The sequence below is a fragment of the Cupressus sempervirens genome, chromosome 5 (assembly GCF_028749045.1).
Source record: "Cupressus sempervirens isolate cs-2001-9-10 chromosome 5, ASM2874904v1, whole genome shotgun sequence".
NCBI classification, from domain to species: domain Eukaryota; kingdom Viridiplantae; phylum Streptophyta; class Pinopsida; order Cupressales; family Cupressaceae; genus Cupressus; species Cupressus sempervirens.
Window position 1 is genome coordinate 309,555,342 of NC_143122.1, and position 72,089 is coordinate 309,627,430.

Below are 72,089 nucleotides of genomic sequence, written 5' to 3' on the forward strand. Positions count from 1 at the left end.
TATTAGAAGAAAGGACTTCTTAATTTTCAATTTACAATGGCTAGTTTTGGGTTGAGGCTAGAAAATCCCCTACCAATTTAAGTGTTGTTTGTAAAAATGATTTAATTTGAACACACCTAATAGATTTTGGGTAAGATGTAAGTCCCTAGAATAAAATGATACAGAATATCCAGATTGATGGAGGATTTTTAGTCCCAGAAAAAATACTTTTAGCCCCTAACAAAAATATAACAATCAATAAGAATGATGAAATCAGTAAACATAAATATATTTTAAAAATAAATCATGTTCAATTTTGGACTATTAAGATATTTCTTTTTTTTTTAATTAATTGTATGCCCGTAAATTAATTTGCAAGGACTAATAACAATGTACAAAGCTTTCTAGAATAACAAAAAGATTAGCTCACCAACATATATACAAGTCCCTTATTCAATTAAATTATCAAAAGTAAAACAATATTATTAAATTTAGTTACATGATAATAAATTTAAATACTATGTACCAATCAAAAAATTAAAAATATAAAACCTATCAAACATAAATATAGTCCAAATTGTTTTTAATAATATGTTAAACTTTTTATAAAAGTGGTTCCTACTTTTAGAAGGATTTTGACTTCTGTCATACATAGAGTCCCACATCAGAATTTTTTTGGCAAAGGGCGTGATAGAAATTTTGCATGGAGTATTCATTTTTTTTCCTCACTATGGATCTTCTTGTTCTCTTGTATCTTGATGATGGATCATGTAGTATGATCCAAAACATTGATGGTAAAAAAACTCTACACAATCAAATCCAGCAATTACGTACTTATACTGATGAATCATGTACTATGATCCAAAACATTAATGATAAAAAAAAATCTAAACAATCAAATCAAAAAATTACGTACTTATACTGATTCTGTTTGTTCTCCACCATCTCCCAGATGTATGTTAAGGCTTAAGAATTTATAAATTCCTTTCCATTTGCCAGACCCAGGAAAATGTAATATGCGTAAAAGAAAAATTTTGATCTGCTAATTTCTTACTCTAGGAAAACTCGTTAAAGCACGAGCGAAAGGATTTAATTGTTGCTCAGGCATAATTTACCATGAAAAGAACATTGCAGCATGATCACTCGTGTGTCTGCTGTAGCTAGGGACTAAAACCCTAAATAATTTAAAAATTAAAACATATGACATAAATACAATATTGACGGTAGTGCTAAGCACTCTGTGATCCTGCCATAAGTTTAAAGTGCATAGATAGAACTCCAACCCCAATGACACAAATGGTCTTAATTTCTAACTCCGCTTCTAAAACTAGAAAGAAAATTACTCAACCCATGGTCCACAGTCACTGTTCACAATATAAATGATTTCCGGAGCAAAGTTATGTGTCTAGAAACTCTAAACTAAATGTTGGTTCTGCAATTATCACATTAATCGACTCACAAAAATGAGACCACTCTTTTTTCAATTGCTCGTCATAGATCACATCTGACAAAGACGTAAGGCCATTAACCATTCTAGGAAGTTTCTTGATTTTTTTGCAGTCACCCATGTTGAGAATTTTGAGTCTCTCCAACTTATTGAAGCACGTGGAAGAGCCTCCAAGCCTTGGCAAGGAAATGTAAATTTCCAAGTTCATAAATTGAGGCTGGCAGTTCTTCTAGATTAAGACAAGCAACTAAGCTCAGCACTTGAAGAGATCCTGCAAGCTTCCCCAGATTCCCAGGAATCTTGCGAAGTTGATGGCAATTTGTTATAGACAGTGTTTTCAGTGAAGTAAAATTGCAAATACCAACAGGAAATTCCTCAATATCCTCACAGAAGTCAATATTAATCTCTTCAAGTTTAAGTAGCTTTGAGCACACTTCAATGTCCAATCATCCCTTATCAGTGCTGCAGAGACTTAGTGAGAGCTTCCTGAGATTTTCTAAATATTGAAAATAATCTAGATCAGGGACAATCAATTTTTCAAGCCGAAGGCTCTTTAGTTGAACCAATGAACTAAAGGTTGACATGTCATCAATTTTAGCCCTACAGGATTTCTGGTTGATTATGATAAGAATTTTCAACCGAGACATTTCTTGCACAAATGGTGGAAGGAAATATTCATTTCCATCAAATATCAATACAAGAGCACTGGCCTCCGAAAACTCCAACTTAGGCCATTTATTCTCTTTCATTGGACCTGCAAAAGTATTCAAAACCTTTTAAAGAAGGAATATATATATTTTGATGGGACTCACTCATTTGCTTGAAGCCTGATACTTGTGAATATCAATAAACCAATTTAAAGCAATCAACCTGTGTGAATGGCAATAATCTCAATGGCTTTTATATCTCCATGTGAGGGATCTTTCCAGCAAGAGAATGGAGATAATCTCAACCTTTTGCATATCTTGTCATTTTGGTTGTTGTCCGCAGATTTCATACAATAAATAGCCAAACGCTGCAACATATCATGTTGAACTGAATATATCTCACAATTTCTGGGAAAGCAAGTGTTAAGATGCATTCAATCTTCAGTGAGACATATTTTTCAAGTTCTCAAAATGAAGTAGCAACATCTCAATGATTACAAATTTTGAGTTGAAGTAAAATGATTACATGTCCAAACTCCATTTAGATTAGGTCCAAAAAGCATTTTTTGTATCATTGTCTAGATCTTCTATGCTCAGTGCAAGGCGCTTGAGAACATCCTCTTCATAAGATCTAATATTGATTCGTCTTCCTTGTGAAAGCTACCTTTTGGCGTATTCCCAATATGCATTTTCACTGTATTTATGTAAATAATGTCCAATCACCTCCAATACAAGTGGTAATCCTAGACATTCTTTTGCTACCTGTTAGTACAGACTAGTTAGCCCCAATATAATCTCAAAGGGTGGCCTTCAGATCTACACATATTGAACTAAACGAACCATGCTTCTTAAATTGCAAACACGGAATGGATAGCAGATCTACACAATATCAGCTAGCAAAATATAATGTCGTATTATGGCAAATTTAGCAGACTTCAGGTTCACTAAAATCAACAAATGAGACATAGATAGACATAGGTATACCTCTTTGACTAGTTTCTTGTTGAACCATCCATCTGGAATGCTTTCTTGTCCAAAGGCCCAATAACAAAAGAGGGATAGAGCATCTTCCTCTCCAAGAGAAACCATATAATGAGTGCTATCAAGGTGTATGGAATTGACACTGTCCCTGACTGTAACAACAATCTTGCATCCCTCTGCTTCAAACAACAATTCTTCGAGATTAACATTTGGCCCCACATCATCTAATATGACTAGAATATTTTCTCGCTTAAGCTTGAGTATTTCTTGAAGAGCCTCATGAATTCTCTCACTCTGAGAATTAGGCAACGGTTGATCCCCAGAAATCATTTTCCATATGTTCTCAAGAATCATCTTGTTATCTGGTAGCTGTGAAACTATTTGAAAAATTATCTTGTCTCCAAAATGTTTTGAGAAGAAGAATGGAGAACGTGAGGTCAGGGAAATTAGAAAAGAACACAAGGGTTATTTCCAATAGATAGACAAGTATAAGTAAGGTCTCATTAGTAATTAATTAACAAACATAAATAATTTTATTTGCTAAATTACTAATTCATTGAGTCTGTATCGTATTTGTGTTGTTTTTCTTCTCCTACTAAGGGCAGTTTTTTCTGCAATGTGGTGGCCAATAAATTGCAAGGGTTGAGCACATATGCAGATTCGTAATCACCGCAGCATTATATGAATTCTTTCAACTCTCCCATTACAGCTGTCGTTAAAATGCATTGGGAAGTAAGTTAGGATCAAGATATTGAAATATGACTTCTTTATTGAGAGGTTGACGGGCAAGTCTAATCACGATTCGGTGATGTTACCAATATACACAAGTGTGAACATAAAGAGCATACTACAGTAACTGAGATCAGGTCTTATGTTCTAGTCTCCCTAGAAGTTTAACGTAGGATTGTAGCCAGGCTAAAAATCCCCATGCAACTTTTCCAACCAGACTAGAAGCTCTAAACACACCACTTCCTCATTGGAAACATTTTCTAACTTTTCATTTTGATATCAGAGGACAAGCCCACTTCCCAGTGAAAATAAAAGCTATCCTAAGCATAATTATTCTGCATATTGGCCACTTGACCTGATAGTAAGGTCTTGATAGATCAGGGGCTCAAATGGATGGATCAAAGATGATAAGGGGAGGACAGATGTCTTCACAGGAGTGACCAAACAGGATAGCTTAAGAGGAAGAGGAAAGCAGAGCAGAAAAGAGTACAGATTAAGGCGAAGAAGAGAGGACTACACCAAGTAAAGCAAGATGATGAATAAATGCTCTTCATACGCGTAAAAGAGGAGAGGAGGGGGTTATTGAAGGGAAGAGAGGAGATATGAATGGCCGTTAAGCTCTTTAAGAAGAAGGAGAGGAAGAGGATATATTGAGAAGATGGGGGAGAAGATTGCATTGACATAAGCAAGTTGAGGATTCAATTGCCTTTAAGCACTTCAATGAAGACAGAAGAGAAAGAGGGGAAAGGGAGAGGATTTCACATCAAAGGTGGAGGCATGAACTGTGAGGAGGAGAGGATGGAAGAGGACTATCCAGCCTTGTCAATAGGAGATGGTTCACACAATGAAGAGCTCATCAATAGCAGATGAGACGCAGTTAACAAATACCAATGGAAAAGTATTCCCCTGCTTGACTAACTGAGGAAGATTTCCATGCTAGAGCAGCTCCCTAACTTAAGCATGAGATTATATACTTAAAAAGGAGGTCAAAACATAACCTATGCATAGAGATCACCACAAACCAGAGGTAAATTGTCTCGTAACATCACGGTTAAGGTTGTGAGTATGATTGATGTTTTGAATATAGGCTTATCTGAGTGCGATGGAACACATACAGTTCCTGCATCCGATTGCTAAAGTGATGCACATTTTACCTAGCAGCGAAATAGGTTGCCCAGCACTTGTGCGAATATAGGCCAACATTAAAATAGCGTCCTCTTCTCAGATCTAATTCCTATCAAAGCCCAGACAATACAAAAACAAGTATTTAATAAAATTCCTTGATTCAGCACGAATTTTTGTGTGGGTGTGTGTAAATGGTTAACTTATAGTTTCAGCATCCCTCTCGAGAGCAACTCCCAAAAAATGCAGTTTACAAGATTACTTGATTCAAAGAGTAAATATATGGTCTACTTATGTTGGACATCAGAATCCCTGCAGAGAGCAGCAACCAAGGTTGTTTTGCCACTGCCCGCAATTCCCATCACTCCGATCTTATTGAAATTATCTTTAAATAATCGCCTTTTCAAATCCACTACTTGATTCTCCAAATCCCTTAAGGAATGTATGAGTCTGCAAATGAAGATGAGGGTTGCAAGCATAACAACCTCTCGCTCCCCCATTGTCCCAATTTTTGACAGCCTGAGAGAAGGGTATCGACACCCGCATCAATAGGCCTAGAGAGAAGCACTCTGACAACCTCTCCAGTAGCTCCTTGAACAAGCACGAGAACATAGGCAGAAACCATTTTGTTAGCGTATCGGGGGTGATTAGGGCAGCCACTTATTTATCAATGACTCCTAGAGTGAAGTGGAAATGGCGGGATATGAAAGCTGAGAGGAAACTTCTTGCAATGTTGATTCCACGCTGAATTGTACTCATTTAGCGAGCAAGCAAACAAATTGAACGCGGGATGTTGGAAGCAGAGTGGAAATTTCTCGCTCATTTTTTCCACGATGAATTGTCTAAATTTAGGAAGCGAGCAAGAAAATTTTCCACATATGGGGCCCTTCTTCCTGCCTTTACCTCTCTTCAGTTTACTATCTAGGAAAACCCAAAGTCTTTCAAGAAAATTAGAAAAATAAAAGTTTTCAAAATAGTACAAGAGAGGGAGAGTCAGTCAACCATTTTTGTAATTATTAATTAATTAAAAATTAAAAGCTAAAATAGAATCATAATTATAATAATAAATATGACATTTTGAGCACCACAATGGTTTAGTGGGTATAATTATAAACCAATTTAATCCAATGAAATTTTTTTTTGACAAATGACAAAGAAAAGAGCCTACTAATAACTTAATAAGGGTGACTGCCATGGCATTCATTTAACCTTTTGTATACCTTAGTCCTTAAAGTTAAATTCTATTAGTAGAAAATCTTTGGAAATCTTTCCCACATATGTAGGATTATAGTTTATAATTTTTCTTCAACACCGAAGAAAAAGTGAATCATTTGACGTGAATGGTAAAGGGAATGTAATTGACAGTGATGGGACATATAATTAATGCCAACTCACATTGCAAGTGTGAAGTGGAGGTGGTGGTGAGGATAGTGGACACTTCTCACCATTATGGAAATTAAAATTAGATCGATGTTTCATTTCAGGCATTCGACCCGAAATAAGACTTTCACCATTGATATGTAATCATCAAATGATATATTATTGTTCGGTACAACTCCACTGTGTTGTATTTATTACCCATTTCCATTTTGTAGTTGTTACGTAATACATTTTAATATGTACTTTTTTCCAAACAAGGAGGGCTTTTCGAGATAAAGTCTAGTAGGCAAAAAATACCTTGATCAAACATCATCCAGTAAGGCATAAAATAGTCTGGATTTATATTAATTTGAAAAATATAAGTACAATCAAGCTAGAAAATTGAAATAGTTGCATAACCTTATAAATTATATTCTATGAACATTTAACAAAGTACAATAACTTATAACTGTACGTATTATATGTTGTATATCCTATAAATACAAGTCCCAAAGGGTCTTGGTACCCCTTCTTATAGAAAATGAAGGGGTGCATACAAGCTTCAGTACCTTTGGTAACTAATAACTAATTTGAAGAATTTTCCCAAAAATTTTACAAAATGATTTGGGAAACAAGAAATTAATGAAGTACCCACCGCATAGCTTGAAACATTACCAATAAATTGTCAAGGTGTTCTATGTTTGCAGGTATGTGGATTGAGCCTCTTTTGTCATCACAAATCATGAATTGCCTGGTCCAACACCTCCCTTTCTACCTCCTCCTCTAGTTCATGTTGGTCACTAATATACCTAGGATAATTTATCTAGAGATTCCACATAATGTTCATCATGCTACTGATAATATCATACTAATATTCTTCAGACCCAACCTACCCTAGGTGCACTATAGGGTCTGGTGCCTGTGCTTTTGGATGCTCATGAATATGAAGTCCTGGGATGCTCATCAAATTTCCCAACCACAGTTGTTAATCTAGAGAAAACCTTGTGCTTTGAGTACACGTTCTCATTTTTGTCAGCAACTTGGTTTTATAAAGCATTCATTTAATGCCAAAAGGAAATTAATTGTCATAATTAACATGCTTTGAAAAAAATTTGTACAACATTCACCAATGTGTTACATTTTTTTGCATTAATAGCCACCAAATTGTCTCATTAATTATGTACCCTTTCTAGCTAAGGGGAAAAATTGCCTCATTAATTATGTATTTTTTTCCAACAATTGGGGAAACATCACCTCATAATTTATATATTATTTCCATTCAAGAGGGAAAAAATTTCTTCCTAAGTTATGTATTTCACTAAAAAAAAGGAATTAATCAGACTGATTTTATGAAATTCTTCCACATTGGAAAAAAATAGTCAATTAAAAAAAAAAATTGTACATTGAAAATTTTGCCAAGTGAAAATATTTTTTTTCCTCTTGAAAAATGATGGATTTGCCAACATTTTATAATTTTTTAGGGTAGGGGGTTTCTTAAAGTTATCCTTGGATGAAACCCACAACTCTTTATTGTTGCAATAATAAAAGTTCACCTGTTAGGGCTACAATTTGATCATATCTAATGATCTACCTTGTTAGAGGTATGCTCTATTAAAATCTTTTAAGACTATTAGGTCATACCTTAATTGAAGGATTTAATACTTACAATAAAGTAAGGACTCTATTAGAAGAATTAAATAGGACTACTAAAACCACTTTGTTAAGAAATTTTCCCTGACTCAGTCTATTAAAATTGATTTAGTACTTGATCCTTTGGTTTTCTCTACAAGATATTTATGGATCTCCTCTCTTCAATATCTCTATTTGACCTCCTTATCTGATATACTCTGTTTCATCCTTCACTGCTTTGGTTGCTTTGTCTGATCTCTTATCTGACTTAGCTTTCCTTACTTTGGTCTAATTTTTTTCACTCCTCCGCTTCTCCATTCATCACACATAATGATTTTACGGTTAGAAACCCCCCTTAAATAGATAATTGCAAAAATTTGTAGATCATAATCAACGATCCATATTTCATCTTTTTTTCATTTAATCCTTCTAATTTTTTGATTGGTTAATATGCTTATCTTGGGATTAATCTCTTTATCCAAAATGTGTAATTTTCTCCTTAACTATCTCTACAATCATTCAATATCATGTAGAAGTTAGTTGAAATGATTTACATAAGTGTTTGCATCATTACAAACTCATATGTCAAACCTGGTTTAATCGGCACTTGAATGTTCTAACGCTCAATCATAACTAACATTCATGTTGGCACTCAGCTTCTATATGCTCGACATATACTAATTCAATCGACATTAATTAACTTTCCAAATTCTCAACATCTACTATTCTTCTTGGCATCCTGACACTTCTCTACTGGGGTACTTGACAACCTTTGACTTGTTCGGCATGTGAAGAAATGTAAACAAGTCCTTTGTAGATTTACCTTCTCTAGATGGCTCAGCCATAGTGATGACTAACCAACACTACCATGGAAATGACTAAGTGTTGGACACTAATAGGAAACTTGGACTTAGAGATCAACATGATGTGCATCCATGCTTGAGACCCATTTTTGTCCCCCTCTCAAGCCCTGATCAAGGATTGATTTAAGGAGTTATTTAAGGTTTAGTCAACTTGTGGGATAAAGTTCACTTTGAACCCTTTATAATCCCATCCATTTGCTCCATTTTTCATCACGCATTCATGACATCATCCCACACACACTAGCACTCAAGCACTCAAGCCTTCAAGTCTTTAGTTCTTAGTTTTAGTAATTATTTGAGTTTATTTTCTTACTTCTATTCGTGTTGATTTTGCTAATTAATTTAATTTTTTAATTTCAAAATTAATTTAATTTCTTTCTTAGATTATTTTAATTCTAATTTTTAAACTACTTTAATTTTTAATTTTTATAATTATTTTTTTCTCTTATCTTTATTTGTGCTATTTTGTTCATTATATTTTTCTATTAATTTTTTGAAACAATTTTTTTACATTGAGGTTTTTTAAATGGTCATTTTATTCATATAAAAAAATAATTAATTAAATAACATATTTAATCTATTTAAAATATATTTTAGAATTAAATTTTTTACTTAAATTGAAAATTATAAATTACTTATAATTTCCGTGTTAATAGATCTCGTTGGGTTAATCCTCTTAGATTCAACAAGAAAAGAATTTGTGGAAGGTCTCAGAGGAAGGTTGGATCAAAGTCAATTTGGAAAGGACTTCCAAAGGAAACTTGGGACCCTCTGGGATTGGTGTAGTTGTTAGGGATGAGACTGGCAATACTAGCAATAGCGATAAAAAGGATAGTAGAAAAACCAATAATCAGGCTGAGTGTCTAGTTGTAGTAGAAGCAGTATTGTTGGGCATGGGAATTGGGGTCGAAGAATCCATTTGGAAGGTGAATTGCAACTAGTGTTGAATGACATCGCCCAAGGTGAAATGGAAACTTGGCAATTAGATAAACATGGCATGTTGATACAAAGTTCGTTGGACAAATTTGATGAATTATATTAATCACGTGTAATAAGGGAAGCCATCGAGGTGGCATACACATTGTCAAAGTTGGGAGCTAATGTGAAAATTTGTATTTTACAGGAGGATTTTTGCAACCTAGACCTGTACACACTGATGCCACCATTGCATCAAAATCTCTAAAAGTACACATTCCTTCTGCAAATGGAGGTAGACGAGATTGTAAATGACTAAGTACCCATAGTTTTGGCATGTGTGGTAGATTGGCAAGATTGGGTAATAATGGTAGTTAACATTAGGAGTTGTTCCTTGTCACAAACTTTCAAATACTCACCTTCCAAATTTTATTTTTATCTAAAAATTTGAGGCACAGAAGAGAGGTGTAGTGGCAAGATGGAGGCAAACTTTTCCTTGGCTACAGATGGGAAAATCCTATGCTTCAAGGGGTTGATTTCAACCATGTGGCTCAAGAATGTGTTCATATTCGATGGAGAATTTTTCTAGGAGGCGCTAAAGTTATTTTTTAGTGAAGAATATCTACAAAAATATTAACATCCAAGGTCAAATTTGGAGATTTCATCTCTGTTTTTGGCTTTATCACTTACGGTGGTTGATTTGAAACTAGAGGTGATGTATTTTTTGAAGATATTTTCATAATGGCGGAGTTGGGGGTTATTATCCGCATGGAAAATCAACCTCAGTGGATGATTGGTGGTACCCCAAGTGAGTTGCAACCCTTACCAGTGTGGTCGGCTAGCGCTCTTGTTGAAGTACATCTCCCATTTTCTTGAAAAGGGTGGTGCAAGTTGCTAGAGTTCTTGCATGCTATGGAGTTGGATCAGGTTTTCATTAGGTACTGAGTGGTGAGGAAGTGCAAAGTGACAACCTAGAAGTCAAATGCGCTTATGGGTGAGGATAGGAAGTTGAGAATCTGAAGGCAAATTTTGGTAAGATAGACTAAGAGGAGCTTTGAGCGGGATGGCATTGGTTCTGTTGGGGCCAGGCTTAATCGACTCATACGAACATGGACCTAGCCACTCTTAGCCAATAGCCTAGGGCCACTGTTATGCATTAGGCCCAGGCTATTGGCTAAGAGTGGGCTGAGCCTACTCTTAGCCAGTATTAGTCAATGGTTTGAGTGTGTCAGTTAAGCCCCTTTTTTTGGGGGTGGTTTTTTGTCTATGGATTCAAATGCCTCTAGTTAGCAGGGAGTTGGGCCAAGTGTTGATCTGGTGATGGGTTCACTAGCTAAGTTTATAGATGTCTTTGGAACAAGCATTGATGTGTCTTTCCTTCTTCTCATATGAAAGATTCTGGTGGGAGGTAGGCTTATTGCAAGGCTGGTGTTGTTAGCGCAAGCATTGGGTTTCTAAATTTTACCAAAAAAGATGTAGGAAAGTGGTTTTAATAAGTTTAGGTTGAGTAGCGTTTGGTTTGGTTTTGGAAGTCTAGGTGTATGGATCATATTTATGTAAATTATGTGGTCATTTTGCTATGACGTATGTAAAGGGTTGGGTGGCAATTTTTGTTGGGAAGGTTTTTTTTTCACTGGGTTGGCATGGATATGTCCATGACATATGGAAGGGTCTTCTTGCCTCTAATGGCATATCTTGATATATAAATTCTTTTTTAGTATTAATATAAATACTTTATTAATGATTAAAAAAATTAATTACAATTTAATTTATTCACATTAAATTATATCTAAAAAATAATTGTATTATTAAAAACATACTAGTTTATCATTGTAAGCACAAAATAATGATATAATAATTTTTAATGATACTATATTCTTCATGTACTAACAATTTTAATTAATTGGTAAGGAATTAATTTTAATTAATTGATAAGGAATTCCCTAAGGAATTATATTCTTTCACACTGTCGACAAATGCAAAGGGTTTTTTTTGACTTGTTTAACTCTCCCTATAGATGTTCGGGCTGCTAAAGTTGGGTTTCGCACCAGAAATGCAATTTCTTGGTTGTTGGGAAAGGTTTTCCAATTTATCTTATCCAACTGATAGTGGTTTTTTGTTTTCAAGGATTTTGGATGTTCCACAGGTCGAACCTCATGCATGGTCAATCTTCATTAAAATGAGAAGTTGCTTGAGGAGATTGTAGTGATTTGTATCAGCAATAGTTTTTACATGAAGGAGAAATATTGCCATGAAGAAGAAGTTTGTCACATGATTTCTCACGGCATAGGCTTTGCTTCTCTGATATTTTTTTAATTCCCTTTAATGTTTAGAATAATCATGCATACTTTAAAATTGTTTATTATACATGAGGTAAATGAGATTAATATTTTTAATATAATATTCCACCTTATTTGTTGCATGGGATTTAATTTCAATTGTCGCCAACCCGTCCGAGAATCCCTAGATTCGGCTACAAATTCATCATTTGTCTTTCAACATTCCTCTCTGATTTTGAGTCACTTGCTTTCGACCAATTTAGCCGAATTCTTATTATAATAAAAAGGTGTTCCCAGGAGAAGCAGCACGAGTATTCCTCTCCCAGAATATGAGGCTGAGAGTCCATTTGGTTCTTGGAAGATGACAGGAATTGGTTTTTCTAAATCTGGATTTGAAATTTTTTGTGTTTTTTTCAAAATTGGCAAAATGGAATTAACATACCAGACTTCCAATTTTGCCTCAAAACCAAGTTTTTCAACTTCCTACTAGCAAGTAGGAATTGAAAATCAAAACCTGGTTATGTCTTTTAAGGAGTGTGAAAACAATAGATTGGACTACTTTTTGAAATTTGTCTTCAACTCTAAGCTTACTCATAAAAATGTGCCTTCACATGCATCTTCCAAGTGAAACAAACCGTTTAAGTAAAATCCCAAAAATTAGAATAAAGATTTGCAAAACCTTGATTTGTCTAAACCAAGATTCGTAGAAATTCTGGTTTTTTAAATTCCACGAACCAAATAGACCTTAAGCATAAAGCCACGGAATATGATTTGTCATAAAAAAACATAATAACTATGTGATTATTTTGTAAGCTAAGTAAAAGACAATAGAATATCATTTGCGAGCGTTCCAAAACAAAGTATAGTATTTCGACAAACCGAAAGAAAGGAATTTGAAGTCTCTGTTATTAATAAATTTAGAATGACTTGACTTCAAAGATAAAATTAAAGAGATAATCTAGTGAGGGAGAAGGTAATTGTAATATTCACAACTATGGGGGTGTTTAAAAAATAAATACAGAATGAACGTGCCTTTCAAAAGAGTGAAGTAATCAAATAATTTTTGCTGCTTGTGTCGAGATTGTGAGAACTGCGCTGGGGCAAAATGGAATCTAGTCTTGAAGTCGGTAAGGCTTTTCTCGCCGTCTGTGTGTTTTTAGCATTTTCTCTTGATGCCGACATCAATTAATAGTATACTAGTATGAATCCATTGAAATAATATACAATTATATATGATGCCACTTGGAAATAAACAAAATGCACAATCATCCATTGTACATGCCATAGGGTATGAAAGGCTGAAATAATATACATCATGAAATAAATTACATCATCTCTTAAGATCTTATAAAATCAAATGCAATACAATAGTACAACCATCCATCATAGAAATACAAGAATAGATAGAAAGGAACATTTGCACAAACACATCCACCAGCGACATTTGATAGTAAAATCTCAATGGTATAAGAAAAAGTACTACCACCTGACCTCGTGGAACCCAAAAAGGCCCACTCCCACCACGCCGAGGAGATAGTCTCAAGTCCTAAACATGATATCAAACTCAATAATCAAATCCAACATCTAGGTTGAAGGAATCACCTAAAAGCAATCTAACTCAAAGGTACCGAGACACAAGTATCAATTAATCCTAGAGGCAACACAGACACGTAAGAAATCTACTATGCAAGTGGGCAAGTGTCATCGCACGAATCAATGCTAGAGTTACCCTAGCAATCCTTTCGTACTGACAAGGCATACTAACAATGCATGGTCACAACCAAGCGTCCTCTCTACTCCCATCCTAGTCTGTACTAGAACTCGAGGCATGGGTGAGGAAATACAAAGACTCTTATTAGCTTCATTTTATTCCCATTTATTGTAATGTTTTCACTTATTAAACAACTTAATATGGGTTACCCTAGAAGTCACTTTGGGTCCTCACCTCCATTGTAAGCCACTTCTCGACATGACATTATAGATAACCTACTCTAAGCTCAATAAAATCAAAAGATCACAAAAGACCACATACCATATATCAGTTCTTAAACAAGCAACTGACAAGTAATAAAAAAACACTGATCATAATCACATATTCCACCAATACGATCATCCTAACAGGACTGATCCCAAAATCGAGTATATAGAAACCAATCCATGTCATAACATGACATCACCAAGAACAAATCATTAAAATACCTCAGTCCTATAAAAGTGACTAGAAAGCAATCCAAATATAACTGATCGAAGACTCAAAGGTTATATTAAATAAGTCACACCATTCACCTCAGTTTCACATAAGAACATTGGAAAGCAAGAATCAATGCATCAAAACATCTCATAGAGCATACTAGACACATTATTGTGGTTGAGTATAAAAGATCGAGATCAAAACATCATCATGACATCACAAAATAGAACTCTCGAGCCTCTGGTAAACATCTTGACTAGCCAAATCTAAGTCAAACCTAAAAACCCAAACACCAGTAAATCACACGTTACATAAAGTGCATACAAAAGTGAATTTCATAATTCATTAGGTTTTGAAAACCCTAAAGTTCAATATTTACTAAAAGTTTTTCGATTAAATCACAAACAATTCTATAATAGAAATCAATTTTCTCCAACAAGAGTTTCAACCCAAAGAACTTCTGAAAATAGAAACACAACAGACATGAAGAAGACATGAATTTGAAAAATGAGCAACTATTGCACAAACCCACATTATCCTACATGGATCTAATGCTAAAACAATGAACGCACAAACACACAAGAATCTTCCTTTTCCTTTGAAAACCCTATGTTTAAAAGTTGGCTCCTCCAAACCTGTGCATCTAGAAATGAGCTCTAATTTCTTTAATAAAGAGTTTTTCCCCCAAATCAAGGCTTTGATCATGCAATCATGTGAAAACCCTTTGTCTTTAATTACTATATTTTAATTTTCATGCACACACATTATGCAATTTAATTAAAATAAACTTTATTAAATTAAAGCTTTCTCTCCCTTATCAAATCATGCGACGATTTTTTATATAATATTTATTAATTTAACTAATAATAATATTTAGAGTTTATTAAAAATAAAACTTCTAAATAAATTATTATCAAATTTTTAATTTTTTTAATTTTTAAAAAAATTTTTAAATGTTTTTTTTGTTTTTGTTTTTTTTTTTTGTTTTTAAAGAAAACAATAATGAATTATATTGGTTAGTATGTGAGTTTTAGTTTATATTTATTATGGAGGAGACCTTACTAGAGGCACATACTATTGCAATCACTTGTACATAACGAGTGATTAATTCTTCCTATTTCAACCAATGAAATGTAAGTATTTTTATAATTAATTTAATCCTTTGTTTTTTTCTAATGTTTATATGACAAATTTTATTTCTAAAATAATGAAAAATATTTTACTTTAGTTTGATTAAATAAATATAAATACGCCTAAATTAGAACTTTAATCAAATCTTTTAAATTTAATTCTTTCATGCACATTTAAAGAAATTTTTAATTAAAATATTCTTTTATATTTTCTTTTCCTCCACTTATTAATTAGTGTAAGCACTATTTAAAGCATAGTTTATTATTTAAATTAATAAGAATAATTAGCGCTCATTATTTAAATGTAACTCTAATTTAATATTTATTAATTAAATAATCATAATAAAATAATATTTAATATTTAATCTTTTAATTCTATTTTTATCCAACTTCTTAAATTAGACTTTTAAAACAAATATTTTAAACTGAAATACATATTTAATTAATTTCTAATTAATTTAAAAACATCATATTCTAATCTTTCTTTAACCAATTTTCTAAATTTAGACTTTTTATTTAAATCATAAATTTAATTAGCTTTTAATTAATCAAATATTCACATATTCTAATTTTTCTTTTTAATTAAATAATATTTATTACTCAACTAATAATATTATTTAGAGTTTATTATTAAAATAAAACTGTTAAATAATTATTATTAAATTGAATAAATATAAATATGCTAAAATTAGAACATTAATTTAATCTTTTAAATTTAATTATATTATTTAATTATTTTTTAAATTAATTAAATATTGAATTTTCTATATACAATTTTCATGCAACAACTTTAAGAAATTCAAATTAAAATATGTTTATTAAATTAATTTTTTATATCACTTTAATTAACCATGAGATGTTTTTAATATCATATTTATTAATTTAACTATTAATATTATTTAGAGTTTATTAATAAAACTTCTAAATAAATTATTATTGAATTAAATAATTAAAAATATGCCAAAATTAGAACTATAATTTTATCTTTAAATTTTATTCTTTTATTTAAGTAATTCACAAGACATTTTTAATAATATATTTATTAACTTAATTAATAACATTATTTAGAGTTTATTCTTAAAATAAAACCCCTAAATAATTATCATTAAATTAAATAAATATAAATACATCTAAAATAAAACTTTAATAAAATATTTAAATTTAATTTTTTTTATTTATTTAATCCACAAGACACTTTTAATAATATATTTATTAACTTAATTATTAATATTATTTAGAGTTTATTATTAAAATAAAACTCCTAAATAATTATATTTAAATTAAATAAATATAAATACATCAAAATAGAACTTTAATAAAATCTTTATATTTAATTCTTTTATTTAATTAATTTCTCAATTAATTAAATATAACTGAATATCAAATTTATTTATAAATTTTTTATTAAATTATATTTTAATTTGATTTAATTATAACAGAAAATCACCACATACCCATAAAACAAAAAATGACAACTCAACTAAAGGCGAAGAACACTTGAATCAAACACCAGGGTCAAAATCACGAATTCACGTCACTTGACAAATTCAGATGGGTAAACTAACTCGAATATTTGTCCTATTTTCTAGGATAATTAGCTTAGGGTTTAGGATTTGGACTCAAGAGTTATATCCCCACTTATACCATTGAAATACTATAATAAGGTGCGCTCATCTTGGCAATTCAGGGAAGTTGATACCCGGTACCTATAATCTGCATAAAATCCACACATATACAAACACAATATTCTAAACTAAACAAGCAATGGCAGGAAGTGGTTCATCGTATTGATCTCGACTAGCAGGTGACTACGACTCCCTTCCTCAACCACATCAGAAACATCAAACATAAAGAAAACATACACGCACACCATACACATGCAACTATGGGATAAGTATCCCTAGAAACTGCATATAAATCATTCGTCTAACTAACATCATTCAACAACTAAAATAATTGGCACTAAGTACCACAATATATATATAGATAGATAGATAGATAGATAGATAGACAAATAGATATCAACTGAATATGAAATACAACTAATCAATTCCATTAATCTAACACTGCTAATCATAAAACATAATAATAGAACATGCCTACAAGAATCCAATCAAAACAAATCAGAAAAGTCATGTAGGGGTAGGCATTACAGAAGTGCTCCTTATGTCTGTCGCACTGCCTATCCAATCTGTGTCAATATAGCCCATCAACTTGATACCTTCACCTTGAACATATCTAGTCCCATACTCAACTTGATGTTGTGCAACCTCCTGATAACTAGAAGGCTCATTGTCTATCAACTAACTAACTAATGCCACATAGTCATTGAACTTGGATGGTTGCCTCCATTGTATAGTTCTCTTCCTAGGAGATCCCACAAACTCCTGAGTATCCCTTTGAGTCTCTTGAACCTCATGGTTCCTATTGCCAACTATAGAGGATGAAATATCAACCTCTAAGTCTTCTAGATGCATTTCCTATTGTGCATGTTACTCCATACTCTGTGAATCTTCACCACCTAAGTCTATGCTCGTACTAGTAACTATACTTGAGCTTTGTTACCGTGGACTAGAGGTCTTGGAGCTTCTGTTGGTTTCTCACTCTGATCATCTACAAGAAAAAATTTGGACCTTCTAAATATCTTTTCCTCCATGAACTTAACATCATGTCTAACTATAATTATTCTGATCCATAGATTAAAAATCCTATATGCCTTTGAGGTTTCATTTTACCCAATAAAGTACCCCCTCTCTATTGTCTGATCTAACTTGGTACGTGTATCACCTGGAATATGAGAATATGCCAAACTCTAAAATATTCCAAAGTGACCAACATTTGGTTTCTTTCTTGTGAAAGCTTCCTCTAGTATCATTTTTGCTAGCACCTTGTGTTGAACCGTATTCTGAATGTAAAGTGTTGTACTACATGCTTTTTCCCATTAATAGTCAAGCATGTCCCGGTCATGTAGCATAGCCCTTGCCACCTCTGATATAAAATGGTTCTCCCTCTCAGCAACTCCCTTCTATTGTGATTGTAAGGAACAATTCACTCTCTCTTGATTCGTTCCTTAGTACAGAACTCTTGGAAGATGTTTCCTTTGTACTTGTCACAATTGTCTAACTAAAGAACCTTTATCTTCTTTCTGTCACATTCTCCACAAGAGCCTTGAACTCTTAGAATCGACTAAAAACCTCATCTTTGGTCTTCAAGAAGTATATCTAGGTCTTCTTGGAGAAATCATCAATAAAAGAAACATAGTACTCATATCCTTTGAGAGACTTCATCGACATTGGTCCACATACATCTAAATGCACTAGATCAAGAACACCCTCAAATTTGGTATCGCTCCTTGGAAAAGATGCTTTCACAAACTTTTCCAACACACATCCCTTGCATACATCATCATGCTTTGTGCTCACCTCTATAACACCTATCACTATCTCACAAAGAAATTTAAGTGCTCCACAATGAATATGGCCCATCCTCCTATGTCATAAGTCTCAAAGATCTCTAGGATTATTTCTACTTATGACAGCCTTAGGAGTATCAAACTACAACCTATAGAGGTGACCACTCCTAATTATAATAGTTATGGGTGATTTCCAATCCTTATGCTTAATCAACACATGAGTCCCTCTAAAGAGTACACTATACCCCTTATCTTGAAGAACATATACATAAATCAGATTCATACCTAAGCTAAGAACATGCAACAAACCATGAAGTGGAATTATCTTTCCATTCTCCCTTTAAAACTAAACAATCCCTTTCCCAACTGGGTTGAGTTTGGACAAGTTTTCCATAGAAATCTAGATATTGGTGTTCTCCTTATAATTGGAGAAGTACTCTCTAACTCGTATCACATGAAATAATGCCTCATCTATATATCAAAAACATTGTGAGGTTGAACTAACCAAACAAGCTATGAGTGCAAACTCATCTTCAATTCTACTAGCGAGTTCTTTTGCACTTATTGAAGTTTCTACCCACTTCTTTGCCTTCTTCTTTTTTGAGCAATCACTGACTTAGTGACCATACTCATGACAACTAAAGCACTTGACTTTAGAAAGGTCCTTTTTCTTCTCACTTTGTGAATTCGATCCTATGCTAGACCCCTTCTTTTCTTTCCCTTTTCCTGCTAGGGTAACACTTTCATGTTTCGCCTCATTTTTTTGACTCTCGTTGGCGTGATTGACAAGACATATTCTAAAATCCTCCTGAGTGAAATCAATCCATAGTCGATCCCAACATGATAAGGTGCATCATCCACTAACAACTTGAACAAAGACACTCGACTACTTAGTAAACCCATTTAGAGTTATTCTCACTAGCTCGTCATCACTAAGACTATCTCCAACAACTGTTAACTCATCCTTGACAAGTCTAATCCTAGTGAGGTAACTTGTGAAATCTTCTCCTTGGTTCATCAGGGTATTCTTCAACTTTTCTCTAAGAATCATCTTCATGTTGGTGGTAGCATTCTAGTACATGTTCAAAATGGCACCCCACATCTTCTTTGATGTATCTAGCTCTAAGATATGTGGAACAATATGATCCTTGACACCATCAAGGATTATCGTTCTCACCTTGGCATCGTCCTTCTTGTATGTTGCAAGTTGTGTCACATTTGTAGGTATAGGTAAAACACTGGTAACATAATTGTTAATACCATTCTCTTCCAACATTAAAGAAAGTCTAGCCTTCTAGACACCAAAATTTGAGGCACCATCCAATCTATCACGATCTCTCACAAAAGTTGAAGCCATCTTAAGGGATTAAAGGAATAATAAATCTAAAGAGATCAGGTTTTAATAAACACTTAATTTCTTTACTAGGATAGATTATTTCTACGAGGGTTTGGGGGTAGCGCCCCTACAAGTTCCTAGGGTAGCACCCCAAGTGTGCTCCCTATCACATTATAGGGTGGGGTCAAGAGGCAATGCCCCCCAAAAACCAAAAATGCCCTTATATTGTAAAAGGCATAGGCTACTATTTTTCTATTATTCTAGCACTAATTTTGTAAACAACAAAAGCTTGTATAAAAATGCTTAGGGTTACGGATTTCATGATGAATAGTGATATTGGACCTTCTTGCAGCGGTATTGATCTGTAAGGGATCACGAATCATAATCAATTTGTAATCACTGGATAATAATAATATTTGACTTCTTGTTGGCGGACATAGCCCAAGGATTGGGTGAACCACGTTAACTCTTGGTGTCTTGTGTTCTCTTTTATGCAATCTACTATTTTCTGGTATTGGTTATATTTGCATGTAATTGTTATTTAAGTCTAAGGTTAATCCTAACATTCTTTACCCACAACATTTCTCTAATACTCTATGAAAAAGAGCTATTGCAATCATTGATTATTAATCTCCTATCTTGAAAGATTATTTAATTGTCGAAAAACTAATTCAGAACCAAATATTGAATAACAACACAATTGCAAGTTCGCAAAAATTATTTGAAAAGAAATTTGAACATAGTGACACAATATTTTTGAACAAAATTGTCCTTGGAAAAACCCCTAAGGGAAAACCAGTTCTTTAGATGGAAAATATATTAATCTTCAACAATATAAGATTTACAAAAGAATCCCTTGCCTCTCACTGGCAGAACTTTGACAAACCCCCAATGTCTTGTGCTGATATCCCCCACTACTATCCCAATGCTAGCGTTGTGCCCTCACTCTCACTATAAGATTATTCACTTTCACTGGAAATGACTTGACAAAACTTGATCTTCTACTTGATCTGCTAACAGTGCAAATACATATGCTATTACTACAAATCTATCTTCAAGAATTGATCTTCAAACTTGATGATTACAAATTCAACCTAGCCCTCATTTTATTCTGCTCTCGTTGGAAAGAAAATAACAACTGACATTGGCTGAGATAAAATAAATCTTAAGAACCATAATTAAATTGGTTGTAAGCATCTAATAATTAAACAAGTATTTAAATAACCAAGGTTCTCGGTAAAATAAATAATTATTTAAGTAGGGCTAGACAACTTTCTCGCTACAAAATTTAACACTAGGGTCATGGGGAATGTGAGCACCCTAGGCAATGTGAGGTAAAAGGTAGAGTTATCAGGAAATTAATAAAAGTTAAGGATTTGGGCATCCTTAAATCACTTCTATTTCTTTTCGATACATGTGTGTGTATACTATTTTTTTTTCACTAATATGGGGTCTAATTGTAGACACCCAAAAATGGACAGACTTGCAAATTTACATTTAACATTCTTATTATTCTTCTATTAATTATTAATTCTTTAATTATTAATTAATCATCTTATTTCTTCTATAATCAAATCTTTGCAACATTTAATCATTCTCTAATTTTAATTAAATTAATTAAATTAATTTAATTATTTAACCTTTAATTAATTGATCATTATCAGTTAATTAAATTCAATTTCCCACAATTTCAATAATAATTATTGATTTTTTAAATTAACTAATCTGTTCCTCTTTATTAAATTTAATTTAATTTCATCTTCATTTCACATCAGTTTCAATTTCTAATTAAGCCGATAGGCTTATTGTGAGAGCTTTGCTCCTCAATTTGGTTTTTTTGCACGGAAATGTTGTAAGACTGGACAGAAATATTGTAAGACTTCACGGTTTTATGATTTTCTATTGATCTAAAAGACTCAGTTAAAAAAAATTGGAGATTCCTTTATCATTGTTACTTATGTAGGAAAGTTTCTAACTTTTATTTATTCTTCAAAAGTTTCTGTTTCTTCTTCTATTTAACTTAAATGTTTATCGATTAACCTATTTTTTCTCTCATTTCTAACATTGTGTAGGTTCTATTGGATTTCCTATCAACAATTTTGGTTATTTTATCTTTTGTGCATGTTCAATTTTTTTTTTTCATATATGCAGTTATTATAATGCCATAAGTTTATATACTGGTTTGAATTGCTTGACAAGTTTATAGAACTTTGTTTAGTTTTAAAATTTCAAATGATTTACAAACTAGAAGAAAAATTAAAATATATGTTATACTAATTTATTTCTATTTTAAAATAAAAAAATTTCTATTTTTTAATTTAGTAAGTATTAAGATAAAAATGAAATCCATGCAATTAAATATTGTTTACATACCTTTAATAAATAGAGAGATTTTATTTGTATCTAGGTTTTAGTTGTAAAATTATAGTTTAATTTTATAATTTGAAATTTTTTACATTAAAAGGATTTGAAATTTAGAAATGTTTGTCATATATGTAAATTAATTTCTATTTCTTTTTTATTTTCATAATTTTCACAATTATTTATTTATTTAAAATAAATTATTTTATTTAATTTCAACATAATACATAATATAAGAATTTATTTACCTATATTATAATAATGTATTCTAAGATCATCATATTCTCACAGCTTATAGAGCTATCCATTATGTAAATCCTAGGAATAACCATAATCTCAATCCTAACTATAATCATAATCCCAATTATAACAATAATCATTTTCCCAAACCCTTAGCCCTAGGCTAAACCTTAATGAAAACTTTAACCATAATGTAACTACAATGTGACCTTAACTATGGCTTAAACCTTAAACATAATCTTAATCCTAACTTTATTCAATATTGTCTATGGATTGAAAATTGTATTCACCTACTAAAAAGATTAATCCATCTATCTTGATAAATTAACCATTACCCTAAAATTAAGCTTTATTAAATCATAGTTAGAAATTGAACCCTTACTCTAGAAATAATGAGTTTTCAATATTGTCCAAAATCTTCTCCAATAAATTAAGCTTTTAACCTAACTTGAATACTTACACATAAACAAGTTAACCCTAATCTTACACTATGTAATTAATTTTAAGAAATGTTACTATACTATTGCATTAATCCTAAGTGATATTAAAAATTTAAGATATATTTAAATCATAATCCTAAATCTAATCCTGGCCAACTTGAAACATGTAACCTCAAACTTAACTCTAACCCTAATTAAATATTAAGTTAAAATGTACACCTAATCTAATTATAATTCTAAATTTAACCATAATAGTTCTTTGTTTCCTTTCATTCAATTACACAAATCATTCCTATCGCTAATCGTTGCACATACATAAATGCGCAAGTGCTAGTTAATTTCATCCTTCAAATCTAATTGAAGTTTTAATTCAATTAAATCTTCTAAAATCTGAAAAATTAATTTTATGAGAAATTGAAATTTAAAAATTAGAAAATCTTCATAAACTAAAAGATCTATTTTTTCTAAAAATACAAAATCAAAAATGATTCTGAAGTATCAATTTTCAATTTTTGGAAACTTTATCTCTCCAAAATTGAAAATATCTCAAATTTTATCCTTTGTCTTTTTCAATTTAAAATTGGAAACTTTCCAATTTTTCCTCTAGTCTCTTGCATCCTTGTCCATTCATCATGCTTTTCGCAAATTGATCTCAACCATTTATGGATTTCCAAAAATTCTATATAAACAATTCTCATATATCTCAATTTCATAACTAACTTTCAGATTGAACCTATGTCATTTTTCTATCATTTGAAATCCTATCTTTTTATCATATTTCTTGGAGCTCAGAGTCTAAGTGCTACCAAAATCACAGCTGTGTGCACACTTCATATGACCAAAGAGAAGTAACAAAATCTTGGAGTATTTGATTGGTTTTCATATTTTATTATGTGATTCCAATTATTTAATGCTTCTTATTTTGTTGAACATTCATAGGCTCATGTTTGGTAGCTTATGTGATTTCATTATTAGATCATTTGGTGCTACTAATCCTCATTTATTGAGTGTGTAGATTTAAGCCTATACACTAACTAGTTTTTTTATAGAGGTCTAAATAGAGAGGGGATTGGGGAAGTTATGTTTGAACTAAAGTACAAATCATTTTTATGAAAACCTGAGCCTCCTACTGACACAGAGTTAATCGATATTTTCCCCAACACACTAAAATAGCCCAGTCGCTACAATATCAATATATTGCCACTTCCATTTATAGTTATAGTCTTCAAGTTTGTCAATCTACCAATCTCATAACTAAATTTTGAATAGCTAATCTATAGCTAGACTAGTGAGTATCTTCATTTTCCACCTGATTGTTGTACCCATGTAAACATTTTGGTCATGTTCATATGGCTTGCCACTTCCTCCCAAGTTGTTTTTTTCTGCATGATTTTTTTGATTTTATATGATTAGTCTGATGTTTTCATTGTATTTTATCTCTTGATCAGTCCATCGGCCTTTTAATGACTTGGTCAAAAATCCACAAATTATTTTGGTTCATCCAAGTTTTATTTATTCTATTCAACTTTGGTTCCATACTAGAATGGGCCACTTGTCATATTTCATGATCTTTTTTAGATACCCTAGTAGGTGAACTATAGCTACTTTTGCAATTCGACAACTATCCATTTTCTATAGAGAGATCTCATATAAGATTTTAGTCTTTAATCTTGAATCTGCTCATGGTAACTTGCTTTTGAGTTCTTTTGTCTGCCTACATTTGAGATTCGATTTGCTGCTTATCCAAACATCCCATCCATAAAGCTCCATTGACATGACAAGTAACCCATGTTCTTGGATACCTGCATGTGTTTTGAAGAGTATATAGTTTTTTCCAAGCTATTTTATCTCTCTTCATCCTCTATGATTCCCAACTAAGCTTTTATTATTTAAGATTAGTCCTATGCATAGGTATCCTTATTATGTCATGATCTCTATGGAGCTCCACATAAGTGTAAAAGTTTGTATGTTACCACATTATGTTCCTTTTTAAGTGGAAAGACCAAAATCTTGGTTTGTTGACATTTAATTACATCCATGTTTCTTTGGAAAATAGATGTGTTCCTTTCAAATGGTCAAGCTTAAGCAACACACTAAGCTTTGACTACTTAGGTGGTTGTGGGCTCATTTCTTCCCCTTGCTTCATTTCAGTTTATAAAATAACTGTCATTAATGTTTGAGTTTGTACAATTTTTTGTTCCAAACTGTTCAATTGCATAGAAAAAAGTGAATGACAATATATTGAAATCTAACTTGCCATTGAGATATTTTCAAAGATTTCCTACTTAATGCAACGAATACAAGCCATGGGCGTCCTAACAATTCAGTCACATCAATAGTTTGGTTGGATGCCCCGTGGTCTCATGAAAGGGTGTAGTTACAGGTTGCAGGTCATGGTTTTGGTCTTTGCACAGAGTAGCACTTATCACCTTTTTAAATATGTATGTTCCACTAATTGTCAAAATAATTTAAAAATGTTAATACAAAATTATAGTATACTATAAAATTAAAAAGTCAAATGTATTATTTATTGAAATAAAATAATAGTATATTAATTGTAAATGAATATATATAACAGTCCCTTATTCAATTAAATTATCAAAAGTAAAACAATATTATTAAATTTAGTTACATGATCATAAATTTAAAAACTATGTACCAATCAAAAAATTAAAAATTAAAAACTATCTAACATAAATATAGTCCAAATTGATTTTAATAATATGTTAAACTTTTTATCAAAGTGCTTCCTACTTTTAAAAGGATTTTGATTTCTGTCATACATAGAGTCCCACATCAAAATTTTTTTGGCAAAGGGCGTGATAGAAATTTTGCACGGAGTATTCATTTTTGTCCTCACTATGGATCTTCTTGTTCTCTTGTATCTTGATGATGGATCATGTAGTATGATCCAAAACATTGATGGTAAAAAAACTCTACACAATCAAATCCAGAAATTATGTACTTATACTGATGAATCATGTACTATGATCATAAACATTAATGATAAAAAAACTCTACACAATCAAATCCAGAAATGACGTACTTATACGGATTCTATTTGTTCTCCACCATCTCCTAGATGTATTTTAAGGCTTAAGAATTTATAAATTCCTTTCCATTTGCCAGACCCAGGAAAATGTAATATGCAGAAAAGAAAAATTTTGATCTGCTAATTTCTTACTCTAGGAAAACACGTTAAAGCACGAGCGAAAGGATTTAATTGTTGCTCAGGCACAATTTACCATGAAAAGAACATTGCAGCATGATCACTCGTGTGTCTTCTGTAGCTAGGCACTAAAACCCTTAATAATTTAAAAATTAAAACATATGACATAAATACAATATTGACGGTAGTGCTAAGCACTCTGTGATTCTGCCATAAGTTTAAAGTGCATAGATAGAACTCCAACCCCAATGACACAAATGGTCTTAATTTCTAACTCCGCTTCTAAAACTAGAAAGAAAATTACTCAACCCATGGTCCACAATCACTGTCCACAATATAAATGATTGCCAGAGCAAAGTTATGTGTCCAGAAACTCTAAACTAAATGTTGGTTCTGCAATTATCACATTACTGGACTCACGGAAACGAGACCACTCTTTTTTCAATTGCTCGTCGCAGATCACATCTGACAAAGACGTAAGGCCATTAACCATTCTAGGAAGTTTTTTGATTTTTTTGCAGTCACCAATGTTGAGAATTTTGAGTCTCTCCAACTTATTGAAGTCATGTGGAAGAGCCTCCAAGCCTTGACATTTGGAAATGTCAAGGAAATATAAATTTCCAAGTTCATAAATTGAGGCTAGCAGTTCTTTGAGATTCAGACAAGCAACTAAGCTCAGCACTTGAAGAGATCTTGCAAGCTTCCCCAAATTCTCAGGAATGTTGCGAAGTTGATGGCAATTTGTTATAGATAGTGTTTTCAGTGAAGTGAAATTGCAAATACAAACAGGAAATTCCTCAATATCCTCACAGTAGTCAATATTAATCTCTTCAAGTTTAAGCATCTTTGACCATACTTCAATGTCCAATCATCCCTTATCAGTGCTGCAGAGACTCAGCAAGAGCTTTATGATATTTTCTAAATATTGAAAATAATCTAGATCAGGGACAATCAATTTTTCAAGCCGAAGGCTCTTCAGCTGAACCAATGAACTAAAGGTTGACATGCCGTCAATTTTAGCCCTACAGGATTTTTGGTTGAATATCATAAGAATTTTCAACCGAGACATTTCTTGCACAAATGGTGGAAGGAAATATTCATTTCCATCAAATATCAATACAAGAGCACGGGTCTCTGGAAACTCCAACTTAGGCCATTTATTCTCTTTCATTGGACCTGCAAAAGTATTCAAAATCTTTTAAAGAAGGAATATATATATTTTGATGGGCCTCACTCATTTGCTTGAAGCCTGATACTTGTGAATATCAATAAACCAATTAAAAAAAATCAACCTATGCGAATGGCAATAATCTTAGCGGCTTTTATATCTAAATGTGAGGGATCTTCCCAGCAAGAGAATGGAGATAATCTCAACCTTTTGCATATCTTGTCATTTTGGTTGTTGTTCGCAGATTCTGCAATATAATTAGCCAAACGCTGCAACATATCATGTTGAACTGCATATATCTCACAATTGCTAGGAAAGCAAGAGTTAAGATGCATTCAATCTTCAGTGAGACATCTTTTTCAAGTTCTCAAAATGAAGTAGCAACATCTCAATGATTACAAATTTTGAGTTGAAGTAAAACGATTACATGTCCAAACTCCATTTAGATCATGCTGGAAGAAATGGGAGATTTACTCTTTCGGCTTGATGATCACTATCTATATCTTTCTGCTACATATTTCAACGCAATTTCAACAAAAGAATCTAAAAGTGATAAAAATAAGAGATCTAAGATTTACTAAGATCTGAAATAAGCACAAATACTTGGCAATGAAAAAACATAAATAAACACTTAAGAGAGAAAAATTTTAATTCATCAAACTGATTTCTTCAAGGCTATGCAATGGCCTCTATATATAGAGAGCCCATGAGATGAGAAGATGATTCTAGAGGATAAGGTGATAAGGTTGTATGACCTAGTATCAAGGAAGACATTCATATCTTCTTAGGATAATGTTGTATGACCTTGTTTTATGGAGGACATTCCTATCTTGTTACCAATTTAATAGGAAATGTGTGGCATACTTGCTGTTTGGTTATAACAGCATTACTGTTGACTATTTCTAACATCCTTCCTTAATTTCTACCACTAATTATAATGTATGGGAGAAATTACAATATAAAATATAGATAGGATAGGTCTCGACATTCAGCCTTGTTAGGTACCTATTTTCTACAAAAGAAAGAGAGGGAACATGACATGACTATCCTCCCTTAATGTTCACCTCAATCATGTCGAGCATGCCTCGTAGTTTCAAAAAATTGGCCTCAAGCATACTCTTAGTAAATTTATCTGCTGCTTGGTCTTCACTTGGACAAAAGAGAGGATTAACAAAATTTGCTTGAACAAGATCCCGAATATAGTGAACATCAATCTCAATGTGTTTTGTTTTAGCATGAAAAACAGGATTATTTGCAACTTGAATAGCACTTTGATTATCACAATACAAAGGAGTAGCTGAACTTTGTGCAAAACCAAGCTCAAATAAAAGGTTGCGAATCCAAACTACTTCCTTTCCAGCTTCTTTTGTTGCTCTATATTCTGCTTCACATGAGGACAATGATGTAGTAGTTTTTTTTTGCTGCTCCATGTAATTGGACCTAACCCGAGCTGAAAAATATAACCACTAGTAGATTTTCTATCATCTACGTCACCTCCCCAGTCTGAATCTGTGAATCCAGTCAAAGAGATTGAAGACTTGTAACTATAATGAATGCCATAGTAAATGGTGCCACGAATGTATCGTAAAATTCGTTTGGCAGCCAACCAATGAGTTTCTTTTGGTTCCTGCATAAATCTAGATACCAAATTGACTGCAAAACAAATGTCTGGTCTAGGCTGTGTTAGATAAACCAAGCTACCAACAAGCTGTCTATATAAAGTAGCATCCACCTTCTTGGAAATACATTCTTTAGTAAGCTTAATTCCAGATTGAAAAGGAGTAGGGGCTGGCTTACATTCAAGCATGTTAAATTTATCTAAAAGATCCAAAGCATATTTTTCTTGAGAGATAAATAACCCATCATGAAGTCTACTAATTTGCAAGCCAAGAAAATAATTCAGTTCACCCAAATCACTCATATGAAATGCCCCTTTAAGATCTGATTTGAAATCACTAATTAACCCAATATTTGGTCCAGCTATGAGTAAATCATCCACATAAACTGCAACAAGAATAATTTCATTTTGCACTCTCTTCACATAAAGATTTGGATCTGATTTGCATTTTTGAAACCCATGAAGCTGAAAATACCTATCAATCTTCTCATTCCATGCTCTTGGTGCTTGTTTAAGTCCATAAAGTGACTTCTTTAATCTACAAACAAGATTAGGATGTTGCTGATCTACAAAACCTGGTGGCTAATCCATATATATTTCTTCATATAAATCTCCATTTAAGAAAGCATTTTTTACATCCATTTGATGAATATGCCACCCAAGACTTGCAGCCAAAGAATGAATAATTCTAACTGTATTCATTTTAATGACAGGAGCAAAAGTTTCTTCATAATCAACACCTTCTTTTTGATTAAATCCCTTAGCAACCAATCTAGCTTTAAATTTTTCTATAGCACCATCTGATTTAAATTTTGTTTTATAAACCCATTTACAACCAATGACATTCTTACCTTTGGGAAGTTGCACAAGTTCCCAAGTTTTATTTTTCACCAAAGCATCATATTCTTCTTCCATAGCTTGCTACCATTCTTTCTTCCCTCTAGCTTCCTCATATGATCTTGGGTCATTTACTTGCAATACTATGGCCATGAGAGCACTACCATTCCTCCCTTGGATCTTTGAGCCTTGCCTATATATTTCTTCAACACTCCTTGTCTTTTGGCTAGCTGAAAAGTTATCTTCTTCATCATTACTACCTGCAGAAAATGTATGATTACAAGCATTAGTTGTGTTGTTTTCACTAGTATTTTCATCATTTGTAGAAGTGCACAACTCATCCTCATCAATGTAGTCTCCATTTCCTCCTAAAATATCTAAAAAATGAGAAGCATTTGGTGTTGTAAAGTGAGAAGGAGTGTCTATAAGTTGTGAATGCTCATCAAACTTCACATCTCTACTAACAAAGACCTTGTTTGTTGTCAAATCATATAACCTATAAGCCTTTGATTCTTCACTATAACCCATAAACAAACACTTATGACTCTTTGGTTCTAACTTTTCCCTTTGTGCATCAGGAATGTGTGCCCAAGCAATACACCCAAATACTTTAAAATACCCAATGTGAGGTTTCTTACCACTCCATGCTTCTTCTGGGGTGATATTTGTGAGAGCTTTGGTGGGGATTCTATTTATAATATGTGCAGCACAAGAAACAACCAAACCCCAAAATTTATTATGAAAACTTTTAAAATGCAACATACAATGAGCCATTTCTAAAAGAGTTCTATTTATTCGTTCAGCCACCGCATTTTGTTGAGGAGTATAAGGAACTGTTCTTTGCACCTTAATACCATAATTTTCACAAAATGACTCAAAAGCATAATTGCAATATTCACCCCCATTATCTGTCCTTAAACATTTAATTGTATTGCCACTTTGATTTTCAACCAATGCCTTAAACTTTTGAAATACTTCAAACACTTCTTTTTTTCTTTCAAGAAAATAAACCCATACTCTCTTGCTATAATCATCAATAAAAGTGAGAAGGTACCTAGCACCTGAAAGTGAAGGATATCCTGGTTCACATAAATCACTATGAATAAGTTGCAATGGAAGATTAGCTCTCCATGCTTTACCTAAATCAAAAGGATCTCGATGATGTTTCCCTAATACACAACCTTCACACACACCTTCACAAGCTGAAATTTTTGTTAATCCTCTAACCATATCCATTCTAACCTTATCTTGTAATTTTCTATAATTTAAATGTCCAAGTCTAGCATGCCAAAGTTGTGACATATAATCAATCTAAGCAATAAAAGCATGAGAGAGTGTATATTTATCATCAAGAAACCCCACAAATTTAAATAGATTCTCTTCATGATCAACTCTACCAATAGCAATTATATTGCTTGGGTCTTTTCTATCTCTAACAATAACTTGATCAGCATTGACAACAAACTCATATCCAGCTTGAACTATTTTGTATACAGAAATAAGATTCACCCCCAATCCTTTAACAATTAAAACATTTTTCAAAGACCCGTGTGTTACATTAACAGTTCCTGTTCCTAAAACTGGAAGTTTCATTTTATTGCCAATAGAAATTTCTTGATCTGAATTCTTTCCTTCATAAAAATCAATAAGCAAAGATCTATCCCCAGTCATGTGAGATGATGCCCCCGAATCTAAAATCCATTCTTTATTAAAATCTGAAGCAAAGTATCCCCCTTTAACACTAGATTTACTTTTGGGTGTAGCAATTACCTCCTCATTTGATTTCTCTTGCCTTTTTAAAGAGATAGCTACAAAACTATTATTATCCTTCTTTCCATCCTTAAACCTTTCTTGCTTGGGCTTATATTGCTTCTTTTCATTGTCCCTCTTCTTCAAACAAAATTTCTCCATGTGATTCTCACCTCCACAATACCTGCAAATAAAAGACTTTCTTCCAGCTTGCTTTTCTGCACCATCATTTCTATAAAAATGATTAGAACCTTCATAATTTCAAAATTTATTATTTCCTCTCCAATTCTTTTTTCCATCATTTCTAAAAAATTTACTTTTGGCTGTGTATGCATGATTCTTCTTAATATGCCCTTCTTTAATAAGCTGAACTTCTTCATCTAAAACAGATTTGTAAAATTGATCAAAAGTTTGCTGGGGGGTATTGGGATTTAGTTGAAGAACCCTTTTCCTTGATTCCTTAAAAACCTTATATGGCTGGGGAAGCTTACTTTCAACCATTGCAATCAACTGAAAATCCTTTTTTGCATATTCAGCACCTATTTTTGTAAGCTGAGTATTTAAAAAAGTAACTTCATTGAAGTAATCAGACATTTTTTCAAAATAAGATGGATCTAAATTCATCAATTTTTCTTCTATACTAAATGTGCTAGCCATGTCTGCATCTTTATAATCTTTTTCTAAGGTCTCCCACAGCTCTATTGGGTTATCAATATCAACAAATCTTCTATTTAGATTGGGGCTCAAAGCTTTACCAATAATACCTCTAGCTTGCTCCAAATTACATTTCCACAACTCCTTTTCTTTATCAGTTTGTTGAGGTTCCCTAATTTGTTTATTTAATATCCTCCATAAAGCCTTCTCTCTTAGAGCATTCTTGACTGCAATCTTCCAATCTGCAAAACCACTTCCATCAAAGATAGGCAAAACTTCATTTGAAGAACCCATGTTAGCAAAAAAATCAGCCTTCAAACAAATCTAGCAATATTCCAGCAGCATAACAGCCCTGCAACCAAATATCACTGCACAAAAAAAATCAGCTCTGCAAACAAACCATTTCCAACAATATATTCCTTTAACAAAACCCTCTAGCAATATTTCTAGCTGAACTTCTAAATAAATCTCCAGCTGAACTTGGCTAAACCTTGCTCTGATACCATGATAAAAATAAGAGATCTAAGATTTACTAAGATCTGAAATAAGCACAAATACTTAGAAATGAAAAAACAGAAATAAAAACTTAAGAGAGAAGAAACTTTTATTCATCAAACTGATTTCTTCAAGGCTATGCAATGGCCTTTATATATAGAGAGCCCATGAGATGAGAAGATGATTCTAGAGGATAAGGTGATAATGTTGTATGACCTAGTATCAAGGAAGACATTCATATCTTCTTAGGATAATGTTGTATCACCTAGTTTCATGGAGGAAATTCCTATCTTGTTACCAATTTAATAGGAAATGTGTGGCATACTTGCTGTTTGGTTATAATAGCATGATTGTTGACTATTTCTAACAAAAAGAAGACACTCACCTTGAATTATGAGTTAGCTGTACCAAATTCAAGAGCCCTCTTTTTTCAAGATCAACAAGAATAATCGATGCATGCTCTAGGCTTAAGTTGTGAACATGAATCCAAATATCAAACAAAGCATCAACAGGGATTTTTTTAACTTGAGGAAACAATATCAGGTCCAAAAAGCATTTTTTTGTATCATTGTCCAGATCTTCTATGCTTAGTGCTAGGCATTTGAGAACATCCTCTTCATAAGATCTAATATTGATTTGTCTTCCTTGTGAAATCTGCCTTTTGGCGTATTCCCAATATGCATTTTCACTATATTTATGTAAATAACGTCCAATCACCTCCAATACAAGTGGTAATCCTAGACATTCTTTTGCTACCTGTTAGTACAGACTAGTTAGCCCCAATATAATCTCAAAGGGTGGCCTTCAGATCTACACATATTGAACTAAACGAACCATGCTTCTTAAATTGCAAACACGGAATGGATAGCAGATCTAAACAATATCAGCTAGCAAAATATAATGTCATATTATGGAAAATTTAGCAGACTTCAGGTTCACTAAAATCAACAAATGAGACGTAGATAGACATAGGTATACCTCTTTAACTGGTTGCTTGTTGAACCATCCATTTGGAATGCTTTCTTGTCCAAAGGCCCAATAACAAAAGAGGGATAGAGCATCTTCCTCTCCAAGTGAAGACATATAATGAGTGCTATCAAGGTGTATGGAATTGACACTGTCCGAGACTGTAACAACAATCTTGCATCCCTCTGCTTCAAACAACAATTCTTCGAGATTAACATTTGGCTCCACATCATTTAATATGACTAGAATATTTTCCCGCTTAAGCCTGAGTATTTCCTGAAGAGCCTCATGAATGCTCTCACTCTGAGAATCAGGCAATGGTTGATCCCTAGTAATTATTTTCCATATGTTCTCAAGAATCGTCTTGTTATCTGGTAGCTGTGAAATTGTTTGAAAAATTATCTTGTCTCCAAAACATTCTGAGAAGAAGAATGGAGAATGTGAGGTCAGGGAAATTAGAAAAGAATGCAAGGGTCATTTCCAATAGATAGACAAGTATAAGTAAGGTCTCATTAGTAATTAATTAACAAACATAAATAAGTTTATTTGCTAAATTGCGAATTCATTGAGTCTGTATCGTATTTGTGTTGTTTCTCTTCTCCTATCAAGATATTGAAATTTGACTTCTTTATTGAGAGGTTGATGGGCAAGTCTAATCACGATTCGGTGATATTACCAATATACACAAGTGTGAACACAAAGAGCATACTATAGTAAGTGAGATCAGGTCTTATGTTCTAGTCTCCCTAGAAGTTTAACATAGGATTGTAGCCAGGCTAAAAATCCCCACGCAACTTTCCCAACCAGAATAGAAGCTCTAAACACACCACTTCCTCATTTGAAACATTTTCTAACTTATCATTTTGATATCAGAGGACAAGCCCACTTCCCAGTGAAAATAAAAGCTATCCTAAGCATAAGTATTCTGCATATTGGCCACTTGACCTGATAGTAGGGTCTTGATAGATTAGGGGCTCGAATGGATGGATCAAAGATGAGAAGTGGAGGACAGATGTCTTCACGGGAGTGACCAAACAGGATAGCTTAAGAGGAAGAGGAGAGCAGAGCAGAAAAGAGTACAGATTAAGGGGAAGAAGAGAGGACTACACCAAGTAAAGCAATATGATGAATAAATGCTCTTCATACGCGTAAAAGAGGAGAGGAGGGGGTTATTGAAGGGAAGAGAGGAGATATGAATGGCCGTTAAGCTCTTTAAGAAGAAGAAGAGGAAGAGGATATATTGAGAAGATGGGGGAGAAGATTGCATTGACATAAGCAAGTTGAGGATTCAATTGCCTTTAAACACTTCAATGAAGAAAGAAGAGAAATAGGGGAAGGGGAGAGGATTTCACATCAAAGGTGGAGGCATGAATGGTGTTCAGAAACTTCGAGGAGGCGAGGATAGATTGAGGGGAAGGAGAAGAGAATCCAAAAACCACATTAAGGAATGAATCATTTTCAAGCACTTTGAGGAGGAGAGGATGGAAGAGGACTATCCAGCCTTATCAATAGGAGATGATTCACACAATGAAGAGCTCGTCAATAGCAGATGAGACACAGTTAACAAATACCAATGGAAAAGGAATCCCCTGCTTGACTAACTGAGGAAGATTTCCATGCTAGAGCAGCTCCCTAACTTAAGCATGAGATTATATACTTAAAAAGGAGGTCGAACCATAACTATACACAGAGATCGCCACAAACCAGAGGTAAATTTTCTCGTCACACCACGGTTAAGGTTGTGGGTATGATTGATGTTTTGAATATAGGCTTATCTAAGTGTGATGGAACACATACACTTCCTGCATCCGATTGCTAAAGTGATGCACATTTTACCTAGCAGCGAAATAGGTTGCCCAACACTTGGGCGAATATAGGCCAGCATTAAAATAGCCTCCTCTTCTCAGATCTAATTCCTCTCAAAGCCCAGACAATACAAAAACAAGTATTTAACAAAATTCCTTGATTCATCACGAATTTTTGTGTGGGTGTGTGTAAATGGTTAACTTATGGTTTCAACATCCCTCCCGAGAGAAACTCCCAAAAAATGCATTTTACGAGATTACTTGATACAAAGAGTAAATATATGGTCTACTTACGTTGGACATTAGAATCCCTGTAGAGAGTAGCAACCAAGGTTGTTTTGCCACTGCCTACAATTCCCCAATGCCTTAGTCAGAAAAAATTAATACTCCCTCTTAGCAAGGAAGTTGTTCTACATGATACCCAACTTATCCCTGAAGAAGATGAATTTAGCCTTCCCCAATGCCTTAGTCAGAATGTTTGCTACCTACCCATCTATAGGTATGCATTTTAGCTGGACAACCTATCTATGTACACAATCTATGATGAAGTAATATCTAATGTCTATAAGTTTAGACCTATCATGAAACATTGGATTCTCAAACAACATGATCCAACTCTAATTGTCACAATGTACCATAGTAGTTTCAGCTCTCTAACCAAACAAGGCTACTAGCAACTTCTGAAGCCATATAGCTTCACATGTCACCATGCTAGCTACAACTCTGATTGTCACAATGTACCATGGTAGTTTCAACTCTCTAACCAAACAAGGCTACCAACAACTTTGGGAGCCATATAGCTTCACATGTCATAGTGCTAGTTGTTATGTATTCTACTTCTGCTGAACTTAAAGCCACAAACTTTTGTTTCCTACTGAACCAAGAAACAACTACTAATCCCAAACTGAAAAAACACCTCGAAGTAGTAATGCCCCACTGTGTGACCCAAAAGAAGTTAACCTAAAGTTTTGCTAAGTTTTTCAAACATTTTTTTTTTTTAAGTTAAAGATAATAATTTAACAACAACAGTTATAACATAGAAGAAGTAATTAACATACATCAACAATACATAAACAAGTTACAACTCTTAAGGTTTCCATGACGTTGAATCACATTTAAATTTAATTAATAATAAATCTAATATATAATAAATCCACATCAAATAATAGTATACTAGTATGAATCCATTTAAATAATATACAATTATATATGATGCCACTTGGCAATAAAAAAAATGCACAATCATCCACTATACATGCCATAGGGTATGAAAGGCTGAAATAATATACATCATGAAATAAATTACATCATCTCTTCAGATCATATAAAATCAAATAAAATACAATAGTACAACCATCCATCATAGAAATACAAGAATAGATAGAAAGGAACATTTGCACAAACACATCCACCAGCAACATTTGACAGTCAGATCTCAATGGTATAAGAAAAAGTACTACCACCCAACCTCGTGGAACCCAAAAAGGCCCACTCCCACCACGCTGAGGAGATAGTCTCAAGTCCCAAACATGATATCAAACTCAATAATCAAATCCAACATCTAGGTTCAAGGAATCACCTAAAAGCAATCTAACTCAAAGGTACCGAGACACAAGTATCAATTAATCCTAGAGGCAACACAGACACGTAAGAAATTTACTATGCAAGTGGACAAGTGTCATTGCACGAATCAATGCTAGAGTTACCCTAGCAATCCTTTCATACTAACAAGGCATGCTAACAATGCATGGTTACAACCAAGCGTCCTCTCTACTCTAATCCTACTCTGTACTAAAAACACACTGATCATAATCACGGATTCCACCAATACGATCATCCTAACAGGACTGATCCCAAAATCAAGTATACAGAAACCAATCCATGACATCACCAAGAACAAATCATACAAACACCTCAGTCCTATAAAAGTGACTGGAAAGAAATCCAAATATAACTGATCGAAGACTCAAAGGTTATATTAAATAAGTCACACCATTCACCTCAGTTTCACACAAGAACATTGGAAAGGAACAATCAATGCATCAAAACATCTCATAGAGCATACCAAACACATTATTGTGGTTGAGTATAAAAGATCAAGATCAAAACATCATCATGACATCACAGAATAGAACTCTCAAGCCTCTGGTAAACATCTTGACTGGCCAAATCTAAGTCAAACTCCAAAACCTAAACACCAGTAAATCACACGTTACATAAAGTGCATACAAAAGTGAATTTCATAATTCATTAGATTTTGAAAACCCTAAAGTTCAATATTTACTAAAAGTTTTTAGATTAAATAAGAACAATTTTATAATAGAAATCAATTTTCTCAAACAAGAGTTTCAACCCAAAGAACTTCTGAAAATAGAAACACAACAGACATGAAGAAGACATGAATTTGAAAATTGAGCAACTACTGCAAAAAACCCATATTATCCTACATGGATTTGATGCTAAAACAATGAATGCACAAACACACAAGAATCTTCCTTTTCCTTCGAAAACCCTATTTTTAAAAATTGGCTCCTCCAAACCTGTGTATCTAGAAATGAGCTCTAATTTCTTTAATAAAGAGTTTTTCCCCCAAATCAAGGCTTTGATCATGCAATCATGTGAAAACCCTTTGTCTTTAATTACTATATTTTAATTTTCATGCACACACTTTATGCAATGTAATTAAAATAAACTTTATTAAATTAAAGCTTTCTCTCCCTTATCAAATCATGTGACAATTTTTTATATAATATTTATTAATTTAACTAATAATATTATTTAGAGTTTATTAAAAATAAAAATCCTAAATAAATTATTATCAAATTAAATAAATATAAATACGCCTAAATTAGAACTTTAATCAAATCTTTTAAATTTAATTCTTTCATGCACATTTAAAGAACTTTTTAATTAAAATATTCTTTTATATTTTCTTTTCCTCGACTTATTAATTAGTGTAAGCACTATTTAAAGCATAGTTTATTATTTAAATTAATAAGAATAATTAGCGTTGATTATTTAAATGCAACTCTAATTTAATATTTATTAATTAAATAATCATAATAAAATAATATTTAATGTTTAATCTTTTAATTCTATTTTTATCCAACTTCTTAAATTAGACTTTTAAAATAAATATTTTAAACTGAAGTACATATTTAATTAATTTCTAATTAATTTAAAATCATCATATTCTAATCTTTCTTTAACAAATTTTCTAAATTTAGACTTTTTATTTAAATCATAAATTTAATTAGCTTTTAATTAATCAAATATTGACATATTCTAATTTTTCTTTTTAATCAATTAATATGTATTACTCAACTAATAATATTATTTAGAGTTTATTATTAAAATAAAACTCTTAAATAATTATTATTAAATTGAATAAATATAAATATGCTAAAATTAGAACTTTAATTTAATCTTTTAAATTTAATTATATTATTTAATTATTTTTTCAATTAATTAAATATTGAATTTTCTATATACAATTTTCATGCGACAACTTTAAGAAATTTAAATTAAAATATATTTATTAAATTAATTTTTTTATCACTTTAATTAACCATGAGACGTTTTTAATATCATATTTATTAATTTAACTAATAATATTATTTAGAGTTTATTAATAAAACTCCTAAATAAATTATTCTTGAATTAAATAATTATAAATATGCCAAAATTAAAACTATAACTTTATCTTTAAATTTTATTCTTTTATTTAAGTAATTCACGAGACATTTTTAATAATATACTTATTAACTTAATTAATAACATTATTTAGAGTTTATTATTAAAATAAAACTCCTAAATAATTATCATTAAATTAAATAAATATGAATACATAAAAAATAAAACTTTAATAAAATATTTAAATTTAATATTTTTATTTAATTAATCCACGAGACACTTTTAATAATATATTTATTAACTTAATTATTAATATTATTTAGAGTTTATTATTAAAATAAAACTCCTAAATAATTATCATTAAATTAAATAAATATAAATACGTCAAAATAGAACTTTAATAAAATCTTTAAATTTAATTCTTTTATTTAATTAATTTCTCAATTAATTAAATATAATTGAATATCAAATTTATTTATAATTTTTTTATTAAATTAAATCATTAAATTATATTTTAATTTGATTTAATTATAACAAAAAATCACCACATACCCATAAAACGAAAAATGACAACTCAACTAAAGGCAAAGAACACTTGAATCAAACACCAGGGTCAAAATCACGAATTCACGTCACTTGAAAAATTCGGATGGGTAAACTAATTCAAATATTTGTCCTATTTTCTAGGATAATTAGCTTAGGGTTTAGTATTTGGACTCAAGAGTTATATCCCCACTTATACCATTGAAATACTATGATAAGGTGCGCTCATCTTGGCAATACAGGGAAGTCGATACCTAGTACCTATAATCTGCATAAAATCCACACATGTACAAACACAATATTCTAAACTAAACAAGCAATGGTAGGAAGTGGTTCATCGTGTCGATCTCGACTAGCAGGTGACTACGACTCCCTTCCTCAACCATATCAGAAACATCAAACATAAAGAAAACATACACGCACACCAAACACATGCAACTATGGGATAAGTATCCCTAGAAATTGCATAAAAATCATTCGTCTAACTAACATCATTCAATAACTAAAATAATTGGCACTAAGTACCTCAATATATAGATAGATAGTAGATAGATAGATAGATGGATAGATAGATAGATAGATAGATAAATAGATATCAACTTAATATGAAATGCAACTAATCAATTCCGGTAATCTAACACCACTAATCATAAAACATACTAATAGAACATGCCTAAAAGAATCCAATTAAAACAAATCAGAAAAGTCAAGTAGGGGTAGGCATTACAGAAGTGCTCCTTATGTCTATCGCACTGCCTATCCAATCTATGTCAATATAGCCCATCAACTTGATACCTTCACCTTGAACATATCTAGTCCCATACTCAACTTGATGTTGTGCAACCTCCTAATAACTAGAAGGCACATTGTCTATCAACTGACTAACTAATGCCACATAGTCATTGAACTTGAATGTTTTCCTCCATTGTATAGTACTCTTCCTAGGAGATCCCACAAACTCCTGAGTATCCCTTTGTGCCTCTTCAACCTCATGGTTCCTATTGCCAACTATAGAGGATGAAATATCAACCTCTAAGTCTTCTAGATGCATTTCCTATTGCGCATGTTACTCCATACTCTGTGAATCTTCACCACCTAAGTCTATGCTCATACTAGTAACTATACTTGAGCTTTGTTACCCTTGACTAGAGGTCTTGGAGCTTCTATTGGTTGCTCACTCTGATCATCTACAAGTAAAAATTTGTACCTTCTAAATATCTTGTCCTCCATGAACTTAACATCACGTCTAACTATAATTATTCTGATCCATAGAATAAAAATCCTATATGCCTTTGAGGTTTCATTGTACCCAACAAAGTACCCCTTCTCTATTGTCTGATCTAACTTGGTACGTGTATCACCTGGAATATGAGAATATGCCAAACTCTAAAATATTCTAAAGTGACCAACATTTGGTTTCTTTCCTATGAAAGCTTCCTCTAGTATCATCTTCCCTAGCACCTTGTGTTGAACCCTATTTTGAATGTAAAGTGTTGTACTACATGCTTTTTCCCATTAATAGTCAAGCAGGTCCTGGTCATGTAGCATAGCCCTTGAGACCTCTGATGTAGAATGGTTCTCCCTCTCAGCAACTCCCTTCTATTGTGGATTGTAAGGAACAATCCACTCTCTCTTGATTCCTTCCTTAGTAGAGAACTCTTGGAAGATGTTTCCTTTGTACTTGTCACCATTGTCTGACTAAAGAACCTTTATCTTCTTTTTGTCACATTCTCCACAAGAGCCTTGAACTCTTAGAATCGACTAAAAACCTCATCTTTGGTCTTCAAGATGTATATCTAGGTCTTCTTGGAGAAATCATCAATAAAAGAAACATAGTACTCATATCCTTTGAGAGATTTCATCATCATCGGTCCACATACATCTAAATGCACTAGATCAAGAACACCCTCAAATTTGGTATCGCATGCATACATCATCATGCTTTGTGCTCACCTCTATAACACCTATCATTATCTCACAAATAAATTTAAGTGCTCCACAATGAATATGGCCCATCCTCCTATGTCATAACTCTCAAAGATCTCTAGGATTATTTCTACTTATGAGTGCCTTAGGAGTATCAAACTACAACCTCTAAAGGCGACCACTCCTAATTCTAATAGTTATGGGTGATTTCCAATCCTTATGCTTAATCAACATATGAGTCCCTCTAAAGTGTACACTATACCCCTTATCTTGAAGAACATATATAGAAATTAGATTCATACCTAAGCTAAGAACATGCAACAAACCATGAAGTGGAATTATCTTTCCATTCTCCCTTTAAAACTAAACAATCCCTTTCCCAACTGGGTTGAGTTTGGACAAGTTTCCTATAGAAATTTGGATATTGGTGTTCTCCTTATAATTGGAGAAGTACTCTCTAACTCGTATCACATAAAATAATGCCTCATCTATATATCAAAAACACTGTGAGGTTGAACTAACCAAACAAGCTATGAGTGCAAATTGATCTTCCATTCTACTAGCGAGTTCTTTTGCACTTGTTGAAGTTACTAGCCGCTTCTTTGCCTTCTTCTTTTTTGAGAAATCATTGACTTAGTGACCATACTCATGACAACCAAAGCACTTGACTTTACAAAGGTCCTTTTTCTTCTCACTTTGTGAATTTTATCATTTGGTAGACCCCTTCTTTTCTTTCCCTTTTCCTGCTAGGGCAACACTTTCATGTTCCACTTTATTTTTCGGACTCTTGTTGGCCTCATTGACAAGACATAGTCTAAAAAACTACTGAGTGAAATCAATCCATAGTCGATCCCAACTTGATAAGGTGCATCATCCACTAACAACTTGAACAAAGACACTCCACTACATAGTAAACCCATTTAGGGCTATTCTCACTAGCTCGTCATCACTAAGACTATCTCCAACAACTATTAACTCATCCTTGACAAGTCTAATCTTGGTAAGGTAACTTGTGACATCTTCTCCTTGGTTCATCAGGGTATTCTTCAACTTTTCTCTAAGAATCATCTTCATGTTGGTGGTAGCATTCTGGTACATATTCAAAATGGCACCCCACATCTTCTTTGATGTATCTAGCTCTAAGATATGTGGAACAATCTGATCCTTGACACCATCAAGGATTATCGTCCTCACCTTGGCATCGTCCTTCTTGTATGTTGCAAGTTGTGTCACATTTGTAGGTATAGGTACAACACTGGTAACATAATTGTTAATACCTTTCTCTTCCAACAATAAAGAAAGTCTAGCCTTCGAGACACCAAAATTTGAGGCACCATCCAATCTATCTCGATCCCTCACAAAAGCTGAAGCCATCTTAAGGGATTAAAGCAATAATAAATCTAAAGAGATCAGGTTTTAATAAACCCTTAATTTCTTTACTAGGATAGATTATTTCTACGGGGGGTTGTGGGTAGCGCCCCTGCAAGGTCCTAGGTGAGCACCCCAAGTGTGCTCCCTATCACATTACAGGGTGGGGTCAAGAGTCAATGCCCCCCAAAAACCAAAAATGCCCTTATATTGTAAAAGTAATAGGCTACTATTTTTCTATTATTCTAGCACTAATTTTGTAAACAACAAAAGCTTGTATAAAAATGCTTAGGGTTAGAGATTTCATGATGAATGGTGATATTGTAGCTTCTTGCTGTGGTATTGATCTGTAAGGGATCACGAATCATAATCAATTTGTAATCACTGGATAATAATAATATTGGACTTCTTGTTGTTGGAAATAGCCCAAGGATTGGGTGAACCACGTTAACTCTTGGTGTCTTGTGTTCTCTTTTATGCAATCTACTATTTTCTGGTATTGGTTATATTTGCATGTAATTGTTATTTATGTCTGAGGTTAATCACTAACATTCTTTACCCTTAACATTGCTCTAATAATCTATGAAAAAGAGCTATTGCAATCATTGATTAATAATCTCCTATCTTGAAAGAATATTTAATTGTCGAAAACTAATTCACAACCGAATATTGAATAACAACACAATTGCAAGTTCACAAAAATTATTTGAAAAGAAATTTGAACACAGTGACACAATATTTTTGAACAAAATTGTCCTTGGAAAAACCCCTAAGGGAAAACTAGTTCTTCAGATGGAAAATATATTAATCTTCAACAATGTATGATCTACAAAAGAATCCCTTGCCTCTCACTAGCAGAACTTTGACAAATTCCCAATGTCTCCCGCTGATATCCCCCACTACTATCCCACGCTAGCATTGCACCCTCACTTCTGCTATAAGATTATTCACTTTCACTGCAAATGATTTCACAAAACTTGATCTTCTACTTGATCTGCTAACAGTGCAAATACATATGCTATTACTACAAATCTGTCTTCAAGACTTGATCTTCAAACTTGATGATTACAAATACCACCTAGCCTTCCGTTTATTCTACTCTCATTGAAAAGAAAATAACGACTGACATTGGCTGAGATAAAATAAATCTTAACAACCATAACTAAATTGGTTTTAAGCATCTAATAATTAAACAAGTATTTAATTAACCAAGGTTCTCAGTAAAATAAATAATTATTTAATTAGGGCTAGACAACTTTCTCGCTACAAAATTTAACACTAGGGTCATGGGGAAAGTGAGGACCCTAGGCAATGTGAGGTAAAAGGTAGAGTTATCAAGAAATTAATAAAGGTTAAGGATTTGGGCATCCTTAAATCACTTCTATTTCTTTTCGGTACATGTGTATGTATACAATTATTTTTTTCACTAATATGGGGTCTAATTGTAGACACCCAAAAATGGACAGACTTGCAAATTTACATTTAACATGCTTATTATTCTTCTATTAATTATTAATTAATCATCTTATTTCTTCTATAATCAAATCTTTGCATCATTTAATCATAACCTAATTTTAATTAAATTAATTTAATTAATTTAATTATTTTACATTTAATTAATTGATCATTATCAGTTAATTAAATTCAATTTCCCACAATTTCAATAATAATTATTGATTTTTTAAATTAACTAATCTATTCCTCTTTATTAAATTTAATTTAATTTCATCTTCATTTCACATAAATTTCAATTTCTAATTAAGTCGATACGCTTATTGTGGGAGCTTTGCTCCTCAATTTTCTTTTTTTGCACAGAAATGTTGTAAGACTAGACGGAAATATTGTAAGACTTCACAGTTTTATGATTTTTCGTTGATCTAAAAGACTCGGTTAAAAAATTTTGGAGTTTCCTTTATCACTGTTACTTTTGTAGGAAAGTTTCAAACTTTTATTTCTTCTTCAAAAGTCTCTATTTCTTCTTCTATTTAACTTAAATGTTTATGAATTAACCTATTTCTTCTCTCATTTCTAACATTGTGTAGGTTCTATTGGATTTTCTATCAACAACTTTGGTTATTTTATCTTCTGTGCATGTTCAATTTTTTTTTCTTCATATATGCAGTTATTATAATGCCATAAGTTTATATACTGGTTTGAATTGCTTGACAAGTTTATCATAATAATAAGTACATAATGAGTAGTTACAAAATGTATGCATATAGATTATAACAAGTTTATATATTCGTTTGAATTGTTTGACAAGTTTCATATAGTAATAAATGCATAGTGAGCAATTACAAAATGCATGCATATTGATTATAGAGAAGTTGAGGAAGCAAATAGAAATGGTAATACATGCATGACAAAAAATAAATATGAACAAGATTAAATCATATTAGTTTTGTTTCAATTTATATATTATTCAAATAATTTTTGATAGCCTTGATTTGATTTCCAAATATATTCATTTCTAAATAGATGTACTCATAAATCTGTGTTATTTATGAAAGATCTTAAAAGTCTATTATTTTATTATCAAATATATTGGCAATGACTCATATTTTTTTCAATAAATCTTAAAAAATAATAAAAGTTAATTTATATACACATTTTGATTTTAAAATTAAAAAATTAAATTATCTTAAATTAAAACGTGAAATGCATAAAGTAAATAGAATACAAAATTTTAAAAGATAAAAAAAGATTGCATTTGTATCTAGATTTTATATTTAGAACTATTGATTAAGAAAAAATATTGAAAGTCAATTACAATTTGAAATTATATGCATGCAAAAATATAAAATAGAATTCAAATATTTATATTGTTAAAAAATATATAAAGTTCGCATTAAGTCTAGATTTTTAGTTTTTTGGTTTTAAATTTAAGTTGGTTCATTTTAGAAAATTTAAAATATAATTTAATATAATTCTAATTTTTTAAATAATATATAAGGAAGAAGAAAAATTAAAATATATATATCCAGCACATATATATTTATATTTTTTGGATTTTGTAATTACTAAGATAAAAATAAAATGTATGAAAAAATGTAGTTTACATATCTTCAATAGATATAGACATATTTCCTTTGTAAGTAGATTTTAGTTTTAAATTTGTAGTTTAATGTTATCATTTGATTTTTTACACAAAAATAATTTCATATTTAGAAAAGTTTGTTATATACATAGATTACTTTCTATATTTTTTATAAATTCTAATACAATTGTTGTTTAGAGTATAAATATAAAATAATTTTTTTCTTATCAATATGCATGCAAAAGAATAAAATAAAGTAGAAATGTTTTTAAAAATAAATAAATATAGAAAGGTAACATTTAAGTATAGATTTCATTTTTTTAGTTTCTAATCTATGTTGATTCATTTTGAGAAACCGATATAGAACTTTGTTTAGTTTTAAAATTTGAAATGATTTAGAAACTAGAAGGAAAATTAAAATATATGTTATACAAATTTATTTCTATTTTAAAATAAAATCATTTCAATTTTTTAATTTAGTAAGTATTAAGATAAAAATTAAATGTATGCAATTAAATATTGTTTACATACCTTTAATAAATAGAGAGATTTCATTTGTATCTAGGTTTTAGTTGTAAAATTATAGTTTAATTTTATAATTTGAAATTTTTTACATTAAAAGGATTTGAAATTTAGAAATGTTTGTCATATATGTAAATTAATTTCTATTTCATTCTTATTTTCATAATTTTTAAAATTATTTATTTATTTAAAATAAATTATTTTATTTTAATTTCAACATAATACATAATATAAGCATTTATTTACCTATATTATAATAATGTATATTAAGATCATCATATTCTCACAACTTATAGAGCTATCCATTATGTAAATCCTAGCAATAACCATAATGTCAATCCTAACTATAATCATAATCCCAATTTTAACAATAATCATTTTCCCAAACCCTTAACCCTAGGCTAAACCTTAATCCAAACTTTAACCATAATGTAACTACAATGTGACCTTAACTATGGCTTAAACCTTAAACATAATCTTAATCCTAACTTAATTCAATATTGTCTAAGGATTGAAAATTGTATTCACCTGCTAAAAATATAAATCCATCTATCTTAATAAATCAACCATTAACCTAAAATTAAGCTTTATTAAATCATACTTAGAAATTGAACCCTTACTCTAAAAATAATGAGTTTTCAATATTGTCCAAAATCTTCTCCAATGAAATAAGCTTTTAACCTAACTTGAATACTTACACATAAACAAGTTAACCCTAATCTTACACTATGTAATTGATTTTAAGAAATGTTAGTGTACTATTGCATTAATCCTAAGTGATATTAAAAATTTAAGATATATTTAAATCATAATCCTAAATCTAATCTTGGCCAACTTGAAACATGTAACCTCAAACTTAACTCTAATCCTAATTAAATATTAAGTTAAATTGTAAACCTAATCTAATTATAATTCTAAATTTAACCATAATAGTTCTTTGTTTCCTTTCATTCAATTACACAAATCATTCCTATCGCTAATCATTGCACGTACATAAATGTGCAAGTGCTAGTTAATTTCATCTTTCAAATCTAATTGAAGTTTTAATTCAATTAAATCTTCTAAAATATGAAAAATTAATTTTATGAGAAATTGAAATTTAAAAATTAGAAAATCTTCATAAACTAAAAAATCTATTTTTTCTAAAAATACAAAATCAGAAATGATTCTGAAGTATCAATTTTTAATTTTTGGAAACTTTATCTCTCTAAAATTGAAAATATCTCAAATTTTATCCTTTGTCTTTTTCAATTTAAAATTGGAAACTTTCCAATTTTTCCTCCAGTCTCTTTCATCCTTGTCCATTCATCATGATTTTCCCAAATTGATCTCAACCATTTATGGATTTCCAAAAAATCTATATAAACAATTCTCATATATCTTAATTTCATAACTGACTTTCAGATTGAACCTATGTCATTTTGCTATCATTTGAAATCCTATCTTTTTATCATATTTCTTGGAGCTCGGAGTCTAAGTGCTACCAAAATCAGAGTTATGTGCACACTTCATATGACCAAAGAGAAGTAACAAAATCTTGGAGTATTTGATTGGTTTGCATATTTTATTATGTGATTCCAATTATTTAATGCTTCTTATTTTGTTGAACATTCATAGGCTCATGTTTGGTAGCTTATGTGATTTCATTATTAGATCATTTGGTGCTACTAATCCTCATTTATTGAGTGTGTAGATTGAAGCCTATACACTAACTAGTTTTTTTATAGAGGTCTAAATACAGAGGGGATTGGGGAAGTTATGTCTGAACTAAAGTACAAATCATTTTTATGAAAACCTGAGCCTCCTACTGACATCGAGTTAATCAATATTTTCCCCAAGACGCTAAAATAGCCCAGTCGCTACAAGGTAAGGTAAGTGGAGAGATAGAGGGGTACTGAGAAATGTTGTTGGTAAGAGAGACAATATTAATTAATAACAATCAAACCAGAGTACTGATCCAAGTCATAATCTAAGATTGAGGATGAAAAAAATGTTATTGTATGAGTTGTTATTCTTAGAAGAAGCACATCCAAGGCTTTTATTCTCTAATCAGTTAGAGCCACCAAAATTTAATAAGTGCTTGCGAAGTGTGACAATAGGGGGGAAAAAATGCAAGAGAAAATGCATCCTCTAGTGGCAAATAACACTTGTGATTTCCTTTCACTTCTCCTAAAGCACTAAGCTTTTAAAAATCAATAGAAATTTTGATTGACATAAGAGGAATGGTAAGAAAAGATACAAAACCAAATTGATTTCAGAAGGCATTGATCAGTACAAGGAAATTGACTAGGGTTCATAATTTTAAAATTAAAAATTTTGATGTTGAAAGAAGATTTCTTCCAATTAAAAAGAGAGAGTTGCACGGGGAAGCAGACGTCGTACCATAAGATTTGCTAATTGGGCCTCATATTAGAAGAAAGGACTTCTCAATTTTCAATTTATAGTGGCTGGTTTTGGGTTGAGGCTAGAAAATCCCCTACCAATTTAAGTGTTGTTTGTAAAAATGATTTGATTTGAACACACCTAGTAGATTTTGGGTAAGATGTAAGTCCCTAGAATAAAATGATACAGAATATCCAGATTGATGGAGGCTTTTTAGTCCCAGAAAAAATACTTTTAGCCCCTAACAAAAATATAACAATCAATAAGAATGATGAAATTAGTAAACATAAATATATTTTAAATATAAATCATTTTCAATTTTGGACTATTAAGATATTTCTTTTTTTAAAAATTAATTGTATGCCCGTACATTAATTTGCAAGGACTAATAACAATGTACAAAGCTGTCTAGAATAACAAAAAGATTAGCTCACCAACATTGATATATATATATATATATATATATATATATATATATATATATATATATATATATATATATATATATATATATATATATATATATATAGATATTCCACTAATTGTCAAAATAGAAATGTTAATACAAAATTATAGTGTACTATAAAATTTAAAAGTCAAATGTATTATTTATTGAAATAAAATAATAGAATATTAATTGTAAATGAATATACAAGTCCCTTATTCAATTAAATTATCATAAGTAAAACAATATTATTAAATTTAGTTACATGATAATAAATTTAAAAACTATGTACCAATCAAAAAATTAAAAATTAAAAACTATCAAACATAAATATAGTCCAAATTGATTTTAATAATATGTTAAACTTTTTATAAAAGTGGTTCCTACTTTTAGAATGATTTTGACTTCTGTCATACATAGAGTTCCACATCAGAATTTTTTTGGCAAAGGGCTGATAGAAATTTTGCATGGAGTATTCATTTTTTTCCTCACTATGGATCTTCTTGTTCTCTTGTATCTTGATGATGGATCATGTAGTATGATCCAAAACATTGATGGTAAAAAAACTCTACACAATCAAATCCAAAAATTACGTACTTATACTGATGAATCATGTACTATGATCCAAAACATTAATGATAAAAATACTCTACACAATCAAATCCAGAAATTACATACTTATACTGATTCTGTTTGTTCTCAACCATCTCCCAGATATATGTTAAGGCTTAAGAATTTATAAATTCCTTTCCATTTGCTAGACCCAGGAAAATGTAATATGCGGAAAAGAAAAATTTTGATCTGCTAATTTCTTACTCTCGGAAAACACGTTAAAGCACAAGCGAAAGGATTTAATTGTTGCTCAGGCACAATTTACCATGAAAAGAACATTGCAGCATGATCATGATGACATTAATACAATATTGACGGTAGTGCTAAGCACTCTGTGATTCTGCCATAAGTTTAAAGTGCATAGATAGAACTCCAACCCCAATGACACAAATGGTCTTAATTTCTAACTCTGCTTCTAAAACTAGAAAGAAAATTACTCAACCCATGGTCCACAGTCACTGTTCACAATATAAATGATTGCCAGAGAAAATTTATTTGTCCAGAAACTCTAAACTAAATGTTGGTTCTGCAATTATCACATTAATCGACTCACGGAAATGAGACCACTCTTTTTTCAATTGCTCGTCGCAGATCACATCTGACAAACACGTAAGGCCATTAACCATTCTAGGAAGTTTCTTGATTGTTTTGCAGTCACCCATGTTGAGAATTTTGAGTCTCTCCAACTTATTGAAGTCACGTGGAAGAGCCTCCAAGCCTTGACAAGGAAATGTAAATTTCCAAGTTCATAAATTGAGGCTGGCAGTTCTTTGAGATTCAGACAAGCAACTAAGCTTAGCACTTGAAGAGATCCTGCAAGCTTCCCCAGATTCTCAGGAATCTTGCGAAGTTGATGGCAATTTGTTATAGACAGTGTTTTCAGTAAAGTGAAATTGCAAATACCAACAGGAAATTCCTCAATATCCTCACAGCAGTCAATATTAATCTCTTCAAGTTTAAGCAGCTTTGAGCACACTTCAATGTCCAATCGTCCCTTATCAGTGCTGTAGAGACTCAGTGAGAGCTTCCTGAGATATTCTAAATATTGAAAATAATCTAGATCAGGGACAATCAATTTTTCAAGCCGAAGGCTCTTCAGTTGAACCAACGAACTAAAGGTTGACATGCCGTCAATTTTAGCCCTACAGGATTTCTGGTTGATTATGATAAGAATTTTCAACCGAGACATTTCCTACACAAATGGTGGAAGGAAATATTCATTTCCATCAAATATCAATACAAGGGCACGGGCCTCCGAAAACTCCAATTGAGGCCATTTATTCTCTTTCATTGGACCTGCAAAAGTATTCAAAACCTTTTAAAGAAGGAATATATATATATTTTGATGGGCCTTACTCATTTTCTTGAAGCCTGATAATTGTGAATATGAATAAACCAATTTAAAGCAATCAACCTGTGCGAATGGCAATAATCTCAACGGCTTTTATATCTTCCCAGCAAGAGAATGGAGATAATCTCAACCTTTTGCGTATCTTGTCATTTTGGTTGTCCGTAGATTCTGCACAATAAATAGCCAAACGCTACAACATATCATGTTGAACTGCATATATCTCACAATTGCTGGGAAAGCAAGAGTAAAGATGCATTCAATCTTCAGTAAAACGAAGTTTTCAAATTGAAGTAGCAACATTTCAATGGTTACAAATTTTGAGTTGAAGTAAAATGATTACATGTCCAAACTCCATTTAGATCATGCTGGAAGAAATGGGAGATTTACTCTTTCGGCTTGTTAATTTTACATATTGTGGCTTGATGATCACTATCTATATCTTTCTGCTACATATTTCAACACAATTTCAACAAAAGAATCTAAAAGAAGACACTCACCTTGAATTATGAATTAGCTGTACCAAATTCAAGAGCCCTCTTTTTTCGAGATCAACAAGAATCATCGACGCATGCTCTGGGCTTAAGTTGTGAACATGAATCCAAATATCAAACAAAGCATCAAGAGGGACTTTTTTAACTTTAGGAAACAATATCAGGTCCAAAAAGCATTTTTTTGTATCATTGTCTAGATCTTCTATGCTCAGTGCTAGGCACTTGAGAACATCCTCTTCATACGATCTAATATTGATTCGTGTTCCTTGTGAAAGGTGCCTTTTGGCGTATTCCCAATATGCATTTTCACTGTATTTATGTAAATAACGTCCAATCACCTCCAATACAAGTGGTAATCCTAGACATTCTTTTGCTACCTATTAGTACAGACTAGTTAGCCCCAATATAATCTCAAAGGGTGGCCTTCAGATCTACACATATTGAACTAAATGAACCATGCTTCTTAAATTGCAAACACGAAATGGATAGCAGATCTACACAATATCAGCTAGCAAAATATAATGTCGTATTATGGAAAATTTTGCAGACTTCAGGTTCACTAAAATCAGTAAATGAGACGTAGATAGACATAGGTATACCTCTTTGACTAGTTGCTTGTTGAACCATCCATCTGGAATGCTTTCTTGTCCAAAGGCCCAATAACAAAAGAGGGATAGAGCATCTTCCTCTCCAAGCGAAGACATATAATGAGTGCTATCAAGGTGTATGGAATTGACACTGTCCCTGACTGTAACAACAATCTTGCATCCCTCTGCTTCAAACAACAATTCTTCGAGATTAACATTTGGCCCCACATCATCTAATATGACTAGAATATTTTCTCGCTTAAGCCTGAGTATTTCCTGAAGAGCCTCATGAATGCTCTCACTCTGAGAATCAGGCAACGGTTGATCCCCAGTAATCATTTTCCATATGTTCTCAAGAATCGTCTTGTTATCTGGTAGCTGTGAAACTGTTTGCAAAATTATCTTGTCTCCAAAACGTTCTGAGAAGAAGAATGGAGAATGTAAGGTCAAGGAAATCAGAAAAGAACGCAAGGGTTATTTCCAATAGATAGACAAGTATAAGTAAGGTCTCATTAGTAATTAATTAACAAACATAAATAAGTTTATTTGCTAAATTGCTAATTCATTGAGTCTGTATCGTATTTGTGTTGTTTTTCTTCTCCTACTAAGGGCAGTTTTTTCTGCGATGTGGTGGCCAATAAATTGCAAGGGTTGAGTGTGAAAAATCAAACTATTGCAGTCACTGATTATTAATCTCCTATCACAAATGATTATTAAACTGCTGAAAATAAATTCCCAGCTAATATCGAAAAATAACACAACTGCAACTTCACTTAAAATACGGAAAGAAATGCGCAACAGAATCAACACAATATTTTCGGACAAATTGTCCCTGGAAAAACCCCTAAGGGAAAACCAGTTCTACAGATGAGAAATTATATTAAACTTTAGCAAATCAAGAGATACAAAATTCCTTGCCTCACACTGGCAGAACTCCGACAACCTCCTAATTTCTCCCGCTGATATTTCTCACTGCTATCCCTGCGCTAACACTGCGCTCTTGCTAACACTGCAAGACTGTTTGCTAACACTGCAAACTCCTTCTCCAAAATTCTTCTTCCTTGTGTCCTTGCTAACACTGCAAGACTGTTTGCTAATACTGCAAACTGCTTCACCAAAGCTTCTCGTTGTGCCCTTGCTAACACTGCAAACTGCTTCACGAAAGCTTCTCCCTTGTGCCCTTGCTAACACTGCAAGACTGTTTGCTAACACTGCAAACTGCTTCACGAAAGCTTCTCCCTTGCTAATACTGCAAGACTGTTTGCTAACACTGCAAACTGCTTCTCCAAAAGCTTCCTGCCTTGCTCTCCAAATGCCCCCTAGACCCCTTTTTATACTACTCTCGTTGGTAAACCAACGATCGAGATTAAATCAAACCAACGGCTAAGATTAAGACAACTCAACAGCCAATAATAGAATTGGTTGCAAGGTGTCCAAAAGGGAATCTCTAAAATTAGTAAATAATAACCATTTACTAATTTTTGGCAAGTGGACAAATAGCTGTCCAAACCACCCATAAATACAACCGCTATTCATAGATAAGGACGAACAGCTGTCCAAGCTACCCATAAATAGTGCTGCTATTTCTGGGTCAGAAATAACAGCTATCCAACTAACAATAATTAACACTCCCTCTTAGCGAGGAAGCTATTCTGCATGACACCCATCTTATCTCTGAAGAAGATAAATTTGGCCTTTCCCAAAGCCTTCGTCAGAATGTCTGCTACCTGCTCATCTGTAGGTATGTATTGTAGTCGAACAACTTTCTTCAATCTGCACACGTGGGTCTCTTTGCTGTGTGCTACAAAGCCTTCTGGTTGTTCTATGTATACCTCCTCCTTCAACTCACCATTGAGGAATGCTGTGTTGACATCCATTTGATGGATCTGCCATCCCATCTGTGCTGCAAGTGAGATTACAGCTCGTATAGAAGTATACCTTGCAACTGGAGCAAATGTCTCCTCATAGTCTATTCCCTCCTTCTGAGAGAACCCCTTTGCCACAAACCTAGCCTTGTATTTCTCAATGCTACCATCTGCACCGTGCTTTATCTTATAGATCCAGCGTGATCCAACTACAGCCCTATCTGTTGGTCTAGGTACTACCTCCCACACATCATTCTGCATTATTGAAGAATATTCCTCAACCATAGCATCTCGCCATACCTGATGTTCTGCAGCTTCCTGATAGCTAGAAGGCTCACTATCTACCAACTGACTAACTAATGCCACATAGTCATTGAACTTGGCTGGTTGTCTTCGCTGTCTAGTACTCTTCCTAGGAGCTCCCACAAACTCCTGACTATCCCTTTGTGTATCTGGAACCACATGGTTCCTGCTGCCAACTGTAGAGGATGAAATGTCAACCTCTAAATCTTCCAAATGCATTTCCTGTTGCACCTGTTGCTCCATACTCTGTGAATCTTCACTAACTGAGTCTACACTCGTACTGGTAACTGTACTTGAGCTTTGATGCCCTTGACTTGGTCTTGGAGCTTCTGTTGGCTGCTCACTCTGATCATCTGCTGGCAAATCTCTGGATCTCTTGAATGCCTTGTCCTCCAAGAACTTGACATCCCGTCTGACAATAACTCTTTTAGTCCCCGAAATGAAAACCCTGTATGCCTTTGAGGTCTCACTATACCCAACAAAGTACCCCCTCTCTGCAGTCTGATCTAACTTTGTACGTGTATCTCCAGGAATATGACAATATGCCAAACTCCCGAATATCCTGAAGTGACTAACATCTGGCTTCTTCCCTGTGAAAGCCTCCTCTGGTGTCATCTTCCCTAACACCTTGTGTGGAACTCTATTCTGAATGTAGACTGCTGTATTACACGCCTCTGCCCATAAGTAACGGGGCATGTCCTGGTCATGTAGCATAGCTCTTGCTGCCTCCGATATAGAACAGTTCTTCCTCTCAGCAACTCCATTCTGCTGTGGATTGTAAGGAACAGTCCATTCTCCCTTGATTCCTTCTCTGGTGCAAAACTCCTGGAAGACATTTCCTTTGTACTCACCTCCATTGTCTGACCGAAGAACCTTTATCTTCTTTCCTGTCGAGTTCTCCACAAGAGCCTTGAACTCTTGGAATTGACTGAAAACCTCATCTTTAGTCTTCAAGAAGTATATCCAGGTCTTTCTAGAGAAGTCATCAATAAAAGTAACATAGTACTCATATCCTCTGAGAGATTTCGTTGACATTGGTCCACAAACATCTGAATGTACTAGATCAAGAACACCCTTAGATCTGGTGTCACTCCTTGGAAAAGATGCTTTCGCAAACTTCCCCAACACACATTCCTTACATACATCATCATGCTCTGTGCTCACCTCTGGAACACCTGTCACGGTCTCACGAAGCAATCTAAGTGCTCCATGATGAATATGGCCCAACCTCCTATGCCATAGCTCTCCAAGATCTCTAGGATTATTGTTGCTCATAAGTGCCTTAGGAGTATCAAACTGCAATCTATAAAGGCAACCACTCCTAACTCCAATAGTTATGGGTGATTTCCAATCCTTGTGCTTAATCAACACATGTGTCCCTCTAAAGAGTACATTATACCCCCTATCCTGAAGAACAGATACAGAAATCAAATTCATACCTAAGCCTGACACATATAACACATCATGAAGAGGAATTATCTTTCCATTCTCCCTCTGAAACTGAACAGTCCCTTTCTCAACAGGGTTGAGTTTGGACAAGTTTCCCATAGAAATCTGGATGTTGGTGTCCTCCTCCTTGTAACTGGAGAAGTACTCTCTAACTCCTGTCATATGAAATGACGCCCCACTATCTATATACCAAACACACTGTGAGGTTGAGCTAACCATACAAGCTATAAGTGCAAACTCATCTTCCATTCTCCTGGAGAGTTCTTCTGCACTTGCTGAAGCTGCCACCTGCTTCTTACCCTTTTTCTTCTCTGGGCAATCACTGACATAGTGGCCAAACTCGTGACATCCAAAGCACTTGACCTTAGAAAGGTCCTTCTTCTTCTTTTCACTTTGTGAATTTGATCCTTTGCTAGATCCCTTCTTTGCTTTCCCTTTACCCGCTAGGGCAACGTTCTCTTGTTCCACCTCATTTTTCTGACTCTTGTTGGCCCCATTGACAAGACTTAGTCTAAACTCCTCCTGAGTGAAATCAGTCCATAGTCGATCCCAACTCGGTAAAGTATCTCGTCCACTGACAACTTGAACAAAGACACTCCATTGTTTAGTAAACCCATTTAGGGCTATTCTCACTAGCTCATCATCACTAGGGGTATCTCCAACAGCTGCTAACTCATCCTTGACAAGTCTGAGCCTGGTGAGGTAACTTGTGACATCTTCTCCCTGATTCATCCGGGTATTCTTTAGCTTCTCTCTGAGAATCAACTTCCTGTTAGTGGTAGCATTCTGGTACAGATTTAGAATCGCGTCCCACATCTTCTTTGCTATATCTAGCTCCGAGATATGTGGAACAATATGATCCTTGACACCATCAAGGATAATCCTCCTCGCTTTGGCATCGTCCTTCCTATATGCTGCAAGCTGTGTTGCATCCATTGGTACAGGTACACCACTGGTAGCATAATCCTTGATACCATTCTCTTCCAACAATAAAGAAATTCTGGCCTTCCAGACACCAAAATTTGAGGCACCATCCAATCTATCCTGATCTCTCAAACCAGCTGAAGCCATCTCAAGGGTTTAAAGCAATAATAAATCTAAAGAGATCAAAATTTCTTTCCTACGGCAAAACTCTTCTACCCTTAACAATGCTCTGATACCATGTGAAAAATCAAACTATTGCAGTCACTGATTATTAATCTCCTATCACAAATGATTATTAAACTGCTGAAAATAAATTCCCAGCTAATATCGAAAAATAACACAACTGCAACTTCACTTAAAATACGGAAAGAAATGCGCAACAGAATCAACACAATATTTTCGGACAAATTGTCCCTGGAAAAACCCCTAAGGGAAAACCAGTTCTACAGATGAGAAATTATATTAAACTTCAGCAAATCAAGAGATACAAAATTTCTTGCCTCACACTGGCAGAACTCCGACAACCTCCTAATTTCTCCCGCTGATATTTCTCACTGCTATCCCTGCGCTAACACTGCGCCCTTGCTAACACTGCAAGACTGTTTGCTAACACTGCAAACTCCTTCTCCAAAACGCTTCTTCCTTGTGTCCTTGCTAACACTGCAAGACTGTTTGCTAACACTGCAAACTGCTTCACCAAAGCTTCTCGTTGTGCCCTTGCTAACACTGCAAGACTGTTTGCTAACACTGCAAACTGCTTCACGAAAGCTTCTCCCTTGCTAATACTGCAAGACTGTTTGCTAACACTGCAAACTGCTTCTCCAAAAGCTTCCTGCCTTGCTCTCCAAATGCCCCCTAGACCCCTTTTTATACTACTCTCGTTGGTAAACCAACGACCGAGATTAAATCAAACCAACGGCTAAGATTAAGACAACTCAACAGCCAATAATAGAATTGGTTGCAAGGTGTCCAAAAGGGAATCTCTAAAATTAGTAAATAATAACCATTTACTAATTTTTGGCAAGTGGACAAACAGCTGTCCAAACCACCCATAAATACAACCGCTATTCATAGATAAGGACGAACAGCTGTCCAAGCTACCCATAAATAGTGCTGCTATTTCCGGGTCAGAAATAACAGCTGTCCAACTAACAATAATTAACATTGAGCACATATGCAGATTCATAATCACTGCAGCAATATATGAATTCTTTCAACTCTCCCATTACTGCTGTCGTTAGAATGCATTGGGAAGTAAGTTAGGATCAAGATATTGAAATTTGACTTCTTTATTGAGAGGTTGACGGGCAAGTCTAACCACGATACGGTGATGTTACCAATATACACAAGTGTGAACACAAAGAGCATACTACAGTAAGTGAGATCAGGTCTTATATTCTAGTCTTCCTAGAAGTTTAACGCAGGATTGTAGCCAGGCTAAAAATCCCCACGCAACTTTGCCAACCAGACTAGAAGCTCTAAACCCACCACTTCCTCATTGGAAACATTTTCTAACTTGTCATTTTGATATCAGAGGACAAGCCCACTTCCCAGTGAAAATAAAAGCTATCCTAAGCATAAGTATTCCGCATATTGGCCACTTGACCTGATAGTAAGGTCTTGATAGATCAGGGGCTTGAATGGATGGATCAAAGATGAGAACTGGAGGACAAATGTCTTCACAGGAGTGGCCAAACAGGATAGCTTAAGAGGAAGAGGAGAGCAGAGCAGAGAAGAGTACAGATTAAGGGGAAGAAGAGAGGACTACAGCAAGTAAAGCAAGATGATGAATAAATGCTCTTCATATGCGTAAAAGAGGAGAGGAGGGGGTTATTGAAGGGAAGAGAGGAGATATGAATGGCCGTTAAGCTCTTTGAGAAGAAGGAGAGGAAGAGGATATATTGAGAAGATGGGGGAGAAGATTGCATTGACATAAGCTTACCTAAGTGCGATTGAACACATACAGTTCCTGCATCCGATTGCTAAAGTGACGCACATTTTACCTAGCAGCGAAATAGGTTGCCCAGCACTTGGGCGAATATAGGCCAGCATTAAAATAGCCTCCTCTTCTCAGATCTAATTCCTATCAAAGCCCAGACAATACGAAAACAAGTATTTAACAAAATTCCTTGATTCAGCACGAATTTTTGTGTGGGTGTGTGTAAATGGTTAACTTATGGTTTCAGCATCCCTCCTCAGAGCAACTCCCAAAAAATGCATTTTACGAGATTACTTGATTCAAAGAGTAAATATATGGTCTACTTACGTTGGACATCAGAATCCCTGCAGAGAGCAGCAACCAAGGTTGTTTTGCCCCTGCCCCCAATTCCCATCACTCCGATCTTATTGAAATTAACTTCAAATAACCGCCTTTTCAAATCCCCTACTTGATTCTCCAAACCCACGCTATGTTTGGGTAGTTTTGGAATGTATGAGTTTGCAAATGAAGATGAGGGTTGCAAGCATAACAACCCCTCGCTCACTCATTGTCCCAATTTTTGACAGCCTGAGAGAAGGGTATCGACACCCGCATCAACAGGCCTACAGAGAAGCGCTCTAACAACCTCTCCAGCAGCTCCTTGAACAAGCGCGAGAACAATGGCAGAAACCATTTTGTTAGCGTATCGAGGGTGATTAGGGCAGCCACTTATTTATCAATGACTCCTGAGAGTGAAGTGGAAATGGCGGGATATCGAAGCTGAGAGGAAACTTCTTGCAGTGTTGATTCCACGCTGAATTGTACGCATTTAGCGAGCAAGCAAACAAATTGAACGCGGGATGTTGGAAGCAGAGTGGAAATTTCTCGCACACTTTTTCCATGATGAATTGTATGCATTTAGCGAGTGAACGAACAAATTTTCCACATATGAGACCCTTCTTCCTGCCTTTACCTCTCTTCGGTTCACTGTCTAGGAAAACCCGGAGTCTTTCAAGAAAATTAGAAAAATTAAAGTTTTCAAAATAGTACAAGAGAGGGAGAGTCAGTCAACCATTTTTGTAATTATTAGTTCCGACCTTTTACAAAAACGAATGGAATCATGAGGTTCTATATTAGCTAAAAGATAAATTAATGTTTGCTTTTTTTTTTGAAATTAAAAAATATAATATTTTGAAAATTGTATTGGCTTATTATAAAAAAGAAAATGAAAAAATTCAATTTCTTCCAACAAAAATATAAATATTTTCTAACAACTCTATTAATGAATGCATTAATTATAACTTAATCTTTTTCACATTTGTAATAAGTAGATTAACTTCTTTTTTTAAACAATATTTTTATCTTCCACCTCACAAATGAATGTCTAATCAATATTAATTATTCCTAACTATTTTCTTACCAAGTTCAAATATAGTATTAAATGTTTTATATTTCTTATTTATTATTAGTTTTACATTGATGTTTATTTTTGTATTTTGTAAAATGTTATTCAAATATAGATATTTTAATCAAATAAAGAATTAAATGTTTTATATTTCTTATTTAAATACACTTATTATTCAAGATACTTTATGAAGAATAAGTCATATGAATTTACAAAATTAAATATTTTTAAGTTATATAATTTAGATATTTTAATCAAATATAGAGTTAAATGTTTTATATTTCTTATTTTAAATATATTTATTATTAGTTTTACATTGATGTTTATTTTTATAATTTGTAAAATGTTATTTCTTTAAGTTTACACTATATTTTATTAGTTATCTTACAAGTTCAAATATAGAGTTAAATGTTATATATATATATATATATATAATTAGTTTTACATTGATGTAGTGTGTTATATACATATACATATACATATGTACATACATACATATTTAAATTAGTGTATGTATGGTTAGATGGATTTTAGGAAGACAACTCATGTTTCATAAATTAAAAGTCAACAAATTAAATAAATAAAATAGAAAGAAGAGGCTCTATTCTAAAGAAAAACTTTCAAATTAAACAATATGAGCACACAAAAGTCCTACCTCTAGAGCAAGGAGATGAAAATGGATAGGATGATTGAGAATATGTGCATTTGAATGCCTATTAACAATCTACTCTTCTATGGATAAAAGTAGTGTGATGAGAGGATCATATATTTTCTATCTGGAAATTTTGAATTAGAATTGTACAAAATTCCTTTTGAAAACATTACCGTGAAATTCAAATCCTTATAAAGGTGACACCATTGATTAATTGTTATAAAATAACTAAATTAGTTTCTTTTCATGAAATAGAGATATGTAAATCAATGTTTATAATTGATTCTTTTTCATGTACACATCATTTCAACTAAGGTGTTGTAAGGAACATCTCCCAATGTAATTAATGCATGCAAATTGATTGACCTTCAACACCTCTTTTCTTTTTTTTTGAAATGCAAGAGAAAAATTATATTAGTTCATAAACTATCAATTTTATCAAAAGCAAATGAAGGGTAAGAATACTTTAAAAATATCAATTTTATCAAAAGCTACTAAGGTGTAACAACTCTACGAGAAATAAGAAACAATCTAAAACAAAGTCATATGAGAACACAAGTCAGTCAACACGAGTCAGTCAACCATAAAAACATGAAGGCAGGAACTTTGGTGCATGCACCCCTTGTTAATTAATTAAAAATTCAAAGTTAGAATCGAATCATAATTATCATAAATATGACATTTTGAGAACCACAATGGTTTAGTGGGTATAATTATAAACCAATTTAATCCAATGAAACATTTACACATATATAGGCCAATAACGATAAAAATATTTTTATTTTTCCAATCACATAAGACCTTGTGATTATGACCTCCTTAATTTAAATAAATATGTATTTTTTAAAAATAAATTTGAATATTACTTAAATTTGTATTAGTTTGAAAGTTTTAACTGCCACATCATTTTGATCAATTTTTATTTAATTTCGAATGGATGTATAATTTAAATTAAATTAGTTAATCAACTATCACACCAAAGATCATTATTTTTACAATTAAAAAAATCATTATTTTTAGTTAAAGTCAATTTAAAGTATTAAAATGTAAATGTCAGCTAACATGAAAATGAAGAAATGTGGCATCTCATTGTCTTTAATTATAATGTGCATTAAATTGTAATGTGTGTTCTCTCTTTGGCTACACATTTTACATATTGTTCGTTGAATTGGGGATGTGTTTGACAAGCAACATGGCTTTGTGCATGCAATGGACAGGTGGAAGAGAATTGAACAAATTGGGAAGAATCCTAATTTTAACTGAAATAGATTATAAGCCATCATTTGATTTTTATTACTTAGATATTTGTATACTTGACTTAAATTTAAGATACTACGCTCCAATGGACCGGTGCTACAAATTTGTGGAATATGAGATAAATGAAAAATCATTTTTTTTTTAATAAAAAAATTCCAACTCAAATCAATGCAGAAATGGGCTCACGTTCTACTTTCTCCCTAGGATTTGTATTTTTTAAAAAATTCATTCCATAAATGATTGCTTTGTTTAGTCAATGTTTAATTTAATTACAATTTTATGAATTTTCTTCTCGAGACAATCTGTTTAAATTTTGGAAATTTATAAATATTAAAAAATCATAGCAAATATTCCATTGACTCAACTCTTTCATCACGAGATAAGATTAATGTCGTATTTTTAGTTTATTACAAATTTAAATGTGACTTTGGCCTTGAAGTTTCAATGCCTTCAAGATATACTCAATCAATGAGGAAGTGAAATGTGAATGATGAATTGTGAGTACCCATTATGCACCATAGGCAAAATTTCTTATCAATGTTTGTTCTTGATTTGTGTATTTTTCTATCTAATTGAAGGAGATATTGAGCCTCAGCCTCTTAGCAAGGAAAATTTTCCACTAGCGTAATACCAATGCTAACTGAGGTTGCTACCTTGACCAAGTGGGAAGTGGTTGTTATTTCTCATCATGAATGATAATGCACAAAAAATGGGTTACATTGTTGTTGACAACATAGATTTGGTCATCAAAAGGAGAGATTGTGTAGGAGAAGAAGTTCTAAATCAAGGACAAAGTCTGGTGATAGACAATGGAATTTGTGTTCCCCATCATTTCACTATAACAAACCATCATGTTTATCAGTTGTCCTCTAAGCGATTTTTTCTACTCTGCCAAAAACCTTAAAAAACCTTAAGGAGATAAAATAATGAAATAAACATTAATCACTTGTGATGGGGAAAAAATAATTTGGGAATTAAAAATTAATCTCTGTGACTAATGCTAATATCACATAGTGAATCTCATTTTTTCTTAGCTAGTAATTTTATGTGACCTTTTAGACACAAACTTCCTCTTAAAGCCCCAAATTCTAAAATCTTGAAGATGCCTAGCATTTGATTTTGGTTCAATGGGTTTGGCATTTGTTTGAAAATAAGATATTACTTAATGTTGTTGATCTAGGGGAGCCAACATAGGAGCCAATGGAGAGGATTGAATATGTTGAAGCCATATGTTGGGATCTTTGTCACTTGTCCTCCATGAAGTTTAGGAAAAGGAAGCAAAGAAAGAGACCATAAGTAGAGACTTTAGGTCACGAGGTAGAGATGTTTGCCCTATTCTTAGTAATCACAACACTCATTATGAAATTTTGGGGAGTCAACCCTTCTCACCATATTGATTATCCAATCTCAAGCGGTTTAGTTTCTCAGAACCATCGAAACCCAGAGATGAGAAGGGCCTTATATTTTCTATAATTATGACAAAGTGGATTGATTTCATATGCAAGCCCTTCTTGTGTTGTCCTCTTTTCTAGCTTCATAGAACCGAGGGTTGTTCACTATAGATTCCTTGTTCTTGCATACAACTTTAAGCTTGGTGTGGGCTCTGCTCAAGTCTTTTGTATCAACTCATATTGTTTGGAAGACTAGAATCCATGATTAACATAGGTTTTAAGCAATATATGTAGAGCAATTAGGAGGCATTGAGCGCGGTCATCAGCTTGTAATTTTCCCTAAAATTTTCTAATAAATTTGAATCTTTTCCTTACCATTTTTTTCCAACATCCAATAGAAAAGAAGATAATAGGCTTTTTCCAAGATTTTAAAAATACATGCAAATTAATTAATTATAGGAAAACTTATATGTTCAAAAAATATTGAAATGTTATTGGTTGGATTAATTAGGCTATTGCATCAAATGGATTCAATAGTATCATGTCGTAGGAAGGAACTAAAAAAAAAAAAAAATTGTTTTAAAAGAAGATAAATCATTTTATTTAATGAGTAAACGTCAATTGACTTAATGATCAAGGACCAATAATTCAGTACACTCTATCTCTTTATATAAAGGTATTTTACATTTAAATGTTAGATAAGAAATAGAAGAATGCGGGGCATATTTATGGACAGCTATATAGGTCATAACTTCATTCTATTTTTAGAACTCTTACTCCATGTCTCCATGTCGCTTCTTAGATGCAATATTTTCTTAATTTCAAGTAGTAGGAATGTTCCCATGCAAATGTTTAATTAGAAGGAAAGGATGAATTAGAATCTTTTCATATTTTAGTGGAGTAGCTACTACTTTAACATAAACAATATTCTGACTACAAAAAATGTCTCTTCCTTTTCACACGAAAAAATAGAGAAGCCCTTAGTAGAATTTTAGGTTTTGAGAGTTGCAATTAGCTAGCAATCCAAAATGGGATATCCATGTAGCTTTGGGGAAGAGAATCTTAAGAATTTGTTCTTCGAGATTCCTAAAGATCATAGAAAATATAAAACTCCATCTGTTGTGAGTTCTAAAATAAGGAGGGGAAGACAAGGTGACCACTACTTCTAAAACCCTCATTAGGAGGGTTATCCTATGATTTACCTAGTTGAGGTTGGACTCAAGATGCATAAGGAAGATTTCTTTGTGGAAAGACTAAAGGATCAATTCTTCTTCTTTGATTACACAAAATATGCTAAGAAGTTTTGTGGCCAAAATTATCATTTTCCTGCTTGACATCAAGTTGAGCCAAACCTTAATGATTGGATAAGGGTGATTTTTTTTTAAATGGGGCCAAAAAACCTTTTAACCTAGGAGATATAAGAATTTCTACATTCAAATTGTAAATTCATTCAATTAGCTAATAAAAATACTAATGACATCACTCCCTATTAGAAAGTAAAGTCCATCGAGTTAATTGAGAGGGGGGGAGGGGTGAATCAATTATGAGTTTAAAATAACTTTTGATTACTTTATCAAATCTGAAACATGTAATCAAAATATGCAATGGCCATAGAAAGAAAACCATACACAATAACACTAGATTTGTTAACTTGGGAAACCCTTGATTAGAGAAAAAACCTTGGTGGGAGTGATGCCCACAAGATGATGTACTAATATAAAAGTTCCTTATAAAAGGATGGAATTTGTTAGGAGCCAATGAAATATATTTAGTGCAATGAGTCCCTTTTAGGAGAATCTCTATCCTTGACACAAGGTGCCAACCCTGTTAGGAGTTGAAAATAGGAGACTGAACCCATTATTCAAATTGCCTTGATATTGTCTTTACTAAACGATCTTCAAGATAACATATCCAAGTTCTTGAACTGAATAAATATAATCTCCTTTTCCAGTAAAATTCCTTTAAAGCTCACAATGCATCACAACATCAATCTATGCTCTAATCTTTCATAATTTGCATCAAAAGTTTGTATTATAACATAACTCATGATCTCAATCATGACAAAAAATCCACATTGGATACTGATCCACGAGGAAAACATATTTCATTTATACCAAGTCCTAAAAAAAGTATTGAGTCAGCCTTGAGTCTTTCTCAATTTAGCATGAATAGCATTAGACCACAATAGAATATTCTATTACACATTACATTATAGAGAATAAATCCCATAAAGTTATTAGCAATAGTTGGATTCCTACGAATAATATGTTGAAAAGGCTTCACAACTCATCATAGAATGAACATTTGATTTTTCCATGTTAACAAAAGCATCCGCAATATGTCATCAACCATTATTAAAGCTCATTGAATGATCCTCAACCTTACTAAAATATACAACATAATTACCATAAATAGTTTACCGGATACTCACTCTAAGAGAAGTCTCCACAAAAACTTTTGTAACTCATGCCATGCTGCAAATCTTCTTCCATGAACATTGACATAACATCAAGACACATTATTAAATTCTTATCCAACTATGCATAACGTAACTCTTTGACCATGAACCTTGTTGATCAAATATTCCTCTATAAATCTGGTTGAATACTCCACAAAACTAATATGTTGACATCAATGACAAACATTGTGATGAATGGAACACATAAGAAATCAATCATCTCTCTAACAATATATAACACTTCCCCCTACAACAACATCAAAAGTTCATGGTAACAATCTTCCCTTTTGGCATTGATGAAAACATAGATGAAAAACATTTGAGTACCATTAATACCAGATTATATTTCTTCCTTATATGTCTTTATCCCCTCATTCATCTTGCCCATGAATATAAGCATATCAGTTCCTTACAAACATATTGTAAAGAGTTGTTCATGTTCTAATAGATCTCCCCCGTTGAATAAAAAATAATGTATTACTCAATAATTACTCTCCCCCATGCATAAAGAATGTATAATGTTTCCCCATGGTGTTTAGGTATTTTTCATGTATTAGTCTCCCCCCATTGACATCAATGAAAAAGGTGTCATTATGCCAACTTAATCATTTCAGCCAAAATAATCTATAAAAGTTTACAAGTGTCCAAAGACAATGTTTAATACCTTTACCAAGATTCCTTAATGACTCATCTCTAACATAGGTACTCTCACATAGGAGAAGCATCAACTATCAATCTAGGCAAAAGAATAGTGTTATGATTCATACTATCTCTGCATCAACTACTCTAAAGAAGGTTGGGGCATGACCCCAAGTGTACCTCTTAAATACTCAAATGTGTCCTTAGCCAAAGGTTTTGTGAGTATATTTGTTAGCTTCTCCTTTGTGCTAACATACTCCATCAAATCTCCTTTTATGCGACCTTTTTCCTCAAAAAGTGATATTTAATTGAAATGTGTTTTATTTTTTAATGTAACATTGATTATTTGACATGTTAATGGTACTTTGAATAGCACAATGTATGATGATAGGCTCAAAAAATTCAATTACAATATCCTTCAACATTTATTTCATCCAAACTATTCCATTATAAATATTTGTTATCGCTACATATTTTGCCTCTATTGTACTTCTTGAAATACATTCATTTTTCTTGCTTTTCCAAGAAACCAAGCTTCCTCCCAAGAAAAATGCTCCATCATTGATACTTTTTATGTCATCAACATTTCCTACCCAATTAGCATCATTGTATGCACATAATGTGAAATCATATGATATGCCATACCATAGGTCATAGTTTGACATTCCTTTCAACTATCTAAAAATTGTTAGATTGTGGTAACTAATCAGGAAAGTACTGTACATACTTCATAAATAGTGGGGTTCGCCCCGAATTTTTTTTTGGGCAGTAGCTGACATATTATTGCTGACATGTTATAACCCTAAAGTGGTTTAATACTTGTATAAAAGGGCTTAGGGTTGGGTATTTTTCATTATGTTGTGATACGAAATTGGTTCTTACGGCGGTATTGAGCTATAAGGGATTACGGATTGTAATCAGGTTGTAATCACTAGATTGTAATAAGATCGAACTTGCTGTTTGGTGGACGTAGCCCAGGGATTGGGTGAACCACGTTAAATCTTGGTGCCTTGTGTTCATTTTTGTGTGTGTTCTATTATTTTCTGTTATTGGTTATATTTGCATGTAGTTTTTTATTTCTGTCCATGGTTTATCCTAACAAGTGGTATTAGGGCGAGGTTGTTTTTTTAGTTATCCTCTACAGGAAAGTCTCACGGTTAAGTGGGAGTCTCATGGTTGAGTGGGAGTGATGGCAAATGAGGGTAAGCTAAGGGTTGACAGGTTTAATGGGCAGAACTTCCAGTTATGGAAGATGCAAATGGAAGACTATCTATATCAGAAGGATTTATGGAAGCCGTTGGAAGGAAAAGCCAAGAATCAGGGAACTATGTCAGAGGCTGAATGGGATCTTTTGGATAGAAAGGCACTCAGAAGCATTCGGTTATGCTTGGCACCATCGGTGGCATTTAATATTACAAAAGCAAAGACGACAAAAGATTTGATGAAAACCCTAGCGACACTGTATGAAAAGCCCTTCGCTTCAAACAAGGTATTTCTCATGAAGCGTTTATTTAATATGAAAATGGCAGAAGGTGGATCTGTTGCAGATCATTTAAATGAGTTTAATACTATTACTAGTCAATTATCTTCTGTGGGTATCAATTTTGATGAAGAAATTAGGGCTCTCTTGATTTTGTGTTCTTTTCCTGAAAGCTGAAATGGCTTGGTAATGGCAATGAGTAATTCTGTTCCTGGATCTAGTACCCTAAAATATGATGATGTGATCGGTGTTATTTTAAGTGAGGAAACTCGTAGGAAATCCTCAGGTGGATCTACACCAAGAAGTGCTTTGAATGCACAAAGTAGGGGCAGAATGACTGAAAGAGGAAGTAACTCTGGAAATCATGGGAAATCAAGAGGAAAGTCAAAGGGGAGGAGGTCTCAATCGAGAGGAACAAACGATTGCTGGTACTGTGGAAAACCAGGGCACAAAAAGAAAGATTGTTGGAATCAAAAGAAAAATGAAGGAGATAAATCAGATGTAGACAAGGAGGCAAATGTGGTAAGTAACAAATCCGAAGAGGATTCTTTGCTTCTATCTTTAGAGAGTGTTGATGAGTCATGGGTTTTAGATTCTGGTGCTTCATTTCATGCTACACCTCATAGAGGTTATTTCATTGATTATGTCCAAGGGGATTTTAGGCTTGTTTATTTGGGGGATAATGAACCTTGTCAGATTGTTGGAAAGGGAAAAATTAAGATTAAGTTGCAGAATGGGAATCATTGGCTACTACATGAGGTAAGACATGTTCCAAAACTAAGTAGAAATTTAATTTCAGCAGGGCAACTCGGTGATGAGGGTTGTGTAGTTACTTTTAATGATAAAAATTGGAAGGTTTCAAAAGGCTCCCTTGTAGTAGCAAAAGGTGTGAAAGTAGGCACCTTATATCTTTGTACAGGTCATATTGTTCCTTCTACTTTGATTGTTTTAGAGAAAAATGAGTATTCAGGAACAATTACTACAGTTGAGCAGGGAGAACAAATAGCTGCTGTAGATTCTGATACAGCGATGTGGCACAATAGACTTGGGCACATGAGTGAGAAAGGTATGAAAGTACTTCATTCAAGGAAATTTTTACCAGGTCTAAAATGTGTGAATATGGATTTCTGTGAAAGTTGTGTGTATGGAAAACAAAAGAGAGTGAGTTTTGTAAAGATAGGGAAGGAAAACAAAAAGGAGAAAATAGAGCTTGTGCATACAGATGTATGGGGACCAGCCCAGGTATCTTCCCTTGGTGGTTCTCATTATTATGTTACATTTATTGATGACGCAACTAGAAAAGTATGGGTTTATTTCCTTAGAAAGAAATCTGATGTATTTCAAACTTTTAAGAAATGCAAATGCTTGGTTGAAAATGAGACTGGTAAGAAATTAAAATGTCTCAGATTTGATAATGGTGGTGAGTATTACAGTCATGAATTTGAAGATTATTGCTCCACTAATGCTATTCGTAGATAAAAAAATTGTTCCAAGGACTCCACAGGAAAATGGAGTGGCTGAACACATGAACAGGACTATAATGGAGCGTGTAAGGAGCATGAGGTTGCATGCTGGGTTGCCCTTACACATGTGGGCGGAGGTTGTCAATATTGCAGCATATTTGATTAATAGTGGTCCCTCTACTCCTTTGGGTTGTGGTATTCCAGAGGAAGCATGGACTGGTAAGAAGGTGAGTTATTCTTTTCTCAAGACCTTCGGTTGTGAAGCTTTTGCTCATATAGACTCTGAAAATAGAACCAAGCTAGAAGCTAAATCAAAGAAATGTGTCTTTGTTGGATATGGCATTAATGAATTTGGTTATAGGCTTTGGGATTTTGAAAATCTTAAAATTATTAGAAGTCGGGATGTCATATTCAATGAGAAAGTGTTGTACAAAGATCTGTTGCAGCAACATGAGAAGAAAGAAGATGATTATGTAGTGTTGGATGATACTCCAAAAGCTGATGTTCCAGCCATTCCTCATGATGTGCAACAATTACAACAACAAATACCACACACACCAGTGAATGTTAGACGGTCAACAAGGCAAATTAGACCTCCAAAAATGTTTTCTCCCTCTTTGTATTCTATTTTACTTACTGATGTTGGTGAACTTGAAAGTTATGATGAAGCTGTGCAGGTGGATACTAAGATTCAGTGGGAGTCTGCAATGAAAGATGAAATGGACTCTTTGCTAAAAAATAAGACATGGGATTTCTGCAAGTTGCCTGCAGGTAAAAAGCTTTACAGAATAAATGGGTTTATAGGTTGAAAGAAGAGGAAGGAGGTAAGAAAAGATTTAAGGCCAGGTTAGTTGTAAAAGGATTTCCACAGAAAAAGGGAATTGATTTTGATGAGATATTTTCTCCTGTTGTTAAAATGACTTCTATTCGTACTGTTTTAAGTCTTGTGGCTACTGAAGATTTGCATTTAGAGCAGATGGATGTTAAAATAGCCTTTCTTCATGGTGATTTGGATGAAGAAATATATATGGCTCAGCCACAGGGTTTTGAGGTCAAAGGTAAGGAGAACTTAGTGTGCAAATTGAAGAAAAGTTTATATGGCTTGAAGCAAGCACCTCGGCAATGCTATCTGAAATTTGACAGTTTTATGCATGAGCATGGATATAACAAGTGTCGTTCAGATTATTGTGTTTATTTTAAGAGGTTGGATGATGATAGCTACATTATTTTATGTCTATATGTTGATGATATGCTTATAGCTGGGTCTACCATGCATCATATTAAGGGGCTAAAATTCCAGTTAGCACATGCATTTTCTATGAAGGATTTGGGGGCAGCAAAACAAATCCTTGGTATGAAGATTTGCAGAGATAGGAAGAACAGAACCTTGACACTATCTCAGACTGATTATGTTGAGAAGGTGTTGCAACGTTTCTGTATGGAGAATGCTAAATCTGTCAGCACACCTTTACCTGGTCATTTGAAATTGACTAAGGAGATGTGTCCCAAGACACAGGAAGAGGAGGATAAGATGTCCAAGGTACCCTATGCTTCAGCTATAGGAAGTTTGATGTATGCTATGGTATGCACTAGGCCAGATATTGCACATGCAGTGGGAGTCGTTAGCAGGTATATGAGTCATCCAAGATTTGAGCATTGGAATGCTATCAAGTGGATTCTCAGATATTTGTGAGGAACGTCCAATAAGTGTTTACACTTTGGGGGCTCTACTACTGATTTACAGGGCTATGTTGACTCAGATTTGGTTGGGGATATTGATACCAGGCGGAGTACTACAGGTTATGTCTTTACTGTTGGTGGGGAAGCCATGAGCTAGGTTTCTAGGTTATAGAAGATTAATGCTCTCTCCACTACAGAGGCAGAGTATGTTGCTGCTACAGAGGCAGCGAAGGAGATGATATGGCTTCAGTTCTTCTTGGAAGAATTGGGACATCCTCAGAAGGATAATTATTTGTTCACAGATAGTCAGAGTGCCATTCATCTTGCTAAGAATTCAGCTCTACATTCTAAGACCAAACACATACAGTTGCGGTACCATTTCATTCGATCAATTTTGGAGGATGGACAGTTAAAGCTGGAGAAGATACATACCAATGAAAATCTAGTAGATATGTTGACAAAGGTTGTAACAAGGGAGAAGTTGAACTCCTCTTCAGCTTCGGTTGGTCTTTTAGACTGAACATGAATAAAAGAAAAGTAGAGTCCAGGATGGTTTGATCTAGTGGGAGCCCCATGTGGTAGTGGTATTGCTACAGGATCAGTCTCCAAGTGGGAGATTGTTGTTTAGTGTGGAGCCTGATCAATCCCCAAGTGGGAGATTGTTAGATTGTGGTGACTGATCAGGAAAGTACTGTACATACTTCATAAATAGTGGGGTGAAAAAAAAGTTTGGGCAGTAGCCGACATGGTAGCTGACATATTATGGCCGACATATGGCCAACATGTT

General features: G+C 33.1%; 1 protein-coding gene and 1 pseudogene across 1 annotated transcript; both read right to left on the reverse strand.

The window, feature by feature from the left end:
• Nucleotides 1–32,562: 32,562 nt before the first annotated feature.
• On the reverse strand, nucleotides 32,563–42,997 carry LOC149555861 (putative disease resistance protein At4g33300). The gene is made up of 5 exons (XM_089829586.1): nucleotides 42,901–42,997; nucleotides 35,816–35,869; nucleotides 33,729–34,135; nucleotides 33,136–33,506; nucleotides 32,563–32,623 (listed from the first exon to the last, which is right to left on the reverse strand). Exons 1-5 carry the CDS (start codon nucleotides 42,995–42,997, stop codon nucleotides 32,563–32,565), a joined length of 990 nt encoding a protein of 329 aa, XP_089685712.1.
• Nucleotides 42,998–50,480: 7,483 nt separating this feature from the next.
• On the reverse strand, nucleotides 50,481–59,571 carry LOC149555862 (putative disease resistance protein At4g33300; annotated as a pseudogene).
• Nucleotides 59,572–72,089: the final 12,518 nt, after the last annotated feature.

Bases quoted from the DNA above. Each gene is read 5' to 3' on its own strand.
- LOC149555861 (XM_089829586.1), bottom strand. From the start codon at position 42,997: ATGGCTTCAGCTTTTGTGAGGGATCGAGATAGATTGGATGGTGCCTCA. The intron at 35,870-42,900 runs GTATTAACAATT...GGGGAATTGTAG, and splicing joins TTTATTGTTGGAAGAGAAAG to GCAGTGGCAAAACAACCTTG. The intron at 33,507-33,728 runs GTATACCTATGT...CTGTACTAACAG, and splicing joins ACAAGCAACCAGTTAAAGAG to GTAGCAAAAGAATGTCTAGG.